A 68,578-nucleotide genomic window follows, 5' to 3' on the forward strand; every position below is an offset into this window, starting at 1 on the left:
GTGAAGAGACACCATGATCAAGGCAGCTCTTATAAAGGAAAACCTTTCACGGGGGCTGGCTTACAGTTTCAGAGGCTCAGTGCATTTTCATCATGGCTTGAAGGCAGCATGCAGGCAGACATGGTGCTGGAGAAGGAGTTCTACATCTTGATCTGCAGGCAGCAGGAGGGGGATTGTCTTCATCAGGCAGCCAGCAGGAGGCTCTGATTCCACACTGGGCTGAGCTTGAGCATAGAAGACCCCAAAGCCTGCCTACACAGTGACACACTTCCTCCAACAAGACCACACCCACTCCAATAAAGCCACACCTCCAAATGGTGCCACTCCCTATGAGCCAAGCATTGAAGCACATGAATCTATGGGGCCAAACCCGTTCAAACCACCACATAACAAGAAAAGACTGGGCCAAAAAAAAAAAAAAAAAAAAAAAAAAAAAAAGACCAGAGTCCAGCAGGGTAAATACAAATCCTGTAGCTCTGACATCTGGGACCAAGAATCCAGACAGAGATGTCAAGGTGCCAATGGGCTTGGGTAGCTCTGTCCCTTAGTTCTGCCACTCACAGTAAGCTAACTCAATTTATGCCAACAGCTTTCCTCAACAGACACTAATGGCCTGACATCTCTATTACAACTTAAGCTTTACCCTCACAGTTTCATACAATGGCTTCTCAAGGCCTCTTTGCAGGGGATTCAAACTTGCCACACGTGAACTGGCCTTAAAAGCTTTCTAGAACCTTGTGCAAGCCTCCACAGCTGTGTAACACCTACATTTTATGCCTGTAAAACCAGCAAGGAGTGGATGCTACTACCAAGTTCTGCTATCTGCCTGAGATGTGGTCTGGCCTCTTCTCCCACAGTTGGAGTAGGCTCTGTTCTCTCCAGCAGTCAAAGATCAGAAAACACTTGGGGATTCCTCAGTGCAGGCTCTCTCCTGTCAAATGAACTTGCATTTTCACAACTTGGGGCCTCTGATAGGTGAGCTTGCCTTCTGAGCCCATTTCCTATTGTCCCAGAGCAGAATACCAGGTTCTCTTTAAAGGTTCAAACATCTCTCACAGTTCTGCTTTTTGATCCTGCTTCAACTGTAACTCTAAACTCTCCCTCTTCTTTGAGAAACTGCACACTTCATATCTTTGCTCTGCCTGCTGCCATTGCTCACTGCAGAAGAGAGATGAGCAGAAACCATGCTGCAGCCTGAATGCTGTCCTGCTGTATTAATTACTTTTCTAGTGCAGTGATAAGACACCACGACCAAGGCAATGTGTAGACGAGTTGCAGAGAATTAGAGTCTATGGCCATCATGGTGGGGTGGCATGGCAGTAGGCAGGCGTGATGTTGGAGCAGCTGCTGGAAACTCACATCCAGATCCACAAGCAGGAAGAAGCAGACAGAACACTCGATGCAAGTCCTTTGAAACCTCAAAGCCCACCCCAAGTGCCACCTCCTCCTAATCCTTCCCATATTAGTTACTTCTTCATTGCTATGACAAAGTATCTGGAAGAAGAAACAATGAAGAAAAACCTTATTTTGGTTCACGGTTTGAGATTGCAATTCAGTATGGTAGGAAGGCATGGTGGTTGTAGGAGGGGGATGGGCTGGCTATACTTTCTAGGTGATTCTAAGTCTTGTCAACTTGGCAGTCAAAGTTAACCATCACAGTTAATTACCCACAATAACAGCTTTTTAAATATGTAGCAAAATTTCACACAGAAAGGTAACAGGGGACCACAGGCATAAGCTTACATGATTTCTTCAGCTATGTAGATTTATGGACGCATGCAAACAGGAGTCTGCTCCTTATTAGCCACACACAACCCCCAACCGAAGAGTTCTTTTACAGAATGGGAGGCATGAGAGGGGGAGCAGAGACCTGAAGTGGACAATGCTGGAGAGAGTGGCAGGGAAGACAGCACAGACTGATTTAAGGGACGTGGTAGCTTACTGAAGCAGGTGGCCTGTAACTGGCCAGGAGATGGCCCTCAAAGATGACAAGATGATGGAATTGGAGAGGAAAGGGTATCTAGGTGTGGCTCAGGACAAAGGGTGCAGGTTGAGAAGACAACCTGCCAGAAATAGGGCATGAGGAAACCAAAGAAACATAAGGTGGGGGACAAGGACTTGTTAAAAGAAGGAAAGCTGAAGCCACACTCACTATGGAAACTGTGCTGAGAGACATCTGGGCACCTTGCTCTGCCATTCATTGCAAGCTTTCGGGACTGAGTGGGGCAGCCACTACAGGCCCTGCTGAGCCTGTGCCTGAGAAACCTTGGGAACTGGTGCGTGCCAGCTTCCCTGTTTACAGTCAACCTGGCAGAGGAGGGAAGCAGAGACATAGGGAAGGGGAGGGGTGGCCGCTGGCACAGGCTGAGCAGCCAGCTCTAGCTGAAACTGAAGTCTTAGAGCTACCACCAGTCTCCTCAGGCACTGACTGCAGCTCTCCACACGCCATGGCCACACAAGTAGACGGCAGGCCCTCGGGATTCACTAGCAATAGCTGCGACCCAGGCACAGCCCGAGAGCATGTGCAGGTTGTGACCCGAAACTACATCACCCACCCCCGTGTCAGTGAGTATTCACGTCCAACTGGTGAGGGAGTGGGCTGCTGGGATCATTGCTTTTTGCCTCAGAAACAGGACCAAGACCTAGGGAGATCAGGAGCTATGAGTCCAGAAGAACTCTGCAGCATCGCCTCTAGATAGAGCCTGTGTGCCTGGGTCACCTCTGCAGGTGGCAGGATGGAGGTCCCTATTCAGGCTGGCCCAGAGGAGAGGGCTGAGTTATCATCAGGATCCTAAGATCCAAAGTCCAGAGAGAGCCTGAGAGACAGTCTGACAGACAGACACAGACAGACAGACAGACAGACAGACAGACGACAGACAGACCCAGACAGACCTAGACAGAGACAGCTTGAGTTTGAGACAAAGACAGAGACAGAGGAAGGGAGGGAGGGGGGGGAGGGAGGGAAGGAGAACACAGGCGAGCGTGTATGAGTGGGTACAGAGTGATCTGTACTGATGTGTATAGCAGTATAGTCGGTGGGCACTTGGCTTGAGGAATTCAGTATCTGGTGTGTTGTGCCAACGGATGCCTGCATCACCTTCTAGGGGGAAAATCTATCCATAAAGACATGTACTAGAAGGGCATTCTCCACTTGGGGGCAGGGGCACAAGACATGTAACAGCATGTGTGTGCATGTTTGTACACACAGGGTGGAGGTGAGGTGTGTGTGTGTGTGTGTGTGTGTGTGTGTGTGTGTGTGCCTGAATGTGATGCACATGTGTGTTCAAGTGGATTCACGCTTACATGAAGTGTAACTGCAGTAATGAGTGTATACTGTTGGGGTAAGAACATGTACTGGTTCACACATGGTGTGCCTTTCTCATCTGGTCAGTAGGCAACTGTGCCTGATCTGGAGGGGTAAGTCACGCCAGTGTCGAAAACCTGGCAAGGCCCACAGGGCCAAAGCCACCCCTCACGTTCTTGTCCAAGGTCACTCTCCCTGGCCTGATAGTCCAGCTTTCTGGAGTAAACCAGCCTGAGTAGCCCCAGCTGACCAGAGCCTGAGGCTCCTTAACAGGATGTGCTGGGGGAGGGGAAGGAGCTAGACACAGCCACTCCTTCACCCTGACTCCAGAGTCACCCAACCCCACAGAGGAGGTGCAGTATACATTCAGGGCGCCCCATGGCTGAGCTCAGAGCAAGCAGATTGTCTTTCAGCCTTCAGGGACCATGGCCCTGGGTGCTGGGACTGTCTGGGGCTGCCATGGGCACAATGTGCACCAACTAGGGAGAAAGGTGCAAGGGGGCAGGCCCGGTTTCTCACAGAGGCCAGAAGGCCCTGCCTCAGGAACACAGAGTCCAGAGATAGCCCCCTAGGCAAAAGCTTGGGTCATGAGAGCCCAGAAATCAGTGGAGAGAGGGCACCATTGTGCCCAGGTTTGGGGCTATTCGATACTCTGCCCCACAGACTCTCCCACCTTCGTGCAAAGGAGAGCTGCCAGGTTGGGTGGGGCAGATGTCTGCACCTCCCGGCTCAGCTTTCCTTCTGGAATGTGGCCTTACAGGGATCCACAAAGGATCTCCTGGTACAACCTTTGTGTGCCACACCTCACCCACCATGTATTCCTCCAGGTAGGAGGGCTCAAGCTAAAGCAGCCTCTCCCCAGTTTCCTCCTACTGACCATGTTTATTGTCAACACCCTGTACGTTGTGACAGTCTCCCCCCACCCAAGACAATAAGGCCATGCTCACAGTGACGCAGCAAAGGCTACAGAAGGATGCACTCCAGGTTCTGCTGTGGTACCGTCCATCACCTTACCACAGGCTGACAGTCCTCACAGGATATCCCTAGAGGCCTGGCTAGCCCTCCAAGGACACCTTCCTAGACTGGGTCAGCCTAGCTCCCCATTCCCCCTCCATTTATCTTGGGTATCTGGGAGATGTTCTTCCTGGGAAGTGTGGCTGTTGTCCGCCTTACACAGGTAGGCTGTCTCCCTTACCCTCCTCTAGGCACTCTACTCTGAAACACCGGTCTCTAGCTCAGGCTGGAGAACTGGACAGGGAGCCTAGGAGATGGGCCACCCCAGAGGGTCAGGGTCCCAAGGGCTCTTGTAGCCTTGCACAGAGGCAAGTCTGATCATCAGAGTCTGGCCCTCACAGGGTACAACTGTGGTGGAAGTGTGTCTTAATGCTATGCTGAGGGACAGAGCTGGCCAGAAAAGAGGGGGAAGAACAAAGATGGGACTGAATATGAGTGCCAGCGATATCCACCTTGGGATCAGGGCCCTCCTTGCCCAGTGGAGCCACCCTTAATCCCGGAGGGTCTCTGCTGATTGTAGAGGTGCAGCTTCATGGGGTCAATGGCTAGACATGCAGCATTGCATGGGGGGGGGGTGTCCAGCTTATGCAAAGGTGCAAAAGGACAATTTGGAGGGATGGAGCCAGGTTATTAACCCAAAGGGGAAGAAGTTACAGTAGGGTCCTAACAAGTAGGTTTGATTCTAAGACCCATCTTCCAACGGTGACCCCTCCCCCAGGGGTGGAGGAGCAGGATCTGCTGCCCTAGGGTTGCCCCAACCCTGGCCTCCAGCCTGCTGGGGAGGAGGGATGTGGGGGGGGGACCAAGATCGGACAGTGCAGGTGTAGCAGGGCCTGCACTAATTAGGGCCTTTTAGGGCCTTGTAGGAGCCCTGCTGCGCCTTTCAAGGGAAGGCCACTGGGTCGTGGGGGTAGGGAGCTCTCTTCCACCCCGCAGCCCCCAAAGCAACTCCAGTGTCAGAGACAATGGAAGGGGTTGGGCAGAGCAGAGAGTGTCTGCTGAGTCTGAGGAAAGTCCATTGAGAGAGTGCCCTGAGGTCAGAGGAGCCAACTCGCTCCTGCCAGCTCACCATCCTGTTTCTTTCTTCAGGGTCAAGTGGGACATCTCTGGGTGGGCGGTGGCCATAATCCCTGAGTGCCCCAGAACCAGCCAAATCTCTCCACTTTAGTTTACCGCTCCATGCAAGGGACACAGTCAGGGTGCCCACCAGCCAGGGAGACCTTTGGAGTTTGGTTTCCCTTTGCACGAGTCCTAACTGGACAGCCCAAACCTAGGGGTGCTGTTGTGTCTATGCACCTAACTCTCAGGAGGATGGCCACAAGCTTGAAGTCACCCTGGTCAATAAAAGGGAATTTGAAGCAAGCCTGCACTGTGAATGCTACCCAACTGTCACTGATCAAGGCAAATAAATGACAACTCAAATGAAACAAGAATGAGACCTTATCAGTCTCCCCCCCCCCTCCCAATAAAGCAGATGGCTCTGAGAAAGTTGGAGTCTACAATCCCTCAGAGAGGTCGGGTAGACATGCTGTAAGAGGTAGGCAAGGGCAAGGCCTGAAATGCCTGCAGTCGCTGTTGAATAGGAAGTGGTACTTGAGTAGCTTTCTAAAGCGAGGGCTCCATAATACAGAGAGAGTTCTGTCTGTCTCCAGTCACTCTGTCATCCCTGCCTAGAGCTGGGTGTGCTGAGATGGCTCAGAGACCTCACAGGGGTCATTATGTGGTCTGACTGAGCAAGGCTATGCTCTCCCTACCTGAGTCCCAGAGGGTCAGCCAGGCCACCAGCATTGCCCCCCACCCTTCCTACTCCATATCAAGCAGGGAGCCCAGCCTCTAGTCCCTAACCTTCATCTCCAGGTACCCCCTCTCCAGGTAAAATTGTTGGATAGAAATGACACAGGGCAGACTATGAAGTATTGAAGATGGGGGGGGGGGGGCAGGCTGTCACAGAAGAAAGCAGAAAGGCTGGCCTCCCAAGATTGTGAGACTTCAAGTGATCCCTTTGGGCTTTATGGTTCTTTTCCCTCCTGAGACAAGGCACTCTGACCCAGACATGCTGCAGTCTCTTGACCCTAAGCTCACCGCTGTCTTCCCCCAAGTCTATGGATCTAGCAAAAGCCAGCTCTCTCAGGCTTGGAAACACTTGCCTGCCTGTCTGCTTCCCATCCTGGTCAGGTGCTGCTACTGGTCCTGCTTCTACTGGTCTCACTAGCTCCACTCTACACCATTTCAGTGTGTAAAATTTCATCAGAGTGTATGTCACGTGGTCCACCAGTCCCCCCCCCCCGCCCCTGCCCTTCCCCTATACACATTCTTTCTCATCTTTTCCTCCATTGTCCTCAGCGGGCAGGAGTTTGGAATGTGGCCCTTGGGCTGGGCATCAGGACTCCCATTTGGCCTGGGACCAAGATGGAGAAACCTGTTGGTTCTGATGTGGGACGCATGGGAATACTGAGTTCATGGAACCAGTTAGTGCCTCCCAGATCAAACAGCCCTATGTATTCCTGTGTCTGCCTTATACTGAGCACAGCAGAGGCCATCCCTGACGGCTCTCCCAACACTGGAAGCCAGCCTGGGAGTCATGAATGTCTCTAGCCTCTCTGTCCCTCAAGGCACTGAGGAGCTAAACAAACAAACAAACAAACAAACAAATAAACAAACAAACCAGGGCTTATTTCAACTCTGCCATGAGCACTTTCCACAACTCCCTGGGGCTGCTTGTAAACCTCCCCTTAACTTGAGGGCATCCCCTACTTGAGGGCATTTCTTCCCTGAGCACCCAATCTGGTCTCATGTCTGTCCCATAGACTCTTCAACTCTTTTGCCTACTGGTTTCACAACTCATCTGCCCATCTTGGCCTCCATGAGACCCATCCTGTTGCTCACCTCACTCGGCTGTCCTGATCCTCCCATCTCAACAGTGTCCCTGTAGTTCCTGATAGTTTCAGTAACACCACGCTCACTCTGTCCTTCCATTGGATAATAGGCCATCCCTTTGAGTCTATTTGCCTTCATTGGTGGTGGTTGGATGGCATTCAACAGCCAGAACAGCCGTGCTCAAAGAAAGGAAGGGAGGAGGAAGAGAGGGAAGGGGCAGGGCCTGGTCTGGTCTGTAAGAAGCCCTTCAGTGGGGAACATTGTGGGTTTCTTCCAAGGATGCTAGAGGTGGAAGATGAGAAGGAAAAGGAACCTCTGGGGGAATGTGCCTGGTGTTGTTTGTAGTGGTCTCCTGTGAGACTAGGTGCTGCAGGAGGAGGCTGAGGGGAGCCATTGGCCATGGTGATAAGGCTGGCCTGAGGGAGAAATGCAGGATAGGAGCTGGCCCTTCACTCCAGCAGGGGCTTCTGGATCCTGCCTCTGATAAGGGTAGGCCTCCTTTAGTGTAGAGGGAAGGGAAGGGATGTGCTGCAGCACTCGCCTGGCTCAGCCTTGAGCTTTGCATGGTCCTTACCCTGGGAAGGTTGGCCTTGCACACTTGTTCCTTCTGGTGCACACACAGTGTGAATGCAGCTTAAATGACTGGGAGGGCATGGACAGGGACACTGACTTCTTCTGGGGCCAGGCATGCTGTGAACCAGTGTGGGCTGATGGGGAGCACAGGGTAGGCCCTCCCCAGATCTGCCACAAGCCTGCCTTTTCCCAGCTCCAGGCCCACTGTGCCCACCTTCCCTGAACTCTGTCATCTGTGAGTGACCCAGTTCCTTCCCAGCATCCCATTCATCTGGTCTGGCTAAATTACTTGTCTAAATTACTGTGTTACTGGTGCACTCCAGAATCCCTGAAAGGGATGAGCCATGGTACTCCCTTACCACAGACCAGGGACCACAGCCTACTCAGAATCCCCAGCTAGCCCCAGCACTTAGCAGGACCAAAGGTGGGCTTCCTGGCTGACAGTCCATGGGTCTTACCCTGGGAGCTGAGCTCTGCTCTCACTATGGTGTGTGTGTGTGTGTGTGTGTGTGTGTGTGTGTCTGTCTGTCTGTCTGTCTGTCTGTCTGTCTGTCTGTCTACACCCTTCCCTCCCCCACAGGATGCCCAGTGAGCTGGTGGGACCTGGTCAGGGCTTGGTGGAGGACACAGAGGGCTACAGCGCCCCTCATCCCACAGAGCTCATCAGTGCAGGGTGAAGGGAGGGCAGTGGGGGCCTGGGGAAGGGTCCAGGAGGCCACAGCTGTGGCCCAGAACCTTTTGGAAAATTTGAGTGGAGTTGGGTAAGGGGAGTAGAAGAGGTGGGGGTTGAGGCCAGAGGGGAAGCACATGGGGTAGGGAGCTCAGCAGGCCTGGGCAGGACTCTGAGGAGGCCTCTGCCCTCATGCCCTCCTCCAGCATCCTGCAGGTGTCGAGACAGTGGGGGGCCTGTGGCAGGGGCTTGACCCTTACAGCAATGGTGGCTGGTGCTGTCACAGCTAATGACCCTGATGGCCCAGGCTGAGGAGGAGTGGGGGTGCACAGAAGGCAGGAGACAGAGGATGATTCTCTCTCTCTCTCTGCATGAATGTGTGTGTGCCCATGCAGATTCTCTTGGAGGTAGAGCACAGTGGGACATAAGGGTGAGACCCTCACACACCCCTCCCCTCCCCCAGCCTACAGGACAGTATGCAGCGTCAATGGGCCTCTGGTGGTGCTGGACCAAGTCAAGGTAAGACTCTTCAGTCCCTCTCCTAGGCCCTAGGCTATATCCCAGGTTTCTTTTAAGCTGTCCATTCAGAGACCTTGTCTTAATTCTTTTTAATTCTGTCGCTTCTCAAGTCACCTGCAAAGTTTCCTCTTGTCTGTGAGAGGCTGTAAAAAGCATAAGCACACAGGGTACAGGCTGGGGAAGTGGGGGCTGGGGCTAGTACTAGCCCGGCCTACCCAAGCTGGCCCTCCTTCATCTCTTAGTCTCTCCGACCCACGACCCAGGGGCTAGAGATCAAACCCAGGACCTTATGCATGTCAGGCAAGAGCTGTGCTGTATCCTGAGCTGCATTTCTCTCCCTGCCTCCCTGCCTCCCTGCCTCCCTGCCTCCCTGCCTCCCTGCCTCCCTGCCTCCCTGCCTCCCTCTTCCCCGCGCCGCCCCCCACCCCCGATTTTTTTTTCTTTTTTTCCGGAGCTGGGGACCAAACCCAGGGCCTTGAGCTTGCTAGGCAAGCGCTCTACCGAGCTAAATCCCCAACCCCTCCCACCCCCGCTTTTGTTGAGCTGGTTTATTGCTTGGTTTCTTTTAAGCCCAAGTTAGTATTCCCTGTTGAAGTTTTACTCTTCAGGCTGACAGTCCGATCTCTCTAGTGAGAGGACAAACACAGGAGACAGGGGTGGTTTTAGATAAGACCCCAGGCTCGCACGAAAGGGAGCAGAGGACTAAAGAGTGGGACTTTGCTGTAGCACTCACTTCCTTTGGCTCTCTGCTCTTGAGCGCCCTCTTGTGGTTGAGAGGCGAAACGGTTGGGCTTCCGCAACTCAACCACTTCGAAGAAATTAGGGCTGGGAAGAGCCACTCATAGAGAAACCCCACACCACGGGATCTAGAGACCGCTGGGAGAAAAGGACAAACAAAACCGTCTTCGGTGACAGTCATCACTGAAAATCTGAGAAGGGAAACCCTGGGAGAGTATCCCCACCCTGGTTACTAGTCTATCCAACTCTCCCCAGACCCGTAAGGTCACTAGTGTGTGGCCATAAGGAGACAGAATGACAGCCACGATGATGATAACTTCCGGCACTAAAACATGTCACCAAATGTTAATATATTTTAATAGCAAAAATAACGCATGCTCCTTGTACCCAGAGAAACAAAGGAAAGACTGCTAATCATCTGTCCCGTTGCCTCCAGACCCGTGAAACCTGGAGTCTGTGCTCTTCTACAGGTGAACAGCGCAGGTGGGGAGAGCTGCCTGCACCCCTGTTGTATGGTGTCCCAGCAGGCTGTGTTTCTGGGTATACTATTTATAGGGCTTAACCTTCAGTGTCAACTAGGTTTTAGGATCACCTAGGAGACGTGCCATTAGGTATGTGTGTAAGAGCAATCTCCAGAAAGGTTTAAATAAGAATGGAAGACTTGGGGGCTGGAAAGGTGGCTCAGTGGTTAAGAGCACTGACTGCTCTTCCAGAGGTCCTGAGTTCAAATCCCAGCAACCACATGGTGGCTCACAACCATCTGTAATGAGACCCGATGCCCTCTTCTGGTGTGTCTGAAGACAGCTACAGTATACTCAAATACATAAAATAAATAAATATTAAAAAAAAAAAAGAATGGAAGACTTGCCCAGAATGTAGGTGGCATCATCCCATAAGGTGAGGTCCCAGGCTGAATAAAAAGGGAAAGGGGGAACCGAAGCTGAGCACCAGAATTCACCTCTTCTTGTGGCCAGCCACCTCAAGTTCTGTCCCAAGCCTTTCGCACCGAGGTGAACTAAATCCTCTCAGACCATGAGCCAAAACAAAGACTTCTTTAAGTTGCATTTGTCAGGCAAAGAGAAAGGAAAAAAAAAAGCTAATATGGATTTATTGAGTAGTCCCATTCTGTTTACAGGTTCTGCTGCTACAAATAGTTTACGAATACACATCCTTTTACCCTGATTCTCTCTGTGGTGTAAGAGCTACAGAGAGGCCTGTGTGTTTACTGTATGTGAAGATAAATATTGCAGCAGGTGTGTCAGGAGCAGTATGCGTGCTTAGCAAGCTCACTACCTTGGATGCTACCCTCAGTGCCACAGTACATATACAGATAGACAGTGGTGTGAGGCAGGAGTGCTTGCTCTGAAGTGTGCCCTGACCTGAGTCCCAGCAGGGTCTGTGGAAGGACCCGCCATCACACATCTCTGTAGACCCCCAGTGTGTTCTCATCTGTGACGTTGCTGTAAGCAAACTGGCTGGGCCCGCTACCCTGCCCCCCCCTCTGTCTCTGTCTGCCTCTGTGTGTGTGTGTGTGTCTCTCTCTGTCTCTCTGTCTCCTCCTCTCTGCCTCTCTCTCTCTCTCTCCCTCTCTCTCTCTCTCTCTCTCTCTCCCCCCCCCCCCCTCTCTCTCTCTCTCTCTCTCTCTCTCTCCTTCTCTCTCTCTCTCTCTCTCCACCACACCCCCAAGGAGCCACCAGAAGCCAAAAGCAGTTAGAGGATATTGTGAACTCTTAACTGCTGAGCCATCTCCAGGACACCTTAGACAATTTTTTAACTTTCTTCTCCAACTTTTAGGATATTGATTTTTAGATCTTATAATCCATTAATAAGATGCGCTTCACTGGAGAGTTCCGTTAGAGTAACCTTGTGCTCTGAACTTAGTCCTATGTGGCTATCTTCATTTTTTTCTGTTTTTTTTTTTCTTTGAGTTTGTAACGTGGTCTTTTTAATCCATCACTGAACTCCATGTGTGAATGTTCAGTTAGGATTTGGGGATAGAGATCAAGTAGCCTCCAACTTTCCTATCAGGGTTTTATTTTGGTTTCAAGGTCATGCTTGCCTCATAAAATGAATTAAACCCAGTATCTTTTAAAAAGTTTAAGAAAATTTCAAATTATTTGTTCTTGCTTATTAAAATTTCCTGGCATAACTCTCACTGGCCAATGCTTTAAACTATTTAATATCTTCACAGAATCAGCCAAGAAAGGTATCACACACCTTTAATCCCAGCACTCACGAGACAGAGGCAGATAGATCTCTGAGTTTAAGGCCAGCCTGATCTACAAATTGAGTTCCAGGCTAGACAGAGCTATATTGTGAGACCTTTCTCAAAAAAGAAATTGTAAGATTGTTCTGCCTTTCTATTAATTTTTAATTAGTTCTGGCTTGAGTTGTAGTCGCCTAAGTCTTCATTCATTTCTTCTAAATTCATATATATATATACATACATATATATACATATACACATACATACATATTTCTTTTATTGTTTTCTGAATCTGATTGGTAGAGCTTGTTGTGGTTTCCTTTTCCAATAGCTCTTTGTTCTTTTTGGTTTGTGTGTGTGTGTGTGTGTGTGTGTGTGTGTATACACATGAATGCAATGCCCATATTGACCAGAAGAAAGTGTTGGATCTTCTGGAACTAGATCCTCCAGCCCTGTTTTCTTTTCCTCTCTTTCTTTCCATCCTTCCCTTTCTATTATGAATAATGTTTCCATGAGCATTTACAGTCAAGGTTTTATGTGAATATATATGTGTTTAGTTGTTAGGTACATATCTAAGAGTAAAACTTCTAAGGGCAAATGGTAACTCTATTCTAACCTTTTGAGGGACTGCACACTGCTTTCCTCAGTGCACTGGTTTATAGTCCACCTGGAAGAATAAAGAGGGTTCCGATTTCTCCATATCCACAGTAGTGTGTGTAATCTGCCTTTATTAGCATCATCATCATCATCATCATCACCACCACCACCACTACCACCACCATCACCATCACCACCACCACCACCATCACCAACATCACCACCACCACCACCACCACCACCACCTCCACCATCATCACCACCATCACTACCACCACCACCATCACCACCACCTTCACCACCACCACCACCACCACCACCACCACCTCCACCACCACCACCACCATCACCATCACCACCACCACCATCACACCACATCAGCAGGTGTGCAGTGGTACCTCACCATGGTTTTCATTTTCATTTTCTTGCTGATTAGAGAGGATGGCCAGGAACATGTTGCTCCCTGCCTATTGACCTGACCTGTGTTTAAATTCCTAAGCTTTACACAGATGTCAGCAACCCCCCCATTCCCCACTCCTTAGCTAGGAATGGGTTGTCACTCATTAAACAGGCATCAACTCCAGTTCCATAACTAGGAATTGGTATCACTGGTTCATAGGGACACCTGGAAAACAGGGAGTCTTTCTTCTGGTGACAAGTGTGCTTCTCCTTGGTGCTCAGGAAACCCCACCCCTGCCTGGCTATGTGCACAGCTTGCCTGTGTGGCTCCCACCCTGCACAGCTGCCTCTGGAGTGAGACTTATTCTTAGCATTCTTGTTTTAAAGATGAAAAGACTAAGGCTCATGAGTTAATGGCTTTAGGGCTCAATAATCATTTGGGTAATTAGCCGCCTGCCACAAACTTGCACTAAGGAGGGAGCTTTGGCTCTAACACGTGCTTCTGATTAAAGTCCCAGTTCACTCCAGTGTGCCCCTCCCAAACAAAATCCCCTTCCCCACACCAGGGCACAAGAAAACAGGCAGTAGTTTAAGATCAGAAGGAGGAGAAACAGGGAGGTGACCTGGCTTCACCCTGGGTGACTCTTCTCCCTAACAGTTTGCCCAGTACGCTGAGATTGTCAACTTTACCCTCCCTGATGGTACTCAGAGGAGTGGCCAAGTGCTTGAAGTGGCTGGGACCAAAGCCATTGTTCAGGTAAGTGTGCCAATTCTAAGAACAAACTCACAGTTCCCGTGCTATCTTACAAGTCTTGGAGGGAAGAAGGACCGATTCCCCTGCTCGGAGCTGCGCACTGAGTGCCTACAGTGGGAAGCCCCACTCTTTCCAGCAAGCCACTCAGCAGCGGTGTCTAACTCACAGGTGTTTGAGGGGACCTCAGGGATCGATTCCCAGAAGACCACATGTGAATTCACAGGCGACATCCTGCGGACTCCAGTGTCAGAGGACATGCTGGGTGAGAGTGGCAGGCTGTGTGCACCTCGGTCTTCCTGGCTTCTCCGGCAAAGCCCAGAGTGCCTGTACTTGAATGTTTCCTATGTGCTCTCTGAGGCTATACTTTCTCTCTCTAGCTCCCATCCCTAGTGCAGGGACCAGCATATAGACCAGGCTGCATGATGAGAGGGTGAGGCTAAATCATTGCAGGTGCAGGTTGAAAGGGATGGCTGAGCCTGGTTCTCTGATAAGTGACACCTGGGCCCAGGTCAGTGGACAGGATGACTCCAAAATGCCTTGTGTGTAGTAGCTGGGGACTCAGGAGGGGGAGAATACAGGGTAGAGAGATTCTGAAGGGGTATGGGGAGCTCGTGGCCTTGCAGATGCTGGGAGCATGAACATCTACCTGCACCCCTTGTCCCTCCCAGGTCGGATTTTCAATGGCTCTGGCAAACCCATTGACAAAGGACCTGCTGTCATGGCAGAGGACTTTCTGGACATCAATGGTAAGAGAGTGGAGGCTGCGCATGGCTTTGAGGGCACAGCCTCAGCATCTGTCTGATCCAAGCCATTCTTTCTGCCACCTACTCTTGGAAGTCCTGCACAGATCCAGGCCAAGTAGTGCTAACCCCATGGCTGATCAGATATACAGGCAGATCAGTAAAGGCCCCTCTGTCCTCAGATACACCATAGAGTCCCCAAACTGCCCCTGGCACTCCATTCTGTCAGTGCACAGCACCTCCAGCTATTCTCTGTGGCCTTCAGTTTCATAAGCTCTCTCCCAGGAGCTGGGGCAGGAAGTGGGCACAGCAGAGACAGAGCCCTTCCGGGGACCCTAGCTATTCTTGAGGAGACCTTCCTGACTCCCCCAACCTCAGCCCATTTGTTTTCTGAGAGAGTAATGGGGGCCTGTGGAGCCCCCTCATTTAACCAGGCCACAGTCCAAGCTAGTGGCAAAGCACAGTCTGTTCACACCTAGACTTTGAACCACCCTCTGGTTCTCTGAACACCAGTCAGGTGCCTCAGTGTTGAGAAGGGCTGTCTAGCTAAGGTCCTCACCACCTGCCACATGCGTCTAAGGTGCTAGGAAATACAATCTAAGATAGCATTGGACCCATGCTTGAACTTGAAGCTGCCCCTGGTATTATTCAGATGAAAGGAAATTTCATTTTTAAGCTGCATCTAATATGCACAAGAGAACCGGGCGTGACACTTGTGCCTGGGTGCCACTGTGCCCACAGAGCGCAGTTCCACTGTTGCAGAGGCTGCTGTTAAGGTTGGCCGACAGACACCTTGGGGGCTGGTGGTACAGAGATGGGCTTGAGCCTGAACCTGGCTCCATGTTCACTCCTCCAGGCCAGCCAATCAATCCCCATGACCGAATCTACCCTGAGGAGATGATCCAGACGGGAATCTCCCCCATCGATGTCATGAACAGCATCGCCCGTGGCCAGAAGATTCCCATCTTCTCTGCAGCGGGGCTCCCCCACAATGAGGTAAGGACCAGGGACAATCCGAGGCCTGGGCTTCCAGGCGAGTACTGAGCACTTCTGTGCCATGCAGTGTAAGTATCTACCCTGCTGGTGCTTCCTGGCCACTGGAGGTCAGGGCTGCACAAGAGACACTCCCAACACACACAGTCACACATTGCTTCAGGGAAAGGTTGCATGCTGTCCCTAGTGAATGGACTGCTCACTAACTTCAGAGAGCCCAAGCAGACTCCAGTGTAAAAAACCTGCAGCCTGTACTCAGTCCTTGTACTAGTAGTGTTTGCCTGACTACACCACCAGACAGGAGCCATGTGGTCCTCTCAGAGCCAATGGTATGACACAGTTTCTAGATAGCCTTTCCTCACCATTCCTGACTATGCTAGCTCTCTTTCAAGAGTCTCCCTCCCCAACATGTCTTGGTTTGGGACAGAGGGCTCGCATGGTCACACATGTTCGTCCAGCAGGCTGAGGAGGTGCAGGCCCTGAAACTAAACTGCCTGAATTCACACCAAGACTACCCTTTAGGACTCAGCCCTGCCCCCTGTCACAGGTGCCTTCAACTCCTTCACAGCCAAAAGAACAGACCATCCCCAACCCGGGGAAAGACTGCAGGATTCAGGGCAGTTCCTTACTCTCTGGGCTTGGACTCTCCCCATCCAAAGTCTCTAACAGTCTGTCCTCCTCCATGATGCTCAGGCAAGCCACACAAGGGGCTCTGGCCCTGACAGTCTCCCTCCTGGCCCATCCTCTCTCAGATTGCAGCCCAGATCTGCCGCCAAGCTGGGCTGGTGAAGAAATCCAAGGCTGTGCTGGATTATCATGAAGACAACTTCGCCATTGTCTTTGCAGCCATGGGGGTAAGGGAAGCTGGAGGCAAGTTCTGGAAGCTGTGAGAAGCAGCCACTCCTGCCTTGGCCCTGACACAGCCTATTCTGATGAGGGACACCCAGTCCTGCATCCTGAGAAGCCCCAAAAGTTCAGCCTGACCAAATGGACAGAGAAGGACTCAGTGACCAGGGCAGGGTGACCCTTGAGGTAGCCCAGGGGCCATTGCTGCTATAAGATGGGCCATACTTGACCTAGGGAAGGAGCCCAGAGGATCTATAGAGACAAGATAACTTCTGGAAGGGGATACCATGGGTTCAATCCTTAGGGGGTTCAATGGGAGGCTGACAAGCTGTGTGGGGAGGTAACTAGCCAAGGGAAGGACAAGAAGAAGCTGGGTGTGAGAAGAGGCAGATATTTGCAATGGGGGGACCTGGTGAGTCCTTTTTGAGCCCTAGGGCCACCTCAGTGACTATTCACCTGTGGCCCCATGACTGTTAAGCTGGTCAGTCCCCAAGATTTGCTGAGAAAAGCTGGACATGACTAAGCCCTGCCCTTGGCCATGTGGTCTGGACCTATAGCTCTCCTGGCTATGTGTCTAGGTGAACATGGAGACAGCCAGGTTCTTCAAGTCAGATTTCGAGCAGAATGGAACCATGGGGAATGTCTGTCTCTTCCTGAATTTGGCCAATGACCCTACGTGAGTGCTTCTAAGCTCGGACTGCCTTTGGGACCTGCCTCTTTTCTAGACCTGGGATACTAGGGGTTCAGGACACCCCAGAACGACAGCCATGGGCCAGAGCTTTGAGAATAACTCTTGGTTGTACAGATATGGAAATTGCAACCTGGGGGCCGCTAGGAAGCCAGAACAGGACCCTACTTGCCCCTTTGCTTTCTGCATCTGTGTGCTATTCCAGTCAGAGAACCTCATGCCTGAATCACCTCTATAGGCAGGTTCCAATATTTAAGAAATGTTCTAGGGGTTGGGGATTTAGCTCAGTGGTAGAGCGTTTGCCTAGGAAGCGCAAGGCCCTGGGTTCGGTCCCCAGCCCCGGGGGGGGGGGGGGGGGGGGGGAAGAAATGCTCTATTTTGAAAGTTTCAAAGATGGAGTTTTAAATCTAGGGTTCACACGGATGAAATTAGAAACCTACTAGACTATCCTGCATATTACGTAAGTAACAGAACTCTGAAGGCTGAGACGGCATTGCTAAGGAGAGGTCCACAGGACCACAGCCTCCGAACTGAAAGTGGCCAGTTAAATACAGGAAGTACGCTAGGAGAACTGCTAGTAGGAAAGGGACTTGGGGGAGGGGGGCTCATCCTGGACAGTAGGAAAGGGAGCATCTGTATTGCCAGAAAACATCCACTCTTGAGAACCATTGTTCTTGAGAACATTCAGTTCATGGGTATCATGGAACCCAGGCCTGGGCCTCCATGCTCCCTGAGCACTGCCATGCTTGGCTTCCAGGATTGAGCGGATCATCACCCCACGTCTGGCACTGACCACAGCTGAGTTCCTTGCCTACCAGTGTGAGAAGCATGTGCTGGTCATATTGACTGACATGAGCTCCTATGCGGAAGCTTTGCGGGAGGTAAGCTGGCTAAAGGCCTCAGGTTCAAACCACCTCCTCCCTGTCTCTCACTCCCACATCCATCAGTGATTCCCAGGGCTCAGTCACAGGCTGGCCATTCCTCTTCTTCCCCCCACCCCAGTCCAGCCTCCTAATCTCTCCTCCTGAATCTAGTCTTTCATCTCCTGACATACCCATTGTTGTGGGTGCTGCAGGTCTCAGCTGCCCGAGAGGAAGTACCAGGACGCCGTGGCTTCCCCGGATATATGTACACAGACTTGGCCACCATCTATGAGCGAGCCGGCCGTGTGGAGGGCCGGGGTGGCTCCATAACCCAGATCCCCATTCTCACTATGCCTAATGACGGTAGCCTCACACCCCTGCCCTCCAGAGTCCCCCCTCCTTTCCCACCAGCCACCCCATCACTCCCATGATTAAAGCAGAACTCACGTGTCCCCAGTAGATGTGAACCCACCCAGTCCCCACACACTGAGGGCAGGCCATTTGCTTGCAGATATTACCCACCCCATCCCAGACCTGACTGGCTTCATCACAGAGGGACAGATTTATGTGGACAGACAGCTACATAACCGGCAGGTACTGTTCCCTCCAAATATCCACCCCCTTCCCTCCACATCTGCTTCCTTGCCACCAAGACAGTGAAGTCATGTATGACTCCAGTGCAAGAGGGATGAGAGGCTGGCCCAAAGTTACAGCGTCCAGAGCTAGGTGGTGGGGGAGCCTGTGCTTCACAACTAGCCTCAGGGTAGCCCCCTTGACATTGAGAATATGTCCCTAATCCTCTGTACCCATGTTTACATATCACACCAATGTACTGGGGGAGGAGGTGGATACACTAGAACATATGAAGCATATGAAAGCCATCAAATAGAAAATACTTCTCTTTCTGTTACAATTTGCTTTGGTGACACGAAATAGAGGTAACAGGGCTCGGGGTGTAGCTCAATTGCTTAAGAGCCTGCCTAGCATGTAGGAGGCCCTGGGTTCCAATCCCAGCATTGCATAAACCAAGCAACAACTCAGCCTGCAATCCCAGCATAAGCCTGTAATCCTAGGGCTAGGGAGGCGGAGGCAGGAAGATCAGAAGTTCAAAGCTATCTTTAGCTACAAAGCAAGTTTGAGCCCAGAAGAGACCCTATCTCAAAACACACAAATACACATGAATACACACACCCATGCACACACACATGCTCACACACATACACACACCTGCACACACATAAACGCACATGCACACACACATATACACACAGATGCTTCTAAGATACTACTTGTTTGTGCAAATAATCAAATGTTTTTAAAAAGAGTGTTGTGTTGGCTAATTTCACCCCATTAGCCCTAGCTCCAGCTTCCTTCCTGCATGGATTCACATATACAGACCACCTCAGGCTCTCTCACTTGGTAACGGAGGCCTAGAATCTATGGGGAGCGAAGCAGGTGTAGTGTGGCTGCTCTGCTTGTTAATTGTCTGCAGGATGAGTAGGAGTGTCCTGAGAAGGGTGTGGAGGAACAGGTGTATGGAAGGAGAGCGTCTGTCCAGTTATTTGTCACTCTCTTGTGCTCCCAGGTCTACCCACCCATCAATGTGCTCCCTTCCCTCTCACGACTGATGAAGTCGGCCATAGGTGAGGGCATGACCAGAAAGGACCACGGAGATGTCTCCAACCAGCTGGTAAGGAGAGGGGCAGTGGATGAAGATAACCCCGATTTAGAAGCTGAAGTTCTGAGCCCCACCTGGACAAGAAGTTCTTGTCCAGGCAAAGCTGGTCTCTAGCAAGGGGAGCTCAGCCTACAGCGGTGGTGAGCCCACGCTGACCACTGCTCTTCCGTAGTACGCCTGCTACGCCATCGGGAAGGACGTGCAGGCCATGAAAGCGGTGGTGGGGGAGGAGGCGCTCACCTCCGAGGACCTGCTCTACCTGGAGTTCCTGCAGAAGTTCGAGAAGAATTTCATCAACCAAGGTGGGGCACGGCTGGGTGCGGAGCCGCGACCGCCTAGCCCTTTCCTTCTGGGCCAGAGGTCCTTACGGTCCTTCGTGGTCCCCAGGTCCCTACGAGAACCGCACAGTGTTCGAGTCGCTGGACCTGGGCTGGAAACTGCTGCGCATCTTTCCTAAAGAGATGCTGAAGCGCATTCCGCAGAGCGTGACGGACGAGTTCTACTCTCGCCAGGGGGCGCAGCAGGACCCCGCATCCGACACGGCGCTCTAAAGCAACCCCCAGCCGCAGCCTTCTTTTTAGACAGGAGTGATGTAGGTGGGTGGGTGGGCTTTTTTTCTTTAGGGGCTTGCTGAGAATGGAAGCGGGGGAGGGCATCATCCAGAATATTAAGCAGGCGCTCTTACTACGGAACTCCACCTCGGGCCTATGTTTTTATTTTAGAAGCCCCGCCTCCAGAGATGTAACTGAAATGGAAAACAAAACAGTAACAAACGAATTTATCTCTGGTGAAAACAAGAGTGGGAATAGCTGATTGTTGAAAGTGCAGATTATATCATGTATTTACAAAGTATTTACAAAGGAAACTCTAGTTGGGCACAATGGAGCATGGTTTTAATCCCAGTACTCAGGATGTCAGGTAGACAGATCTCTGTGAGTTCAAAGTTAGTCAGGACTAAGTAGCCAAACTCTGTCAGAAAGAAAGAAAGAAAGAAAGAAAGAAAGAAAGAAAGAAAGAAAGAAAGAAAGAAAGAAAGAAAGAAAGAAAGAAAGAAAGAAAGAAAGAAAGAAAGAAAGAAAGAAAGAAAGAAAGAAAGAAAGAAAGAAAGAAAGAAAGAAAGAAAGAAAGAAAGAAAGAAAGGAAGAAAGAAAGAAAGAAAGAAAGAAAGAAAGAAAGAAAGGAAGGAAGAAGAAAAGAGAAAAATAAAAGAAAAGACAGACAGACAGATAGACAGAAAGAAAGAAAGAAAGAAAGAAAGAAAGAAAGAAAGAAAAGAAAGAAAAAGGGAAAAGTCAGGAAAACTCAGTTGAATTAGTACCCTAACAGAATTCCACTTAGGGAAGTATTTCTGTTAAAATGAGAGCTGAGCTGATGTGGCTGAGTATTCAGCATTCAGGAAACCCTGGGTCCCAGTCCCTGCACTGCACAGACCAGGCATGACTACATGTAACTATAATCCCAGTTCTTGGAAAGTGGAAGCAGGAGGACCAGAAATTCAAGGTTATCCTCCACTACATAGTGAATTTGAGGCCAGCCTGGGCTACATGAAACTCTATTTCAAAAAATACAAAAAAGTAAAATACGAAAGGGCTGGGGCTCATTCGTAAAGCACTTGCCTACTACACACACAGTCTAGGGGTGGGTTCCTAGCCCTCCAAAATAGAACTAAGATGGCCCAGCCATTAAAATCACTTGCCACAAAGCCCGGCTACCTGACTACCTGAGAATGGTGATATGGTGAAAGGAGAACAGCACCTCCCAAATCTTGGCTTCTGACTTGCACATGTGCACACACACAAGCAACCGTTGGGGTGGGGAGTTAGCTGCACGTGGCAGCACATACTTTTGGTCCCAGCACCAGGAAGTAGAGGCAGGTGGGTTCTCAGCCAGCTAGAGCTGCATAGTGAGAGGTTCTGTCTCAGAGAGGGGGAGATGAGTATTCTAACCCCCAGATTTCCAGGCTGCCTCTCTCCTCTCCATGTCTCCTAGAACTGCAGTTACAGGTGGTTACAAGCTGCCCTGTGGGTTCTGGGTCCCCAGTAGGAACAGCCAGTGCCTAAGAACTGCTGAGCCATCTTTCCCGTGCATTTTCACATCTCCCGCTGGGCCCTTGCTCCAGTTCTCAGTGTGACTTCCAATTCTAGAACGTTCACTTTGTTCTCTTTCAATAACACTCTGCATTAATGTGCTGTCTTTAATATAAGGTATTTTCCCACCCTTCCCTCTGTAGTTTCCTTTAGCTCTGGGAACACATGTATAAGGACTACTTTGTAAGTCTGGTGTCCAGACTTCTCAGTTGGCTTGTTGCCCAGGTTTGTTTGTTTCTAGTTTGAGGGTTACAGTTGCCTACTTCTTAGTTCATCTCACACTTTTTCTTCTGAAAACTGCTTATTTTCAGTATGTGTGCTAGCAACTCTCACCTACCCAAACCCTCTCTCTGGGACTTTGTTTTGTTGCTTATATGTTGGTGCCTCACATGGGTGATTTTAGCAATGTCTTTCCCCTCTCTTAAAGCCTCAATGTACCTACTTCTGGAAACAGCCCTGCACACACAGTCACTCTGGGAGAGTCGGGGTTTAAATAAAATCCTTTTTGACTGTCTGTCTGATCTCTGTTTAACCCTCTGCCTCTGCTGATATTACACCAAGCTTCTAGCTCTCCCTAATTCCCAGCCTCTTGTTCTATTTCCCAAGATGCCTCTGGGGAGTAAACTGCGGAGGCCATTTTTATCAAAGACCTGACTGATGTGTATTCTGGCCTAGGAAGACTCTTGTATGCTGTCTCTCCAGGGGTTCCTCTAGTAAACCAGTTGGCCTACTACCTTTTTTTTTAAACCATTTACTACCCAAATATCCAGGATTTGAACTTCTCCACACTTAGAAAAACCAATAATTTCCTTTGATACGGATCTTTAAAACTCTCAAGTCCCTCAAATTGACTAGGTATAACCCCCAAGCCCCTGCTGTGGGTGAATGGACCACTTTTCTCAGTAACATCCTGCTTTTTTAAAAAAAAGTTTCTGAGCAATCAGAACTCAAAAAGCCTTTTCTCCTAACCTTTGAGAGGAATATCTACCCTATTCGTGAAGACTTGGGGGAAAAGGACACTTAGCTTTTCCACATAGCTCCCAGTCTGTGGCTTGGAGCTGGTGACAGAAGGAGGAAGAGGCAAACTGGCATCTTGCTCTTCCAGTTCATATATTTCAGAACTGAGGAGAGACGAATCCCTACTTTCTCAGCCACACACACCCATTTTGGAGCTTCTCCGATTGCACTGAAATAGGGGTGGGGCTAGGAATGGCTCTGATGGCTCTGAGGTCTCCTCTCGTTACTTATATTTTGATTTTCATGACTATTTTCTTATTTTTATATGATTTAGGGTAATGCTCTTTTGTTTACTTATTTTTAATTTTTAGTTTTGAAAGTTGTCCCCATGTAGCCCTGGAACTCATTGTGTAGACCAGGCTGGCCTCAAACTTGGTGCAATCTTCTGCCTCTACCCCTGGAATGCTGGGACTGCAGATGTGCACTGCCATGCCTGGTCCAGTGGACTGGCTGACTTTTAGAATCATTCTTCTTTTTTTTTTTTTTTGGGGGGGGGGTTCTTTTTTTTGGAGCTGGGGACCGAACCCAGGGCCTTGCGCTTCCTAGGCAAGTGCTCTACCACTGAGCTAAGTCCCCAGCCCCTGGAATCATTCTTATAGAAGCACATGCTCAGCCACAGAGTGGAAGTACTGGTGAGCACGCAGGCCTCGACCCATGTGGGTATGCCCTCCTCTGACAAGCCATGCCTGCAGTCCAAGGATAGTTTCTCACTGTCACTTATCTGCTGCTCCCCAACAGTTCAGAGAGATTTCCCACTGCCCCTTGGGTGTCACAGTGCTACCCACACAGTTCATTCCAAGGCCACTATCTACTTCTGGTCAGTGTAGCCCATGAAGATTTAACAGAGAGCCTTTACCTATTCAGCTATCCCGAAAGTGACAGAAACCCAATTCAAACTAGCTTAGGCTTCAGAAGGACCTTGAGATCACAGGATGGTGGGGGACAGCAAGACTTGCATACTGGGGACAGTACCTTTCTGGGTCCTGTGCACTCTGTGAGCACTGCTTCCTCACCCAGCCTCCTATCTCCCTTGCAAATGACCCTGCTATTGCCACTACCCTCCAGGTGCGATTCTGATATTTCTCTTGGTCAATTGTCTGCTTTTTACCAGGCCCTCTACCGTGCTGCATGGGTCTGGCTAAAGTCTTCCATTAAGAGCATCCATCCCTTCTGACACCTCTGCCCAACTCCCCTACCTTCTTGTTCCATTCTGGTGACCCTCCTTTCCCAGAAGTCCTCTTTCCTCTTCAGAAAGAATATAAGGCAGAACCACCTTGAAATAGTTCCTAACCTGGGTGCATGGAAATATCAACCAAGGGATTTTGTCAAATACCAATGAGTTGATCCCCATCACACTGATTAATCTGAACCTATTGGTATAAGTATTTTGTGTCTGTCTCCTCATGCCAGGGTGATTAGGATATGGCATGAAGACTATGACGCAGGAAGGTCAGGTGCCTTGGTTACAAAGCAAGTTCAAATCCAGCATGGGCTACACAAGAACCCACTCGAAAAATGCCTAAATAAAAAATTAAAAGAAAATAAGACTATAAAAGATTCCAGGTGCAGATAACAACATCTATGAGCACCTCCAGAAGCAGCAGTTGTCCTCCCCCTCCCATGGTCCTAGTCACCAGACAATCCTCAAGATTTGACCTTACTTTGTTCTACTGCAAAGTCAGTTGCTAAACCCCACTTGCAACATGAAAGGCTGTGATTCGTTAGTTTGTAAGACACCCAGAGAGAGTGCCAATTCCAGTGTTCTTTACAGTTCAGCAAATGAGGGTCATCAGCCATACCTTAGTTTCCAATGTGAGAGTTTATTCATTGAACAGCAGGCAAAAGAGAAAGCAGCAAATGACAGACAGACAAAAGCAGCAGACAGACATCCATCAAAGCTGGATTTCAAAACATGTCGGAGACAACGGAAAGCACGATCCAGAGCAAAGGCACGGCAGTGTGTGGGAGCTGTCAAACATCTGCGGAAACTGACTGCCGAGGTGGTCGGCTGGAGGTCCAGATCGAGTTTTCCCTCCATGGATGAGCTTCCCCATGGCTGATCGGCTGGCTTCCCTTCCCCCTGCAGGTGTCCTTAGATCATGGGATAAATAATAGTAACATCTGTTGGAAATAGTTCACCTTCTAGCTAAGACACAACATTTTACTTCTAGGTCGCTTTGCACCTCTCCCAAATCCCGACTCACAACTCAGTGTGAGTTAAGGACCCACACTGCTCCAGGAAAAGCTGTTCTTGAAAACATTTTATTATTTTTTTGGATTTAAATAAAATAATGTTGGGTGTTGGCAACCTAACCTCGCTCCTTGGAAAGATCAGCTTTTACCCTCTGGACCACCCCTCCGCCACCGAGAATCTCTAGTTTGTAAGATCTCTGAAGATCTTAGAATACCCTTTCTCCTTCAGTTTTCCCAGGGCACACATATCCTTCAAAAGCACAGGACAGTGACCCACTTCTCCCAACCGGGCCTTGCCTCCTACTGTCTACTGGGTTCTAACAATGTAAACTCTAGAGTGCAGAGCTGCAGGCGTACACCATCATACCTGGCACCTTTTTGAGATAAGAGCTGGCTGTGTAGCCCACCCAGGCTACCTTGGAACTCACTATCCTCCCATTCCCAGGAAAAGAAGCATAGTAGAGTTGCTCTGCTTTGGGCAACCTGTGTGACATACCTGCTGTCCATTATTCTGTTGCTCTGAGGAGAACGTCATAATTTAGTACTTGGAATCGCAGAGGGAGCTAGTTAATGATTTCAAATACAAACGCGCTGCTTGTTCACTTGGCGCCGAGCCCTGCTTTCTATAAGCAGAGATGGAGACAATTCATTTACCAGTTGCCCTTTCCGTTTCATCTCTGTGATTCCAATAGAGGCTAAGCCCGGGGTGCAGAGTTCCCAGGATTGCAAACTTCGTCCCTTCCTTGAGTCCTGGCTGGGGCCGCGGATGGCAGAGGCTCTGCCCCGAAGGCGGGGACGGGGGCGGGTCGAGTGCGACGCCACTTGAGGCGTCGGTCTAATGCCGCTACACCCCCCAGGAGCCGCACCACTCCCCGCAGAACTGGGGCCTTGGATTCCAGAGGGCAACAGGGGAGAAAAGAGCAGTCCCGCCTCTCTGCACAGGGAAGCACACTGCAGGCAGAACACAACTCGAAGGTTCCTAGCAGCGACCCCGAATCCTCGCAGATCAGGTGGGCGGGTGCACCGGCTGGCGGGCGGTGTAGAAGTCAGGGCCGTTCTCAGTCTTCCCGCTCACCCTGGTCTGGTCGATCCTAGTACCTCCGAATCGTGGAACCAAAAAGTGATCGCGACCTACTCCGAGTTTTTCGCTGCCTCGGTGGGCAATGTGGATTGGCTTCGGTTCTGTGTGAATCCGGAACGCAAGGAGGTCGTAGTCGACGACAAGGTAAAGCTTGCAGCATGAAGGCAGACTGAATTTTCCCAACACCCAATCAAGTACTACCCATAGAGATGCCATTCGATGAACTAACGCTGGGAAGCTCCAAAGTGGCCTTTTCTATGTTGTGGTCCTAATTATCCACTCATAGTAGGCCCATTTGGAAGCAGAGAGGTAGGGGGATAAGGGCTGTGAGCACCTCTCAAGGACACAGGGAATGCGGAGGACAAACCCAAGACAGAAGGCGGGGTTGTGAGCTCTGCCTCCACCCTGCTGAGCCTTTCCCTGCGCTCTCCACTCCTCAGGGGTTCACAGCCATCCACTTCGCAGCCCAGAAATGCCAGCTTTCCTGTCTTAAGGTCTTGATAGAGGAGTACAAATATCCTGTGGACCTGCCCACCAATAAAGGCCAGACGCCCCTGCACCTAGTCATCCATAAAAACAACAGGTCGGACATTATCCCCTGCGTTGACTACCTGCTCAAGAAAGGGGCAGCCATCAACTCGTGAGTCCAGCCTGCTGTACGGAAAGACACTTGGGACACTGTGTCTCCATGCAGGTGGAGCCTTGCAGGACAGGATGAGGGGTTCCTGCCTGGAGAAAGCAGTCAGGGGGAGCATGTAGTGTCCTGGTTCTTAAGAGACTGGGCATGCAGAGGGCAGACCCCATTCACAGAATCTTAGCTCAGGCAAACTGGGTCTGTGGGCAAGTCACTCTGCCTCTGAGCCTCCGTGGTTGGTTCCCACATTCAGGTGTGCACATAATGGGGCCTCACAGATACCACTGTGGGCTTAGGAAACCTTGATGGTCCCTGGGTGTTTCTAGTTTGATGCTAAGTTCGGGAACTGGTTGTCTTCAACTGAGGTTGGGAGGATGATGTGTTTGTCCTACATAGCTTTTGTGATAAAGTAGTCGGAGTTACAGGCGTTTGTGTGCTAGAAGCCAATCTCAGTCTTCTGCAAGACCACTACATTCTCTTGACCACTGAGCCATCTCTCCCGCAAGGAAAATGCATACCACAGACTGCTTTGTTCACCCAGAGTCCTTACCAAGCATTCACTATGTTTTAACAAATACCATACCCAAGCCAGGAACATAGCCATGAACACAGGGAACCAACCCCTGTCCTCACAGAACTGACTTTCTAGTGACTGGACAGTTTGCTAATCAAATACATGAATGAATGACCACAATTCCGAGAGCTCGGCTATGAAGGGAACAAGGGGGAAGCACTGGAGAAAGATCTTTTTATAAGAAGCAATGGCCTCTAAGAAGGTAGCTTTTCCTTCTTTCTTCATCATTTTTTAACGTGTCTTATGTAATCCAGGCTACCCTCAAACTGGCTATGATAGCCAAGGAGGATCTTGAGCTCCTGATTCTCATGCCTCTGCCTCACAAGTGCTAGAATCATCATGCCTGGATTGATACTGTGCTGGGGATTGAACCCAGGGCTTCGAGTATGCTAGGCAAGCATTCTGTTAGGGGAAGTGCATCCACAGCCCCAGGAGGTGACATTTAATTGTAACATTTAATTATAGGTTCAGTGGATAAAGCACTCATTGTGCAAGTGCAAGGAACTGTGTTCAAATCTTCAGCATTGACCTCCTGTAATTCTAGGAGCTCCATGTAATTCCATGGGAGTCAGAGATAGGAAATCCCCCAGCAAGAGGACTAGCTTAGATTAGCTGATTCAGCGTGCTCCGAGTTCAAGTGAGAGGCCCGGTCTCTACATATAAGGTAGAGGAAGATGGAGGAAAATACCACATTGCCAACCTCTGGCCTCCACACAGTTGTGTATATATCCATATGCACGCATACACACATGTGAATATGCATATACACATATGCACACCACACACATTAAAATTAACTTCAACTCGTGGACCAAGTGAGCTAACCTTGCCTTGCCCAAAGCCTAGGGGGAGCCAGACTTGGTAGTATATGTCTCTCTGTACACGCAGCACTTGGAAGACAGAGACAGGAGGATCAGGGATTCAAGATCATCTTTGGCTACACTACAAATTCCAAATCAGCCTGTACTACAAGAGACCTGTCTCAAAAATAAGACAACAGTCTCTGAGATTGGTGACTCTGAAGCAACCCAGGACATTCTGTAGTTCTCATCTGTCACATCCTATAGTTAGATTTTACTGCTCATAGAGTCTGTCCCTCCTCCTAGAGAAGAGAGACATGAAGCCCCAAGAAGATTGTTATGTCCACCATGGTTGTGACAGAGTGGGCCTTTGGAAGTTGGCTTGCCTGCCTATCTAATGCCTTTACCCTTCCCTTTTGCCCTTTACCCCTGGTATACCTCACAGGCAGACATGTAACGGCTCCACACCCCTGCACCTGGCTTCTATCAGTGGCATTCTGGGATGTATTAAGCTGCTGGTGCAGAATGGAGCCAATGTGCACGCCCAAGATGCCATAGGCTTCAAGCCCATCGACTACTGCAGACTGTGGAACCACCGTACCTGTGCCCGGTGAGCCTGTGACAATCATACCAGCTCCCACTTCCTCTTGCAAGGTCTTTCCCCCAGGCTGAACCTCTAAAGGGGGAGGGTTGAGGAAGCCAGGTGGCAGATGGCTAAAGTCTGGGAAAGAGGCCCCTAGCAGGATATTGTCAGCATGAGTTTTGCCTGACCTCTCCTCCTTTAGATTGGACATTGCCCCCTTCCTTGCCTTTGCCCTCCCCCTGTTCTTCAGCCAAGGTCCAAATCCATTAGACAGTTTTCTCTCCTCTCTCTAGGGACCCCTGGGCAGTGGGATGGGGGTGCCTTACTCTTCTCTGCTCTGGCAATCCCTCCCATCCCACTGGGCCTCAGCACCTCCTCAAGGGAAGCCCAGGTACTATCACCTGACACAGCCTCACCTTGGTGCCAGGTTCTTGAAGGATGCCATGTGGAAACATGATAAGAAGGTCTTTGCCCGAGAGATGGAGAGACTGAAGACTTTGAAGAAGAAGCTGACCATTATGGAGTATCGCTACCTGACTGAGTTTCAAGTAAGGGGGAGTTCCCCCAGGGCTGGGTTCTGCTGCCAAACTAGGGCCTTCCTGCCATGGTAAGAGGAGCAGCTGGAACCCTCCCTTCTCAGAAGTAACCCCTGCTCCCGCAAAATCCTCCCTTAGAAAGCATCCCTTTAGGCCAAAAGTCTTGTCCTGTGCCAGAAAGCAAATGCAGCCTGAATTATGGGGTATTCAGAGTCCTTGTTAGGCATTGACCCTCTAGGATAAGGATCTCTAATGGAACTGGACACTTCCTAACGTTGGAGTTCCTACTCATTAAAAAAGCCTTCTAGGGGTTGGGGATTTAGCTCAGTGGTAGAGCGCTTGCCTAGCGAGCACAAGGCCCTGGGTTCGGTCCCCAACTCCGAAAAAAGAAAAAAAAAAAAAAAGCCTTCTAACAGATGCCCTAACCTCACTGTACACTAAGCTTCTGCTAGGTCCCAAAGGCCAGCAAAGTATGGTCCTCCACTCAAGGAACTTAGGTGCTAGGGAGAGGTAGGTTATGTGGGGAAGGTCCAGGAGGGTACTCAAAGTGATGCCAAGAGGTATCTCTGAATACTGACAGGCATCTATCCATCTGAAGTAGGTAATGACTAACGCACAGACAGAATCACTGTGAGGAATACATGGGGCACACTGGAGCATTGTGGAGGCAGAAAACAGCCAATTTGGGGATCAGGTATAAGTTGCATGAAGACTGACTGACTAGAGGTTTGACCAGGGTCCAGACCAGTGACGGGGCAAGAGTTTAGCAGATAATCATGGAGCATAAAACACTAAAACAAAACAGGAAAATTAAGGCTTGGATTCTTTGTTTTGTTTTTTGAGACAGGGTTTCTGTGTAGTCCTGGCTGTCCTGGATCTCATTCTGTAGACCAGGCTGGCCTCAAACTCAGAAATCTGCCTGCCTCTGCCTCACAAGCATATGTCCACAGGGCCGGCCATGGCTGAACTCTTCCAGTTGCTCCAGCTGTGCTTCTCTAGTCTGTTACCCAGCCTTTCTAGCTATCAGGTTCTGTTGACCCCAACCCTGCTCAGCAGCCCTTGCAGACCTCCACTCAGGATCCTCTTGTTGGCCTCCATGGGATCCCACGACCACTCCTCTTCCATTGGCTAGGACAAAAAGGAAGCCAGATGCTGCCTGACTTGGGGCAGCGCAATGCTGAGGAATTAGGGCTCCAGGCTTAATCTAATCAGAACCTGCCTCTGGAGCTGGGTCAATCTCCAAAGCACCTGATTACTTAGCAACTGTGTGGGAGTGAGACACAGAGATAATAGGGCAGGGACATTTCCCCACACGCAGGAGTACAGTGCCAGCAGTGGTAAAGACAGAACTCTGGCTAAGTCCCGACCACCCAATCTGGCAGCCAGCCACTGTCCTCCTCAAGGTCACTTCCCAGAAACCTGTCCAGCTTCATTACTTCCATCCAATGCCAGGCCTCCTAGCCCTTCATCCTTTCTGGGGTCAAATCAGAGAGCAGGACTTTCTCCATTGAGGTTGGGGCTACCTCTGGGGGAAGTGGTACTGTCTCTCTGTCAAGCTGAGGTTGTCGGTCTGTCCTCAAGCTGGAGGTCTACTACGAAAGTCTTTGCCTCCTTTGTAGCCTGGGAGCTCAGTCAGAACAAGAGATGCCTCCTCCATCAAAACAAGGCTTACCTAAGGCAGCAGGGAGACTAGGCCTAAGGTTTCCCAGGGTGCTAGCCACAGGGTCTCCTGCCCATGAGAGCCATTGCCCTGTGCCCTTCATTGTTGCAGAAAGAACAGCAAATTATGAGAGAGGATCTTTTCAGAAAGTGGCTCCAAAGCAAGGTGCTGGCCCGGACCCTGGGCTCTGCTGTCTCCAAGCAAAATGCTAGTGTCCAACCTTGGTCATTGGCCTCCAAGACTTTAGAACACCAGATTATTAAAAGCTTCCAGTATCCATCTATAGAAGCTCAGCTGAAAAGCTTGCCCTCACCCATGGTGCCACCCAAGCCCGTCTACAAGCAGAGCAAAATCAGTCGGCCCAAGATATGGAATTGTAGTGCTAACCCTTCCAGGCCCCAGATCACAGATATTGGCCACCCACAGGGTATACGCCTGGGTGTGCACCCAGAACCCTATAAGGAGCATGACTTCTGCAGATTCCTGGAGATGACTCGAAATAAACTTGGGGGTGCATGCCTGCGCACAGTGGACTGTCAATTGGTGAAACCTGTACCCCAGCTGCCTTTTGAGGTGATGATCCGGGTGCTGTACCCAGGGACTCGACCCTACAGGATGAAAGTGCCCCAGGGCTTCTATGCACGTGACATACTCAAAGTGCCCCAGAAACGGCACTTGGGAGATACTTGTACCAATACAGTGGCCATGAGCCTACGTGACACATTTGATGAACCCTTCCTAGCTTCCCTGGAAGCTTGTCAGACTTGAGAGGCCTCACCCTCCAAGCAAGTTCTCACATAAAGTTGTTCTGGAAGCTGTGGTAAAGGAGAAAGTGTTAAGAATTGTATTGTGGTTAGAAATGTGGTAGGGTGTTCATTCCCAAGGGCAGAAGCCATCCCTAACTATCCCTCTTCCCGAAAGCACACATCTCACCCCTCCCTTTTCTCTATAGAGAAATTGCCTGGCTCCCTGGGATGTGTACATCTGGACAGAGCACAAGGTTCAGAGTAGAGGGCTGGTAATGTCCAGGGACACAGCAATACAAAAGTAACACCTTGGTCCTCAGGTACCTTAACCTACCCTAGCACACCCAGGGACAAGGCTTCTAGGACAGGATACTCCTAGGAATTCTGCCACATGTCCCTCCTGTCTGCTGCAGACCCTGACTGGCGATGGGGTACAGCTAATACGATATCCCACCCTGGTTTCTCTGGCCATGCTCCTTGCTCATGGCCCCACTGGGGTGTGTGAAGCGAAGTTCCAGGAGGCTGGGCACTTCTGCCAAGTGGGGAAGACCTGTGGCTTTGATTGAAAACCTCTCCTGGACCCCCATGTGCCCTGGTCACACACTAGAGCTCACTCTTTAAATAAAACATTTATTGAGTGCCTTCCTCGGGCCAGGCGCCAAAATCAGGTAGTAGATAATAAAAACCCCAAGGGCTTTCCCTGCCCTCGAGGAGCTTCCAGTCTAGTAGGGGAGCAGGGCAGACCATATCGCAGGCCTAGAAGGATCTGTGTGGCAGTTGGGGTTAGGGAAGGAGAGGGGACATTTGAGGCTCCTTGGAAGGAATAAAATCTCCGAGGAAAAGTGGCAAATTGCCAAAGTAAGTGGAAGGAAGGGAATCAAAGCAGCTAGAGCCATAGTCTCTGCATACAGGAGGCTGGGCCCAGAGCGCATGTTGAGTGATGAAGCTAATAGGGACCCAAGAGCCTCACACACCACACTACAGAGTCTGGACTTTATCCTAAGGGCAGTGGAGAGCTGGGGAGAGTTGGTGGGCAGAAAAGACTCAGCCAACTGTGCATTTCAGAAAGAACCCCAGCTGGTCAAAGGATAAATACAGGAAACTGTCAAAACAAATGAGGTGAGAGAAGACAGTAGGGTGACTCAAATACAGAGAGCAGATCAGTTAGGCATAGGGCAGAAAGAGAAAGCAGTACCCGGCCTGGCTCCTGAGCCATCGAGACCAGAGACAGGTGTCGAAGAGCAGGTGAACAGAGCGGATGCTGAGCTCAAACTGTCTCTGTGCCCAGAAGGCAGCAGAACTGTGGTTAAGAAGTAGCTGGGACTGAAGGCTGGCCCTGGCTTCCTCCACAGCATCCCTAAAGCCACTAGCACAGCTGCACTTCCTGAGGACATCCACAGGACAGCCAAGGAGCCCCTGTGTGCACAGGGCAAGAAAGAAGCCTATATAACAGAGACTGAAAGGACAGAGGTAAAGGGACAACAGTCACACCAGTACTGAGAAACATGAGTCAAGAAGCAGACCATCAGCTGTGCCACCCCCTCCCGCCCCACCAAGGCCCAGCAGGTGATGCGTGATGAGCCTACCAGGGTTGGCCTGGGAAAGCCGTCTGAACAAAGATAAACTGAACAGCAAAACAAGTGGGCCAGCCTGAGCCCACGTCGGGCAGCAGCCTATGTCCCTTACCCACCCGAGTGGCAGAAATCGGTTTGGCCATCTCACCTGTAGCTGCAAGACAAATTCAAGGAACGGCAGGCCAAGACTTGACAAAAATGCAAGAGCCAATGTGATGACGGATGCATGAGAAAGATGATGTTCACCAGCTGGGGTCTTCCCCAGGCTTTGTCTATCTCGGCACCTGCCAGACTCACTGTGAGGTATGGCCAGGGGAGGGGCCTTCACTCCATGGACTGTGAGCCCCTGCAAGGCACTGTATGTAGCTGGAGTGCAAGGTTGACAGATGCTGGTCTGTGCCCGGGATGAGGCCCACCTTCTTAGAAGACAGAGCTCACATCCCTCCAAGAGCCAGAAGCGCAGGTGAGTGTGAGGCCTGTGTGCTCTGAGTGGCAGCCTTTCCCAGCCCCATTTCTCAAGAAACAGGCCACAGCCTAGGCTGCCTAGAAGCCAATGCTTATTTTTATATTGAGCCTGAGATAGAATTTACCAAGAAATCTCTCCTTTTTCTCAAAGGAAGACATAAATAGGATATTATGTAGACGGTCTGCATCTCTAACCCAGCCATAAACTTTCTACCCCCTCCCCCACTCTGGACTATCACAGTCTCAGGGAGGAGACACGGAAAGGAGGAGAAGCCTCAGAAAAACTGCCTTTGCTCACTCATTCTCGTCTCTGTTCCCTTCCCACTTAGGGGCACGAGAATCCCTTCAGAAGGGCAAGAGGCAGAAGAGGGGTCCCTAGTGCAGGCTAGCCCAGTCTAGGCAGAAGGTTAGCAGGCAGAGAAGATGAACTCCTGGGGTGTTAAGGCAAACAGTGCCGCCTAGAATCTTTATTCAAAAGGGAATCAGCATTGGACAAGGCCCACAATTCAACAGCAAAATGCACTTTTCCTGGAAGTGCCGATCTTCAGCTCCTCCCTATGGTCACCTGCCTGAGAACTTGCTGTCAGTTCCCTACCTTCATAGGCGCTTCCCTGCCTGCCCCATCTGACCAGACCCAACTCTGGAGAGGGGAGGGCTGGAGACATAGCCTCCTGGCATAGCAGGCTCTGCTACCCTCTCTGGTGCCCCTGGCAGCATTCAAGCCTCCTGAGGAGGGTGGGGATGGGGCTTCAGAACAGAGGGGAGGGAAACCTGGGCTGGCAGAAGACACCCTCCAGGCACCCCAGCACTATTAGCCCAGAGTCCCAGGGGCCTGGCTCTATTGGTCTTGCCCCCCACATGCCCTCCCCAAAGGGTCAGTATATCTTCTGCCGACTGGGTAGGATGGCCTCTTTGATGAAGGAGAAGACAACCAGGATGCCTAAGCGCTTGCCTCGCTTGCCTTTGGTGAAGTAATTGGAGACCACGTCATCTGCAGAAACATAGGCAGGGAGGTGAGCATGCATGCGCATGCGTGTACACATGTATGCAGTTCTCTCAGGGCTGGTGCCAGTCCCCCCACCTGACTTAAGAAGCCCTTCCTCACCGCCTGGCTGCATGGTGGAGGGCAGGACATTCTCCCCAGCCGAGAGTGACACGAAGAAAGCAAACGGGATTATCCACAGGCAGAATGTGAAGTAGGCCAGGACCTGGTGACAGGAGAGACTGAGAAGGGAGAGCCCCAGGGGTGTCCCAAAGGCCCACCCTATCCCTGCAGGGGCAAGCACTCAGGGACCAGGACTCTCTGACACTTAGACTGTGAGGGGAGGGAAAGTACAGCTGTACGAATGCAGTCCCTCCCCAAAGTGACACTGTTCTCGGAGGATGGGGGTGGGGGACTTCAAGTAGAAGGAATCCTGGGGAGGTGCCGATGGAGCTGGAGCCAGGAGCCCTGCCTTGTGAGGTCTGGCTCACACAGGCCAGCCTGTTGCCCCTTCCAGACTAAGATGACCCTAGTGAGGCACCCAAAGGGATACACTGGGGAAGAGCAGTGTCCTCCCATCTCACCAAAGGGATCCCTTCTCTTCTTCAGACACCCTACCTTCTATCATCATCATCGTCGTCATCATCATCATCATTGTCTAAAAATAACGAGCTGGAGAGATGGCTCAGCAGTTAAGAGCACTGATTACTCTTCCAGAGGTCCTGAGTTCAAATCCCAGCAACTAAATGGTGGCTCACAACCATCTATAATGGGTTCCAATGCCCTCTTCTGGTGTGTCTGAAGACAGCGACCGTGTACTCACATACATAAAATAAATAAAACCACAGTTCCTGAATGGGCTCCGCTCTGGCTCACAGCTTCAGTCACAAAGCAGATCACGTAAGTCCCTTTTGTCTCCCATCCCTGCCACAATGAATATGTACTAGAGACTGGGCACTTCTTACCTCAGAGAAAGGATAATATTCTTCCGCAAAAAACTGAAATGCCAGGTAATGGTTCACCACCACTAGCCCTGTGGGGACGGAGAGTCTGGTCACAGTGTGCTCACCAAACCCAGGAAGCCCCCGAAATTGGAGCCCTGGGTTTCATCTTGACTTTATCCCAACTCACAGCATGGCTCTAGGCCAAGGGCACTGCCTAGACCTCAGTCCCCATCTGTTAAGAATAGGTGCTCAGCCCCAACTTTCTCACTACAGAGGGCAGCAGGAACAGAATCAGAAGGTAGACTGGAACATTGTAGCATGTTATAAAAAGAAGGGTTTGTGTACATATAATCCATGATCATGCCATTTCTCTCCCAAGAGCAAGGTTCGAGAAGAGGTCATGGGCCAGCAGAGCACACACCACGGCGGATTCCGCTCCACACTGTACAGCAGGGAGAAGGCCTGCTCCTCAGATGGAGACTCTCAGCGCCCCTTGGAAATCTAGAATGGGGAAAACTGCTGTGCTCTGGTCCCATACACTCTTCCCCAGTGTGTACACGTTCATGAAAAAGAGCAAGTAAGGAGACGGCTGTGCAGAGGTACAAAGCCCTACCTGCCTCCACGGCAGGATGAAGGGCAGGCACCAGAAAGACCATGTTTCCCCATACCTACCTCACAACTACATGCCTCATTTCTGCCCTTTACCATGAAGATGGCACTCCGCCATGCCATGCACAAGGCTAAGGGACACTAAGCCATAGATAGCACCTGGTACCTACAAGGTACCTCAGAAAAACTTTCAAGGGAGTGACATAAGAAGCCAGAGGAGCCTTATGGTGGCCAGAACTGCTCGTTGGAAGACCTACAGGGGGCCTGGTGCTGAACAAACTCCTGCTGAAGAGATTCTGAGGTAAAATCGCACCTGATATTGACATGCCCCAAAATCTTAACAATCTACCCTTCTATGGATAACATTCAGGTTTTCCCCTAGACTCAGAAACAACTCTAAAGCACTCCTCACACAACCTGCCATCTCCACCCAGTCTACAGCAAGGAAAAACAGTGTCTGTGGCCAACCACTTTCTAGAACCTTCCTCACAAACATCTGTGTACATCTGTGACCACCGCATGAACCAACTGGGTCTAACACAGTTGCTCAGGGATGAGAAATGGCCTTCTAGGGACAGGAAATAGTGTGCTTTCTCTTCCTAAGTCTTCCTTCTAACTTGACTCTTTGGTAAGGTCTTCCTGGCTGGGGCCCTTCCACTAATGAGGACTAGGCCCTAGGCAGAGACAGGTTCTAGGGTCCTCAGGAATGAGAAGTCATTTTTTTCCCCAAGCAGTGTGGCCTCCTGCAAATCTCAGCAGCTTATCAGCTGCTCCCCTCCTCAGTATCCCCAACAGGTCAGTGTCTGGGATACAGTGCCCGCATCTAGTCCCATCAAGTCCTCCCTGCTTGCCCCCTCTCACCGCATGACAGGATGAAGTTAGGTGATGTCAGCATGATGAAGGGGAAGGTCTGGAGAAGGCCAAAGTAGACCAGGTTGGTGAAAAGGCCCACGCCAATCATGCTGGTGGGGAAGCGCTCAAAGACGTAGAGGCCAATCAGCACTGCTGTGGAGAACTGAAATAGACAGAAGCACTGGCTCAGGGGACCTTCAGGCCTCCTCTGTCACCCCCTGCCTGCTCTGCACAGCATTACAGATACACTTTGATGTTCTTGGTTCACAGAAACCACACTCAGCTCTCAAAGGTGGTGTCTCTGAAGGTCACTTCTAAAACATTATTGACAGTGATCCAAAGTGAGCAAAAATATTTTACACAGCACCAAACACACAGCCACACGTGTGACAGAGCACAAACTCAATTTGTCTGCTCTAGTCTTTACTGTTATTGTTTCTGGAGCTGGAGCTGAGATCTAACCCAAGGCCACATGCATGCCATGCCCACCCACCCCCCACATCCTCTGTTTCATAGCTTTCTTGAATGCTAAGCATGATCTACTGAATCAATTACACAATTCAGTAATGAACCCAGCAGGCAGTCTGTGATGAAAGGTCTACTTGCTATACAAACCACACCCCAGACTGAGCCAATGAACTGGCTGTGGCCCTGTCTTTACCACAATCTACAACCCCAGGCTATGTTCAGACTGAAAGTAACTGCAGATATTAGGCTAGTGAAAGGTGAACTTCTCTGTCCAAAGGCACTCCCACAGCCACCTCAGCCTTCCTCACAGCTGCTGAAGGAAACCTACCTACAGCCTCCCTAACAGGGACAGGGAGCAAGTCTTCTGGAAAAGAAGCCTCCCATGAAGCAAGAGAAAGGGTCAGGCATGCTCCCTTAGAACAAATCACACTGATTAGAGAGAAGGCAATAAGAAAGCATTACACTGTCCTTACTGTCCCTATACGTCTGAGCCTGGACTGGGATTGAGGAACTGGTGCTGGGACAGTGGATATAGAGGGGGAAAGCCACACGAAAGCAAAGCTGTGGGTACCTGTCATTGAAATATCTGCACTGTCACCTTAAGGAGTGGCAGTAGGTTGTGAAACAATGCCACCTGAGGCTGGAGGGTCAGGGGTGATCTGGACCCAGGAGTGCAGATTGCAGGGTTGGGGGAAGAGGGACACCCTCAGAACCTGGTTCTCAGCACCAAAACAGTTCCAGCCCAAACAATCCCCACTTCCTGCTTCTGATGTAGGGCAAGCAAGCCCCGGATGACTCCAGGGAAAAGCGGCCTCTTACCCAGATCATGTATTTGATGATTCTGCTGGTGGCCACCGTGTACTCTTCAATCAGCTCTGCAAGGTAGTACAGTCCAGCCGCTAGGTAGGAGGAGGGGGCGTCACAGGAGGAGACAAACAGGAAGAGATCAGTCAGGGGCACTCCCATCAGCCTGCTTATCCCGTATTCCCCTACCAAGCCTCTCCAGACTCCAGGAAGTCGGGAACAAGCCAAAGCACCCCTGGGATGTCCTCAACTGCACAAGTAGAACTTTGCCAAGACAACTGTAGAAAGACTTTATGCTGACCGTACAGCATAAAGTTAACCTCTGTTCCAGGAACCTTAAACTCCACTCAGTCAACCAACACCTGCAGAACACTTAGTTTACAGGCCGGGTGCTGTACACTAGCAAACAGCCGGGTGAGAGACAGGCAGGGGCCTCCCCGCTGCCCCAGCCGGAGGGGACAGGCAGAGTGGGGAGCCCAGGGCTCCGAGAGCAAGGATGCGTCTCCGGAACCAAACATCCCCTCCAGAAGGTTCGGCGGAGGTCCAGTAGGACCAACTCGGGGTCGTCAGCGCCCAGCTGCAAAAAGCGGCAGCGGTTAGCGGCTCGGGGCACCGGGGCGCGCGCGGCCCGGGTCAGCGCTCTCACCGACGGCCAGAGTGATGAATGCCACCTGGATGAACAGCGACAGCCAGCTCAGCACGTACATGAACCACATGGCGCCCCCCGGGCCGCCGGGACGGGCCTGCGCGGTCCGGCTCCCGCGACACTGAGCGGCCGCTGCCGTGCTGTCCCCGCCCCGGGGACGCCGAGAAGAGCGGGATGGAGCGCCGCCGTCCCTGCGACCCCGCCAAGCCCGCGAGCGCCGCTAACCGGCTCGGAGGATCAAAAAATCGCGCTGCACCCGGTACGGAGCGCCTACACAGAAACCGGATTGACTGGGACCAATACTGGCTCAAGTCGGTACGTAGGATCCGTACGGCCCTGGATCCTAGTTTTCTGTGAGAGGAAGATTACCTTATCTCAGGTCACACTCTAGGAAGCCGCATAGTTCGGAATCCTAGATGCCGTCAGCCCTAACTCTCCCCCTGGGCTGAGGTCTTTTGCAATACAAGTCTGCACTTTTGCGTGGGGACTAAAGCAACCGCTAAGCACTGACTGTACTTGCGACACTGTAGGCAATCAGCTGAGAGAGCACCACCTAGTGGCTGACACAGACAAGCTTCGAGTGTCAATGTGCCTCTTAGCTCTTCTTGTTTGTCATTTTCAGGAAGGGTCTCATAGCTCAGGCTGGCCTTGAACTGTCAACCTTCCCATCTCCAGCTCTCAACTGGTAGGACTTCAGATGTGTGCCACCATGCTTGGGCGAAATAAAACTTTTGATTTGTTTTTTGATTACAGGTCTTTCTGTAGACCTGGAACCTGCTATTTAAGCAGGTTAACCTTGAACTCACAGAGATCAGCCTGCCTCTGCTTTATCCCAAGTCCTGGGATTAAAGGTGTAGAAACACTAGGCTAAGGTCTTTTCTTTTTTGAAACAGTCTTATGTGGCCCAGGCTGGTCTTAAAGACACTATGTAGCCTTAAGATGACATTGAGATGCTTATCCTCTTGCTTCAACCTACTGAGGGCTGGAATCATGGGTATTATAAGTTAGGGACTAGGTAAAATATTAAGTCCTTGGTAACTGTTACCTGGCCAGCCTGCCATTATAAGGAAACTTTCCCATTTGTTTCTGCTGTTACTAGGAAACTCTCTAATGCCAAGATTGATTACATATTGTTATGTTCTGTGCCCAGGGAAACCAATCATGATAGAAGTCAATAGAACCGCTTTGTACGTTACTCACAATAAGTTTGGACCTGAACTGACCACCCAACAACACTTTCTTCACCTATGTATAAACTTTTATAGTATTTGCTTTTATAAGCTGCCCCTGGGATGAACCCCAACATCAGAGATATAAGACACTATTTAAAATAAGACCTCCATTTTGAGTAGGGGTCAAGTAAAGTTTAAGTTCCTAAGACCTCCCAGGGAACTGACTTCCTAACTGGAAGAAAGAGACTTGTACTTGGGCAACTGACGTCCTGATCGACAAGTTAAGATATGAATTTTAGTCAAAACAAGTCCCTTCCTGGTAGACCAGTTAAGACATGAATATGAGACAAGGCAAGTCCCCTGCCGCCATTGAATGCCCCAACCAATAGGAGCAGGACGAGTGTATAACACAGACATGTTCCTAAGAAATCTCCCTATCCCTAGATCCTGATTGGTGAAATAACATGACACAGATGTTTGAGGATTGGGGTTTTAAAACCCTGTAGGAGCTTAACTTGAGGTCATGGTTTGGCTCCTGAACCTGAATTGTCTCCCTGATTGATCAGTCTTGGGGTGTGGCATTCACCAAACCATCCATAGTTGACCAAGATCAGTGTCTGAGTGGTTTGTGTGGCAATTCCTAGACGCCAACAGGTATGTGCCACCATATCACAAACAATCATATTTCTTGATTCATAAAGTAAATGCTTGTTCTTAAACAAAATTAATAAAGGAACAGGCTAGAGAGATGGTTCAGTGGGTAAGATCACATGTTGCTCTTACAGAGGACCCAACTTCATTTCCCAGTGTGCATGTCAGGTAGTTTATGAACACTTGTGAATCCAGGTCCAGGTGGACCTGATGTTTCTACCTCCATTGGAAACCTATACTCAGCACACATACTCTCCGAAGGCAGACCCACAAATACATAATCAAAAGTAAATGGGCCACACACGGTAGTGCATGCTGTTAGTCCCAGCACTTGGGAAACAGAAGCCGGTGGGTCTCTGTGAGCCTGAGGCCAGCCTTGTTTACATAAAAGTTCCAGGCTAGCCAGGGCTACATAGTGAGACCCTGTCTCAAAATAAACCATAAAAATAAAATAAAATTGCTTAAATGAATAAAAATGCTTCATGGAGGAGAAAATGTAGATGTGTTGTCTGCTCTGTTTTCAGAACAGAAGAGAAAGGAACCTGGGACCCCTGAAAGCTGAGTGCACCCATGTTTCACTGTGCCTGTTAGAACTGGTACACCAGCCAGGAGCTGCCATTTCCCCTGTGTTAGAGCCCAAGCTGACCTGGGCAGCCAGGCCATGGATCTGAATTTCCTTTGATGGCAAGAAAGGCAAGCAGGAAGAAACAAAATGGAGGTTTTGGTTTGGTTTGGTTTGGGGTTTTGGTTTTTTGGTGGACTTTGGTTTTTTGTTTGTTTTTGTTTTTGTTTTGTTTGTTTTTTGCTTCATCCAGTCCAACTTCATACCATAGGACTCTGGAGCCCTGGGAACCAAGCTGATCAGGGATCAAAGCAAAGAGGCCCAAGTCTCCATTTGAGGGGGTAAGGGATAAAGGAAGGGGAGCGTTAAATGTCAAGGATTCATTTCAGGAGTAAAAGACTGAGAGATTCAAGGCAGAGGTTGACTTAGTCATGAGCAGAATCTTCCCCGCAGATGTCCTCATTCCAAGGTTATGCCCACGCCTTCACCTTTACTCATTTCACATTTGTGACGGACATGTGGAGGGAAGATGGTAGATGTTCAGCCCCATCTACGTCTCTTCCTTGGAAATCACTGCCAAACAATTTCTTGGCCTTTTGGCTAAGATTAAGGTCAGAAGATGCCAAGCGCTGGCAGTTCCAACTCTGCGGCAGACGTGGCCCTAAGTGATTCAGATGAGCTGACCCAGTTAGCATCACATCTAGGGCAGGGGATGGTGCCGTTGCTGTCTCTGTCCTCCCAGACAAAAAATGAAGACACAGAGAGCTTCAGTTCCCATCAAATCCACAGAGGACACAAATCCTTGTACCCATAGGAGCCAGGGTTTGAATCTGGGCAGCTTGGCTCCAGAAACCATGTGGTTTTCCTTGGCCAGCTGGCCTGCCTTTCAGCCCAGGGACTAGGTCCTGCCTCGGTTTCAGGCTTCATTTCCCCTCTCTGGCTTTATCCTTGTAAGGATACCTCTCACAATTCTCACAGTTCTGTTTCCTTACACTGTGCCTTTAATAACTCAACTTGTGACATTCTTACAGACACACACATCCACTGGATCTAAGACAAAGGACATTAACGTTGAGCTGTGGTGCCAGTGATCCACCCTGCTTGGGACTAGATTCCACTTTATTAAGAAAGCTGAGGTTATGGAGTCATCATTCTGATAGCAAACCCCTCCCTATGTTGGAGCTGTCGCCTTCTGCCCTCTAGTGACAATCAGAGGTGCAGCAGAGAACAACAGTGAGGAGTGGTTTCCTCACCTCTTGAAAGGAGTTTTGGGGGACAGAGATTTTTTTTTCCTGCCAGTCTTGCAGTGAAGGGCAGCCAGGGAAGCCTGATAGCACCCACCACCACACACATTGCATACACTTGTGGATAGGATTCATTTCAGCATGGACTTCTACTTCCCAATCTTGCCAGGCTCCATCAGTGGGGATGGAGATGGGAGGTGGGGGAAGACCAGGCTCTTCTTTCCTCACATGCCTGAGAGACTGTCAGCTCTCCAGGACTCTCAGAAGCAGCATAGGGTGGTGAGAGCCATAAGTAGATGTGCTCTACTGTACTCCATGACAAATACGCACCATATTTCTAATAGACGTTGTCTTGGATAGTGCTGACCTCCTAAGGGACAAGTTCTCCCTGTGATGGTCTATGCAGTGAGCACACTATTGTTTGGTATCCTGTGGTAAATTTACCAGAGCACAATCCCAGAAGGAGATAAAGAGCAAATTAGGAAAGCTTTGACCTCTGTGTGGTGCATACAGATGGTCCAAGTTACCTCTGTCCCCGTCACATGTCAGGGCCATGAACTGAAGGACTTTCTAGTGAAATGTACTCAAAACTTCTAGATCATTGTTCAAGTGCTGTCTTCTAATGTGCCAGGTCCAACAGAACTATGTGCAGGGGCACTGTGTTGGCTTCAAAACGAATGGTCACACAGGCTTATATATTTAAATGTGCAGTCCCCAGTTGGTAGAAATATTTAGGAAGGATTGGGGGGTGTAGCTAAATTGGAGGAGGTGTGTCACTGGGGTTGGGCTTTGAAGTTTAAAAAGCCCATGTCATTCCCAGTTAGCTTTCTCTGCCTCCAGATGCAAGCTCTCGGCTACTATCCAGAGGCATACCTGTCTCTTGCATTGCTCCCTGCCATGGTGGTCATGGACTGGTCCTCTGAAACTGTAGGCCCCTGATAAACTCTTCCTTCTATAAGCTGTCTCCTAGTGTCTTATCCCTGAGGAAGAAAAGTGACTAAGTGCACAGGATTTGAGGGGGAGAGACAAGAACCTGGCAGGGGAGGATCAGACCCTAACATGTTGCTAAAGGAAAGTTCTGGAGACTGAGAGATCTCTGAAATGAGTTTGTGAGACCATTACAGCCCAAAGCCAGGAAGACAGGACCACTTCCCCTCAGGCACTAGCTGCAGAACTAGGTGGCGGTTAGAAACATGTGTCTGTTTTCGGAGGTCTTAGAGCCACAGCCTGGGCTCTCTCCAGCCTCTCTAACAAGCCAGACTTGACCACTGTCCTCCGTATGCCGACCGAGGAGGCAGGTACCAGTGAGCAGCAGAGAAAGGAGACTTATCCTGTGTGGGAAGGGGAACAAAATGGTGAGGTCCAACAACCCACAAGTCCCTCTCTCAGCAGACAGACATGAGGTTTACGTTTCAGTGGAGGGCAATTGCTAAGTAGCTCTGGAGAAAGTGTGGTCCACCATCACTGAGCCTTCTTCACTGTCTCAGCTCCGATCTTGCCTGCAAGGTGGTCTGGCAGGCTGTCAGAACTGTGTGAAGTCGCTTTCTGGGCGACAAGCTCCCACTCTGGTCGGCATCAGTTTCAGCCATTGCCCTTCCAAGTGTGAGATTCTTCCAAGAAAACCTTTTTTTTTTTTTTTTTGGAGTCTGTTGTCTTAGGACTCCGATGGCCAAAGTGAGGGGTAGAAGTATGTCTTGAGATCTTCTCTCTTACTAGGATGGCTACCCCAGATATTTGATCATGAGAACCCGGGTGCTGGTGAGATGATTCAGTGGGTAAAGGCACTCACTGCCAAGACCAATGACCTGAGTTGGATCAATTTGATCCTTGGGATCCACATGGTGGAAAGAAGGAACAAATCCACACAAGTTGTCCTCTAACCTCTCCATGTGCACTTTAGCATGTGCTCACATGAGTACACACACACACACACACACACACACACACACACACACACACAAATGCAATAAAAACTTTTTTTTTCTTTTTTTCGGGGCTGGGGATTGAACCCAGGACCTTGCGCTTCCTAGGCAAGTGCTCTACCACTGAGCCAAATCCCCAACCCCCAATACAACAAATACAATAAAAACTTTTTTTTTCTTTTTTTTCGGGGCTGGGGATTGAACCCAGGACCTTGCGCTTCCTAGGCAAGCGCTCTACCACTGAGCCAAATCCCCAACCCCCAATAAAAACTTTTAAAGGAAAGAAAAACTTGGGGAAGAAAGGCTAAATTGAGATTGGGCACATTTTAGGGACTGGAGGAAGGTGTCCTATAAGGGGATGGTACCCTAGTGGTCATCCTCTTGGGAGTTTTGTCTGCTGCCTAAAACTGTTAGCTGGTTTCTCTTGCTCTACCCTCTGGCCTGTGACTGACTTTAAGACATTGTACACTTTTCTATTATACACACACACACACACACAGAGAGAGAGAGAGAGAGAGAGAGAGAGAGAGACAGAGACAGAGACAGAGACAGAGACAGAGACAGAGACAAAGAGACAGAGACAGAGAGGCACACCAGTGGTGGGGGCAGCCCGGCTGGTACAGGCATAGAGCACTCCTCTTGAGGAAACCTCCCCAGTCAGGCTGGCAGAGCCATTCCCCTTTATTCCCCTTTATTCAAGCAGCTCCAGGCATCTCCCTGACAGGAAGGAACTCAGCCTGAGAAGAAAAGGGTTGGATCCTTTCTCATGAAAAGAAAGAAGAGGGAGTGTTGAGCAGAGTGGAGGATGGAGACCTTGCAAGTCTGCCTTCTGCCTTTCTAGTGCTGTCCAGAGTCAGTCCACACATGACATACTGCTGACGACATGAGGTCTGTGAGGAAACCCCTCCTTGTCCTAAGTAGATAGGCCCAGTTTTGACCCACTGAAACTGTATAGAGAAAGCTCTCTCTGTGTATCCTGCATGCTCCAGGGCTGTTTTCATCCTCTCCTGACCACACACACAACCCTCTTACACCCTTAAACCCTTCTACAGCAGAAGGAGCTGAAGCACAGAGAAACTAGGCATGTTGACCCACCATAGTGTCCTCAGGAAATCAGACTTTCAGTGCTTAAACTGTGAAAGACATCAGTAAACAGGGACAAGGTGGTTAACCTAGACCCTAGTCTTCCTTCTACCGGTCCTCATCTTCCTTCCTTCCTTCCTTCCTTCCTTCCTTCCTTCCTTCCCCCTCCCCCTCTCTTTCTTCTTTCTTTCTTTCGTCTTTCATTTCTTTGACAGAGATGCTTGTACCCCAGGCTGGCCTCAAATTCATTATATAATTGTATGTGACCTTGAATTGCTGACCCTCCAGCCTCCTGTGTGCTGAGATCACAAGAGTGCACCACCAGGCACAGTCATATTGTTTTTCTTCTTTAAAAAAAGTTTTAAGGATTTATTTATGCTATAGTCTTAAGTGTTCTGGCTTCATGCATATGTGTTCACCACATGAGTGCATGTGGAAGTCAGAAGAAAGCATTGGATTGCTTGGAAATGGAGTTACAGACAGTTGTAAGCTACCATGCAGGTTGTTTTAGTTAGGGTTTTACTGCTGTGAACAGACACCATGACCAAGGCAACTCTTATAAGGACAGCATTTAATTGGTGCTGACTTACAGGTTCAGAGGTTCAGTCCATCATCATCAAGGCGGGGACATGGCAGCATCCAGGCAGGCATGGTGCAGGAGGAGCTGAGGGTTCTACATCTTCATCTGAAGGCTGCTAGCAGAATACTGACTTCCAGGTAGCTAGGGTGAGGGTCTTAAGCCCAAGCCCACAGTGACACACCTACTCCAACAAGGCCACACCTCCTAACAGGGCCACTCCCTGGGCAAAGCATACACAAACCATCACACAAGTACTGGGAACTGAACCCAGATCATCTGAAAGAATAGCAAGTGCTCTTCACAACTGAATCATCTCTCCAGAACTCCTCCTTCTCTTCTTTTTTCTCTTCTTCTTCCTCCTTTTCCTCTCTTCCTCCTCCTCCTTCTTAAAGGAAAAAAAAGACAGGGTCTCACTGTATAGCCCTGGCTGGCCTCTAACTTACTTTTTAGGTAGATCAAGCCGGCTTTGAACTCACAGAGATCCACCTTTCTTCAACTCCTGGCTGCTGGGACAAGAAATGTGTGCCACCATGCCTACTCCAGTCACATTAATAACCACCGAAATAAATACAGTAATACAGTGCTTTGGAATGGCCTCTCTTTGAATATCACACACACACACACACACACACACACACACACACACACACACACACACACACACAGAGAGAGAGAGAGAGAGAGAGAGAGAGAGAGAGAGAGAGAGAGAGAGAGAGAGTCAGTCTCTGGAGTCTTCTTCCACATGTATACATATCACCATCTCTCTGAAACTCCTCAAAGAAAATGTACTCCTCCTTCACACTCTTCCCTCACAGTCCTCCCTCACACCCCTCCCTCACACTCCTCCCTCCCTCACACTCCTCCCTCACACTCCTCCCTCCCTCACAGTCCTCCCTCCCTCACACTCCTCCCTCTCTCACACTCCTCCCTCACACTCCTCCCTCCCTCACACTCCTCCCTCACACTCCTCCCTCACACTCCTCCCTCACACTCCTCCCTCCCTCACAGTCCTCCCTCACAGTCCTCCCTCACAGTCCTCCCTCATACTCCTCCCTCCCTCACACTCCTCCCTCCCTTACACTCCTCCTTCCCTCACACTTCTCCCTCCCTCACACTCCTCCCTCCCTCACACTCCTCCCTCACACTCCTCCCTACCTCACACTCCTCCCTCCCTCACACTTCTCCCTCCCTCACACTCCTCCCTCACTCACACTCCTCCCTCACACTCCTCCCTACCTCACACTTTTCCCTACCTCACACTCCTCCCTCACACTCCTCCCTCCCTCACACTCCTCCCTCACACTCCTCCCTCCCTCACACTCCTCCCTCCCTCACACTCCTCCCTCACACTCCTCCCTCCCTCACACTCCTCCCTCCCTCACACTCCTCCCTCCCTCACACTCCTCCCTCCCTCACACTCCTCCCTCCCTCACACTCCTCCCTCCCTCACACTCCTCCCTCCCTCACACTCCTCCCTCCCTCACAGTCCTCCCTCCCTCACAGTCCTCCCTCACACTCCTCCCTCCCTTGCAGTTGCTGGGTCAGCACAGCATATTGTGCCCACACATCATTCAGCCAGGTGTACATGTGTACGATGGGAAGGATCAGAATCCAGTACTCATCAAAAAGGAAGCAGGCATGTTGCTGGGGTGCTGGGCCTGAATGCCCCCTTCTTTTATTTCTAAGAAATTATCTCTTATTGGCATCAGCAGTGTGTCCTGCTTTAAAGCAACATGCAAGACCAGGCCAAGCAGTGCATACCTGTAACCACGCATTTGGAAGTAGAGACCAGAGAACCGTTACAAGTGTGCAGCCAGCTCAGCTACATAGATTCAAGGGAGTCAGGGACACACAGAGAGACCTTGTTCCTACTCTGTGTGCTGGCATGTGTGCATGTACACAGGTGTGTATGCACACTGTGCTTGTGAATGTGGAGGCCACAATGGTATTGTTCCTTGTTTCGGTTTTTTGTTTGTTTTTAGGTTGTTCTGTTGTTTACGTTTGGTTTTGATACAGGATCTCTCACTGATGTCAGAGGTTCATTGGTCTGGCCAGCGAGTGAGTCCCATGGCCTTACCTGTCTTTGTCTCCCAAGCATTAATGCTACAAGCACAAACCGCCATGCTTGGTTTTTTTTATGTGGGCTCTAGGGTTGAACTCAGGTTCTCATGCTTGCGAAGCCAGCGTTTTACTGACTGAACCATCTCCGCGGGCTCCATCTTTGTTTTCCTTTTATTTATTTTTAAAAATTTTATTTGTTTTTATTTTATGTCTATGAGTGTTTGCCTGAATATGTTTGTATACCATAGGCCTGCAGTGTCCAAAAAGGCCAGAAGAGGGTGTTAGATATCCTGGAACTGGAGTTACAGACCATTGTGAGCCATTATGTAGATGCTGGGAACCAATCTCAGGTCTCCTGGAAGAACAGCTAGTGCTCTTAACTTCTGAGCCATCACTCCAGCCCCTCCCCATTTAATAATAATAATAATACAAAATGCACACAAATGCCTTTCTCATTAGCATATGGAAATCTGACTGCAGAGCAACTGGGTTGGCAAGAGGAAGCAAGATGCTCCTCGAAGCCAAAGCACACAGTTAGGATGTCCCCGTATGCAATTGCCTTTGTCTTAGGCTTAGATGAAACATCATGACCAGAAGCAAGTTGGAGAGGAAAGGGTTTATTTGCCTTGCACTTCCCATTGTAGTCCATCATTGAAAGCAACCAGACAGGAACTCGAACAGGACAGAAACCTGGAGGCAGGAGCTGATGCGGAAGGCATGGAAGGGTGCTGCTGACTGGCTTGCTCCTCCTGGCTTCTTCAGCTTGCTTTGTTATTGAACCCAGAACCACCATCCAGCTGGGTCTTCCCACATCTATGACTAAGTAAGACAAAGCTTTACAGACAGATTTAAAAAAAAAAAGATTTATTTATTTTTGTATATGAGTACACTGTAGCTGTCTTCAGACACACTAGAAGAGGGCATCAGATCCCATTACAGATGGTTGTGAGCCACCATGTGGTTGCTGGGATTTGAACCCAGGACCTCTGGAAGAGCAGTCAGTGCTCTTAACCACTGAGTCATCTCTCTAGGCATGTTCTCAACTGAAATTTCCTCCTTTCAAGTTACTCTAGCTTGTGTCTAGTTGACATTAAACTAGCCATCACACCCACCTTGTCTTGGTGCTCCCTTCCCATTTAGACAGAGAGGAGACAGCCGGGAGGTATCCTCTTTCTACAGGGTTAGAAAACTTCTGCCTCAGCTACAGGCTCACCAGCCCTTCCCAGTACTACTTGCCTGCCTCTACATCTGGGAAATTCCTATTTGTTCTTTAATATACAGCTCAAATATCTCCTGAGAAGGTCATGGGAGGGAGTTTATAACCAGGACCCCAACTATACAGGACCCTGCAAAGTGGGATAAGGCACAAGCCATCTGCCTATGGGCTAGCTCTGGAAGCCATATCCTGCCAGGTCATGTCATCCTTTTGGAGGGGTGGATCCTTGACTAAAGCTTACCAAGGAATATATTCTCTTTCCTACAGCAGGAAAAGGTGTCTGAGAGACGCCAGACTGACCTGTATATACTGACCTGCCATGCTGGCAGCCTGCCATGTCTGTGATAACTATCTTATCCATGTGGAGATATCTGTGCTGAGAAGACATTAATGAAAAGGCTGGTTCTGGGAGAGGTTGCTTGTGGGTGTGATCTGGGCCCTCAGGTTACAGTTCCCAGGCCTTCCTCTTCCAGCTGCCTCCCACACCTGCCTCTTGCAGGAAGGACAAAGTCTCTCCTACAACACCTTAGCTTGAACTCCAGAGTTCATCCCTGCTGTTTCAGACTCTTGATGACTCCTGGCCCTCCCAGATATGTCCATCATGAGCAGATGTTCAGATCCTCATTCCCTCATGGTGGGAGGCCAACGGGAGAGAAACAGGGACTGGACAGTGTATGTGCCTGTACATGTGCATGTATGTGTGTGCATGTGCACTGAACTACATCACAGAGTAGCATCTTGGGAGACTGCTTGTGTCTTCTTGCTGTAGCCATCTGTGGCCCAGGTGAAGGTGGAGCCTGCAGTTTACTCTTTGAGAGCCTCTGGCTCAGCTGGGGAAGAGAGTTTTATAGATTTCAGAGGCTGACAGCTGAATGACAAACCTGGTGACACTCAGACATTTGTTCAGTTTCCACAAGGCACCTGGAAGGGAGCTGCTGCCTTAGGAACAAAGACACAGAGTGTTCTGGAGACTTGAGTCCCCCAGCCTTCCTGTGTCTACTCCTCACTGCACCTTTGCTGAGGTGATAGTTCACCTTGGCGGGGCCTGGATGTGGCCAGCCATGCTTTTCATGATCCCAGCCTCTCTCCAGCAAAGGCAGCCGCCTGGAGCTTCCCCAGCCTGGAGTCTGAAGATCCTGTCCACACCTCCAGCCAAGCTGGCAACCGCTTTTCCTCCTGGCTTCCTGTTTGCACCACAACCCATGGTCCTCACTGATTCACCCTCTTGGCTACTTGCTATGAAGCAACTGTGCTCTGAAGCAACTTTCCAGGAGTTTCTACCCCATGTGGGAGGCCCATGTCTGCTCATCCACAGCTTGACCAGATCCCACATTAGCCTGGAGGGAGACACTCAGAAGTCTGTACTGTGGATGCAAAAATACAGCTGTCATCTGGAAGGGGGGAGGGCTGATTTTATTCTGAGCCAAATATGAGTGACTCCAGCTTAGGGACACAGGTTCAGGTTCCCCGTAAATACCATAATCCAAGGTGGAGAGTTTGGTGCAGTTTTTTTGTTTGTTTGTTTGTTTTGGGTTTTTTTTGGTTCTTTTTTTTGGAGCTGGGGACCGAACCCAGGGCCTTGCGCTTCCTAGGCAAGCGCTCTACCACTGAGCTAAATCCCCAACCCCTGGTGCAGGTTTTATGATAACATAAAACTGAGAAACTACAAAAACACTTTGGTGGAAACAGCAGGATGGCGGGTCACAAAGAAGCAGCAAAACCTCTGTCATGGACAGACGTCTGTCATCTGATGACTTCTTAGACTTCGGGTTTGTGGGAGCTAAAGATGTGTTTTGCGTTCTAGAAAGGACTTTCCCTGATAGTCACAGGATGTCAGGTCATACACAGAGGTGGCCGATATATGATCACTAAGAAGGTTAAAGATAGCCCAAGATAAGTTGGCTCCAGATTTGCAACATTCCGACTCTCCACAACTGTGGACATTCTACTCACTCAACCAATCTTAGAGATTCTTTGACACAAGTGTTTCTTTGGGTTTTTTATTTTGTTTTGTTTTGTTTTCTTTTTGTCACCTCCTTTACCCCCAGGAAATTCAGTTTGCACTGCACTGGAGGGTGTTACTATTTTCTTTTCACCTCTCATCACCACCCTCCTTGCACCTCAGGGTGGGAGGCCAACAAGAGAGAAACAGGGACTGGAGTGTGTGTGTGTGTGTGTGTGTGTGTGTGTGTGTGTGTGTGTGTGTGTGTGCAAATGCACTGACCTACATCACAGAGTAGCATCTTGGGAGACTGCTTGTGTCTACTTGCTGTGGCCATCTGTGGCCCAGGTGAAGGGGGAGCCTGCAGTTTACTCTTTGAGAGCCTCTGGCTCAGCTGGGGAAGAGAGTTTTACAGATTTCAGAGGCTGACAGCTGAATGACAAACCTGGAGACACGCAGATATTTCTTCAGTCTCCCAGAAAAGCTCAGACACAGAGAGGTCCCTACAGTGGACAGGGCAAATGCCAAGCAGTCTGCCTGGGTAGGCAAACAGTGCAAAGGTGCATGGGACATGCTCATATTCAGAGGCTGGCAGGATGGCTCCAGTTTGGCCTGAATCAAACATAAATGCATGGGCCCACCCATAGAAACAGGACCCAGACAGACACACAGCTGTGAGTCTCCCACCTAACATCCTCGGGACATCCAAGCTACTCTTCTTATTGCAGTAACACCTTCTGAGCTGAAACATTCCACCCTGGAGGAAAGTTCCTGAGACTGAAGAGTCTCTAACAGGAGGGTCTTAAAACTCAGGAACTAAGCAACCTGTGAGTCTCAGGAAGTCCCTGAAACTGATCAGGTGCATAGGCCTCTTCCTCTCAAAGGTTGTATAAAGCAGTAAGGCTGCTGGAGACTCCCTTGTAGAGCTCCCTGCAAAGCATAAAGAGTTCTAAGGCTCCATTTTGTGAGTTGTCGGCCATACTGGGGTAGCTTTCAGTCACTTATCTGCCTTCAGTTGACCATATTCCTGAATTAACCTGTCACCCATACACCCATGACCCCACAAAACTCATTGGTTCAAAGTTGGACTTAGATGGTATCAGCATTTTGGTCAGTTATTGCTTCCTGTCTGGGGTGAGTGCATGTTCATATCTCCCCAGGAATAATGTCACACACTTCTTTAGTTGAAGGGAGGAGAGCTCTACTGGTTTGGCATGGAGTTTTCTACAACAATGCCACTTTGCTTTCTTTGTTGTCACCCAACTTTTGTTAAGGCCACCTAAATAGGCCAACCTAGTTCTTTCCCGTGGGCTCTGTGTCTGGAGCTATGTATCTTGGGAGATGGAGTTCAAGGTTAAAAGCTAGCTTTCTAGGACATGCTAGAGCTCAGAGCCCTTGAAAAACAGGAGACAGTGAGGAGTAAAAGTCTGGGCTGAGAGAACCTGCCCCGTGTTCCTTCTGCCAACAGGTACTATGCATCTCAGTTCCCAAGGGCATCCTTGCCTCTGACCACAAGAAGGCAGCTTCAAGATTAGCCTTAGGCTAGGGTTCCAAGGTCACACCAGGTTTTGAGGGCTCTAATTCCTTCTCCTAGGCACCTGTGGGTACCAAGTACACTCATCTAGGGTTGTACAGCTGAGCATACCCATCACAGATGGGTAAGTAAAGAGGGTCCTGTGTGCCTGGCTGTGTGGCTAGGCTAAGGGAAAGGGCCAAAGCTGGACCTTGAATCAGGACTGGGAAAGTAGGTCCATACTGATGCTGTGCCCCTATACTCCAGCTCCAGTTTCCATCCCCTTCCAGCTCCTCTCATCTTTTCCTCAGAAAGGCCTACCTCGAGGACAGCAGCTAAGGAGCAAGCCACATCTGCCTCCAGATCTACTTTTTCACAGTAGAGTACACAGTGGATGCCTAATCATTTCCCACCTATCCAGCTGGACCTCCAGCTCCACAAGGACAAGGACTATGGACTGCTTAATCCTAGGCGTCTGGGTGTACACAGCAGGCACACACTGGATGAGCTAACTGGATACACAAAGGTATGGCTAGGCCACAGCCGTGCAAGCACATGCACAAACATACATCCAGCAACATGCTGGCACATGCATTTGTGAGTGGAGGCTTGCCTATTTGCAGGTTTCTCTGGCTTGCCTCCCACCCCCACCAGAGCCCAGAGTGTTATCACCCATGGCCCTCCATCTAGGCAGCTGGGCTCCACTCAGCCTCCTGGTGCTAACTCGGCCTGACACTCTAGCTGCACATCGGGGCCTCCTGTGGAAACTGTGGCAAGCCTGCCACCATGGTGGTGACTGCTAATTGGCTCTGTGTTGGGCCCTGGGTCACAGCTCGGTCAGCCGTGGCTGATACTTTCTTCCCACTTGTCTCAGGAAAGGCACTGCTGTCCCTTCTGCTTAGGCCTCAGCCAGTCACTGAACCGCACATGCCTGGCCGCGTGGGACAGACTAGGCAATCTACCCACCCATACCCCCATGCATACACTCCATCTAGAGAGGCAGATGAGAAAACTCAGCACATAGTACTGGTTCTGGGTGGGCACTGCGATCACATCGGGAAGGGCCAAGCCTGGGCACCTGTGCGTAAGCTAACCCAGGGGCTGAAAAACCTGAGTTCTGGCTTCTCCTCAGTGTTTCTCTAAAGAGCACATGCCGGCCAGGGAGCAGGAAGAGAGGGCAGGGGCCTGGACTATCAGACGAGGAAATGTAGGTCCATCTCGGCTTAGAGTCAGTAGCAAGGTCTCGAAACTGGATGTTATGATGTCTGCTGACCCGTGTCCAGGGACTTGCAGTGACTGACTTCAGGGTAGAAACAGCTGAGTCCCATCCCCTCCCATCTCTGATATCTTAGAGCTCCTGGGAAATGGAAATGGCTTTTCCTCAACCAGGGCTAGGATCCTCTGTGGGTGCTGACTATTTCCACATGGTTTTCAGGTGTACATAACCAGGGTCACAGGAGACATCAAGGCTTGGAGGCGCGATAGAGGGGTCCCCCCCACTCCCACTTTTCAAACCTCAAGAATGCAATGTGTACCCTTGCAGAGTTTGCCAGAGCCTAAGCCTTATTTTTTTTTTCCTTTTTTATGGTTTTGTTTTGTGGGGTGTCTTTATGGTTGTTTTTATTTGTTTGCACTGGGGCAAGATCTCATTATGTAGCTGGCCTGGAGCTCACAGAGATCTGCCTGACTTTGCCTCCTTAGTGTTGGGACTAAACTCCTGGCTTCTTCATGAATCTCTGAAACCAGATCTCACTATGTAGTCCAAGTTAGTCTCAAACTCTCCATATTTTTGTCTTTGTCCCCGGAAGGTCAGGATTATACCCATATACAACCATGGCCACAAGAGTCCAAACCTTTTAAGGATCTGAATTTCTTCTTATTTGGGATTAGAATAAATAGCACCCTGTCTCCAAGACAGCCTCAAATCCCACCTCCTCCAGGAAGTCTTCTGTGTTGCCCTTGCCTGTCTTGCAGCCCACGCTGTTCTTGCCACATCTGCTCTCACAAGGAGCCTGCAGTCAGGGCAGATGTGGGCTACAGCATGCCTCTCCTGCCTTTCTTTCCCTAGTATCCCAGCCAGGAATATGGGTGAGTAGATCTTAACATACACAAACAACAAACCACACGGAGCCAACAACAACGTGGATCTCTGAAGCCCAGTGACTTCTCTGTATCTGATGGAAAGTACACAAGAGGCGGTCTGAGGAGGTAGCTCATTTGGTGGAGTGCTTTTCCTTGAATGCATGACTCCTTGGGTTCCTAGCCCCACTTAAACAAGGTACGCTGGCAGATCTCGCAATCCCAGCATTTGTGGATACAGGAGGGTTAGGGGTAAAAGAGCATTCTTGGCTACAATGCAGCAAGTTGGAGGTCAGCCTGGAATACATGAGACCCTGTCCTCATACAATAAAAATAACACAAGATCAGGTAACATATCTCTGGGTCTGATCTAGCCCATGTTCTGAGTCTAGAGAGCTGAAAGTCATCGCCAAGCCAGAACAGACTGTGACAGAAAATAGATTCTAGAGGAAGGAGTGGGAGGGTGCTATCCTTATATCCCCTGTGCAGGCCCACCTTTGTCCATTTTCCTGCGGCCTTGGCCCTCCAACAATCACCTTCTTGTCCAGAACGGCTCCCCGGCAACTGATGGTTCAGTCGAAACCGAACAGAAAGAAACAAACAGAAGGTTGTGACTGGGGCCTCAGTGGGAGGAGTCTGGGTAGTTGAGAAGTTCTCTGCCTTTGGTTCGCTCTTACAACAGTGATGTAATGTGATCAGCTGCCTTACACTCCAGCCCAGCCCATGAGGTACTGTACTCTTGAACTATGAGCCAAACTAGGCCTGTTCTTCCTGATGTGCTTGCTCCAGTCTTGTCCTCCAGGGATTAGCCCTACCCTCCTTTGTTTTGTAGTTACCAGGGAGAAGCCGACTGCTACGGTAATGGAAGGGCTGTGCTCCAGGCCTTCTTTCCTATACCCCATAGCAGAGGGACAGCATGAGCCCAGCCTGGAACTCTTCCTGTGGCTCCTGTTCTCTGCTCCACAACCTAATTTCCTTGCTTATCTTTTGCCTTCTAAGTGTCCCCTTGCTTCAAGCTTCTCCCTCCCATTTGTCCTGCTCTGTGGAACCTACCAGACTTTTCTAGAGTATAGAGCTGCGACCACACTTGTACTGGAAACCTTCACAGTGAGATCCTAATGAGACCTCCAGGGCCTCACGTCCAGCTCTGTTTCCTCAGTTCACAGTTTTGCCCCCCTCCCCCATCTTTTATTAGTGTGAAAACTAACCTTGTCATGGAACTTGCTCTCTTCCTATTTTATCATTTCCATGGCTCTTGTCATGGCACTATCTTACAGTCCCTCGGCACTTTCATACAGCATTGTCCAGAAGTGAGGTTAACACTGGAAACAGCACTGCATAACAACAGATATGACCACACCCCACCAAGTAGACCAATGTAATCTGCTAAGGACCTTGGGGCTGGCATCCTCTGTTCCCTTGCTGTGACTGAATTTGGCATTGGAGGTATTTTCCACTGTTCCTCTTCCCACCCTCCCTAATCCTGCCTCTTCTACAGTGAAGACCTCCTGGGGGTCACAGGGACAGAGGAGAGAAGACAATAGCTGTGGCTTGCAGATTTCTAGAACATCACCAATCTTGTGAGCATTGCGGGAACAGCTGCCGAGATGTTGCAAGCTGAGGGCAGAAGGGCAGTAGACCTTTACAAAGCCACTTAAAAGCAAGCAAACACCTTCCACTGCAGCATCTATATTTCCTCAGCCTTGTAACCATTCACATAATAAGCCTCTAGCATTTGAGCGAACTGAGGCTAATTGCTTGGATTTCACAGCTCACTCTTCCTCCTTGTAATATGTCTAGAAGCTCTTGTAATTCCTCAGTTTTTAGCATGATAAACAAAGGCACAAAAGAAGCCTTAAAGAGTTGTGAGCATGGACTGGGGATGTAACTTTGTGGTACACTTGTCTAGCATATGCAAAGCTCTAGGTTTAAACCCCAGTACCATCAACAAAACAAAGCCACAAAAGAATTATGTGCAATGGGGAGTGTTCTTATCAGTCTTTTAATCCATGTATTATTTTAAGTTAAACAGCTAGTATATATTTCATTAAAATGAGCAACACGGTGACTTTAAAACAATCTGGTCAAGATGGTCAGAAGACCCGGAACAGCCACTGGAACATAATGTAAGTCATGAAGCTGAGTAACACATGTGACTTACATGTTCCAAACTTAAAAGCTAAAGACTGGCAAAACCAATTCGAATCATATGAAAAATTAACTCACTAAATTAACCAAATGTTTTATGAATTCTAATATGGAATTCATATAAAAGTTAATATTTGATCTATGTTTTATTACTAAGCTTGTGCATTTCTTTTTTTTTTAATTTTTAATGACAGAAACAAAAATATACCTAAAAGCAAGCTTCTGGAAAAACCATTTGTTCTTCCCTGTCTTGTATGCCTCCTTAAACTTGACCTTAGCCTCCCGCCCATTGCGTTTTAATGCTGGGTCTCTGAACACATTCTTGTCTTGTCCACGGGGATATCCACAGAGTACCTTGTGGGCATGAGGTGGCTGTAATTATAATCTTTCACAAAGGACTCCATCTTGGATCTCTTGGTGATTTTCTTCTTGCCCATGGCAGCTGTCACTTTTCGGGAATAGCGGTCAGTTCTAACCACCAGGGCACGGCTGTGAGAGTGGTCGGAGGTTGCCATCAATGTTCTTCACAACGACAGCTTTGTGTCCGGAGGGTTTATGTAGCATCCAGCTAGGAAAAGCATCACTTTCCCAGGATTCATGAACTTGCCCATATCAACAGCAAGCAGCCAGCACTCAGCAGAAAGGAAAAATGTACACTAGCCTGTGCGTTTTGAAAGTGCATAACAGTACATGTGGGTATAAGCAAATTTAGCTACTGGGATGGGGTTGTAGTTCAGTTGGTAGGTAGGTGGTCTTCAACATACAAAACCCTGGGGTCAGTTACCAGCATTACATAAACCAGGCATGGTGGTGATTACCTGTAATCCCAGCCCTTGGGAAGCTGAGGGAGGAGGATATGAGGTTCAAAGTCCTTCCTGTCTATATAGGGAGGTAGCCGGGGCCACATGAGCTAGCTTTATTTGATTGGATCTCTGAGGGTTAGTAATTTTTTTTATGTTGAATGATATGTGAGTGCATTAGTGAAGTGCCCAAGGAGGCCAGAAGACAAAATTGAATCCCCTGGGGCTGGAGCTGCAGGGTTTATGAGCCACCTCATGTAGGTCCTGGGAAGTCACCTCCAGTCCTTAGCAAGAACAACAGGTACTATCACCCTCTGAGCCATGTCATGGCCCTGAGGTTTCTCATCTTCATTCTGAAGGTGAGAACTGGCAGCAATTATAGTAATTCTCATCCAAAATCAAATTCAGAAGTCAATTTTGCCTTTGAACCAAACTTTCTCTCTTACATTCCTTTTTAAATAATCCTAGCATTTAGGGGGTGGAAACAGAATGACTAGGATTCAAGGACAGACAGCCTCAGATACCTCAGGAGAGTAGGGCCAGCCCTGGTGACTTGAGACCTCATTACAGATCCTAACAACAGTACAAAAGCACATTGGCACTGTCACAAATAGGTTCCAAGGCTCATTACGCCAGTGCAAAAGGGAAATTTTCCATCAGAATTCACCTACAACATCACATTTCTGCCAAATCTTCTGTTTGGTTAGATTCTATGGAATTAGCTTTGATTCTAAAAATGTTGTTGGAAGAAGTTTGATGTACTATGAATGGAAATGTCTCACTTCTCTCTAGTTTCTCTGTCAGGCAATAATATTGTTTCTATTCTTGAATTATTCAGTGCTTTACTGACTCAAATAAGTAAGAAAGGAGGTAAAGAGTTCACTCACTCTGGAACCTTAAAAGGCACGCCTACACCCAAACACCCTAGCACTGGGGAGGTGGGGCAGGACAATCAGAAGTTTAAGGTCATCCTCAGCCAGATTTTGAGGTTACTTTGGGATATATAAAACCCTGTGTGCCCACCTTCCCAACTGTTCACGTCAAAACACAACTGGACCCAATCAGCTGACAGGGAAAGAGGATCCCAGTTCAAGATCTCACCACAGGAGGCAGGCACAGAGGTCCAAGGTTAGACAGAGGCACACATGGAGACTACTCTGAAGTCTCAAAGAAATGTTAAGAGCAGCAGACAGTCCTCCTGGCTATCGAAGCTGCTTCCAAGTGGGCCTGGAACAACCTGGGACCTGAGAAGGCACACAGGAGTCACACAGGTCCTAACTGTATTTTCCTCTCTTCCTTCTTCCGTTCAACTGAGCATTTTAGATTAGAGTAGCAGGTGGTGGCCAGAAGGTGAAATATGATCTGTGAGTGCCGGCTTTTAGTATGCTGAGCCAGCATTGCATTCCATGCCAGTCTGGGTTATAGAGACGAGATACTGTACAAAAAGAATAGAGTTGGGCTCAGATCACTTGGGAGAGAGCACTTGCCTGACTTTATCCTCACCTGGGCTCTATCCTCACCACCACACAAACCTCAGTTGACAGCAGCCTGGGGCCTCACTGCGTACCTGGGGCCTCACTGCGTACCGCTCAACATACTCAGCACAGTGCAGAGTGCGTGTTCATAAACCAGGGTAGGGTAGGGTAGGGTGGGGTAGAGTGCGGTGTGGTCTGGACCTTGGTTCCCGCCCAGGTCCTCAAGACATTTCCGCCAGACTCTGAGCTTGCCTCCACAAGCGTCTGCGCGTGCGCATCCCACAACTAAGCGCGCGGCTGCCAGCTGCTTCCGGCGGGCCCTTGGCAGCCTTCGGTTCCTTCACACATCCTCTCAGGAGCCTCAGCTGGGTTCCGCCTCCGCGGGAAGCCGGCACTTGAACAGCGGACTGGAAGAAGCCGGAGAGGCTGTCTGGACGCGACAGCCAGGGAGAGAGAGGATGTAGCATCCACACCCTACGCATGCGTGTCATCATCACATGACAGGGGCGGTGCCCGCGTGGGCGGGTGCGAAGTCCCGGCTAGGGTCGGGCTTGCTACGGCGAGACCTGCGGTGGTGACGGTAGTATGGCCGCACTTTATGGTGGCGTGGAAGGGTGAGCGCTGGACCGGCCGGAGGCTGTCCGTTCGGGAGCGGCGGGTCAGGGGGCGGCGGTCCACACCTTGCTTGGTGCCTTTGTGCTCCATGGCGCGACCACGCCCCTCCAGGCTACCACCTTTCTGCCACAGGGCTCTTGTGTTAACCTGGAGAGTTGTGCAGAGCTGGGGGTTCAGGTGGAAAGTTGCTGGTCGCGGGTGGACGTGGGAAAGAGGCGGAAGCCGAGCCTGAGATTTATGCCCAAGGAACCCGGGAGTTAAGAAGCTGTCACCAGAGCACTGTCTTGTCTTGGTGCTCGGGACCCACTGCTGTTGGTCCCAAAGGCCTTGGTTCCTATATTCTCCTGCTCAGAAGCTGGTCCGTTTGACTTTGGGAAGTAGCTCTACTAAGCATGGCTTTGGGTGAGACGTCTGTCCTCTCTGGGCTTCAGTTGCCACATATGTAGGGTGAGCAAGATGGTGGTTTATCCGCTACCCTGCGCATGACAAGCATTTTGTGGATCTGGGTGTGTCAAATCAGGACATAATAGGGAGACTTGGTATCCTAGTCGCTCACTGCTGATTTACCCGAAAGTCTCCTTCCCGTGAATTGCTAAAGTGAATGACTTCTGGCTTTATTTTTGACACCTTACAAGGAAAAACCCTCAGCACAGTGTAGGAGTTTGCACTTAGCCTTGTTACAGTCATATGGAAGGTAGAACTGAGTTTTCTTAGTTTGTCAAGAAGTTAATTTGGATTTTTAGTCTGCTGTCTCATGCATTAATATCCCCTTGGAACTTGATGTACTCTTTGAGTTGGATCAAGTCTTTATTGTCTATTACAAGAAGTATTGATCAGTAGGACATCATCCCACCACGTATCACCCTTCTTCTAAACTACCACTTACCCCAGGGATTTAACTCAGGAGGGTTTAGTTGCTGAAGGCAGTATGAGTTTCCTGTCTGGTGATCATTTCTTTCTTTTTTTTTTTTAACCTCCACCCCCACCCCCACCCTGGTGATCATTTCTTACAGGTGTCTTGAAGACCCTGGTGTCAGAAGATAGGACCTCAAAGTAGCCCTTACCTGTTGTTAGAGATCTGCTTTTTCCCTCGGATGTATTTTCCATAAGTCATTCCGGCCATGCTCTGTATAGGTTAGGAAGATAGGTTGGAGCCAGTGGAACTCATAATGAGAAGCTAAACAATTTAATACACTCTTGATTCAGAGCAGTCTTTGCTAAATAGGGGCTTACTAATGTATGGAGAAGCCCTACATGAGACAAATTGCAAAGTCCCGGTGATAGTAAGCGGGATCTTGCAGAGGAAGTAGGGCCTACCAGGCAATACGAGCAGAGTGTAGCAGGCACTAAACAGGTAGCTTTGGGAGTAGAGGTTGAGTTTGCTGAAGCTGTCTTTGCCCTAGACTCTTGTAAGAGACTACTATGCAAGTTTGGCTCTGTCTGGAGTTCTATCAGGACTGAGTGCCCTCTTGTGTTTTGTAGGGGAGGCACACGGTCCAAAGTCCTTTTACTTTCTGAGGATGGGCAGATCCTGGCAGAAGCAGATGGACTGAGCACAAATCACTGGGTAAAAAAGCCATCCTTTGGGGACCAGAGAACTTGGCCTTCATGTAAAGTTCAACTCCTATAGAGGTGGCGGCTGGGCCTCTTAGTAGCTGATAGGGGCAGCAGAGATCCTGCAAGCCTTTCTAACTCCTCCTTCCCACTTGGGGCCAGCTGATTGGCACAGGTACCTGTGTGGAGAGGATCAATGAGATGGTGGACAGGGCTAAACGGAAGGCTGGAGTGGATCCTCTGGTACCCCTTCGAAGCCTGGTGAGTCAGCTGGAGCCTGGGCCATCAGCAGGTGGCCAGTATAACTAGAGAAAATGTCTCTAGGGCCAGAGCCTTTGCTCTTGTCCATTTTTGTGGTTTCAGTAATAATCTATAAGCCGAGAGTGTATTTTAAGAGGATAAGGCTCTAGAGACCTTGATTTGAATCTCAGCTTTGCCACTCAACTTAGTGGCCCTTAAAATCAGTCACCTTCTCTAAGCCTGTTTCCTCTTCTTGCAAATGCAGGTACTAAGGTTGTCGGGAAACTGAGATAATGTGATTCGAGCACCCTGGAGCCTGAAGGGCTCTGTAAATGTTAGCTCTTTCCCCTCCCAGGTTGCTGTGGCTCTGCCCACTTAACTTATAGCAAGGGAGCTATACAGGCATAGCAGACCCCATGTATGTGAAGCCAAGCTGTTTCCTTCGTATCCCCTCACCTTGTTCTTTTGTCTGTGTCTTCTTTCCTCCACCCTTTCCTAGGCTAGGCTGTTCCTGCAGGATTGACCTCCTAAGGGCTTATTGTGGGTGAAAGGGCTAGATTGGGTGAGCCAAGTATGACCAGATGGGTGTTAGAAGAGAGCTGGTCTGGGGCTGTTTCCTCCTTTCCTTGTTCAGCTTTTCTTTCTCCCTTGTGGCCTAGGGCTTGTCCCTGAGTGGTGGGGAGCAGGAGGATGCAGTGAGGCTCCTGATGGAGGAGTTGAGGGACCGATTTCCCTACCTGAGTGAAAGTTACTTCATCACCACTGATGCAGCAGGTTCCATCGCCACAGCTACACCGGATGGTGAGGATGTGAAGGGAGGAATGAGGTTGAGAATGAGCTCTCTTCTGGGGAAAGCCCCTTTCCTATGGCTGGCAAAACTTACTAACATCTGGAAGGCAGCAGTTGTTATTCTCTCCCAGCTACCCTTTCCTGGGCATAATAATGCCCTACAAAGGGACAGAGGAGGAAGAGGGGCAGGAAAAGTGCATGTGAAGCAAGGGAGTGGAATCTCTGTGGGGCAGAAACTGGGGTTACTGAGTAGAAAGTGTGGGACTCTGTGATATCCTAGTGTGCTGGTATATAACTGAGTCTCACCAGGCCTGTCAGTGCACACCTTTACTCTAATGCTCAGGAGAAGATGCAGGCAGATTACTGAAAGTTCAAGGCCAGCCTGTTCTACATAAATAAGTCCTAGGTCAGCCAGGGCTACCTTATGAGATCATCTCAAAAATGAAACTGGCCTATGCTCTGGTTTGAGTTTTCCCATCTTTGAAAAGTTGTGGGAGGGCTTTACTTTCCTCATGCAGGAGTGGAGGGTCGACATCTATATGATTTATGGTGCTAATAGTCACTGTAAGAACAGGGTCTGCCATAATCTCTGGCATTAGGTACTCAGTAAAGCCAAGATCATTTGAAGTCTTGGCTGGCTGGGAGCCATGTTCTCTTGAGTTGATGCAGACTTGTTCGTCCTCTATCCCCTAGACAGGAAGCAAGTGGGCTATTTGTTCTAGGAGGTTGGGTGGTGATTCCTCCACTGTGGGGTTGGTTTCTGTCCTATTTTTCGCAGTGGGAAGCTGCTGCTCTATTCGTGCCCTTGGCCACACTGAGCCCCCGTGCCCTCTTCCCAGGTGGGATTGTGCTCATCTCTGGAACAGGCTCCAACTGTAGGCTTATCAACCCTGATGGCTCTGAGAGTGGCTGTGGTGGCTGGGGCCACATGATGGGAGACGAGGGATCAGGTGAGTACACACAGGGCCTACCTTCTTGGTCTCTAAACCTAAACAGGAATCCCTAAATAGCTCCTAAACCTGTTGCAGAGTACAGGATATTGGGAGAATCATAAAGATACCATCTTGCTCCTTAGTAGCCTCTCCTGACTAGGGAGTACGTCATGGCATGGTGGTGTGGCCTACCTCTGTTGATTTTTGGAGACCCAAGAAAAAAATTGAAACTGAAGGTTAAGGCCCTAGCTGCCCAGAAACTCCCTGCTAATGGGAAAGGGGTCTGGGGTCTGGAAACACTTCTCACTCACACTACTTTTGGGGCAGCATGTATACATTTCTTTGGTGACTGTGTGACAGCTCACCACCCTTGACTTTGAATGGGAGCCAGCATGACAAGTTCACTTATTCAGTCTTCCTACAGCTTTCCCTTGTCTGGGTCTGTCAAACAGTTGGTCAAAAGCCTCCTTCCCCTACTGGGAACCACTGACCGACTGATCAGTGACTTCTAACTGGTCTTGAGCTGAGAGCCTTTCTTGGTGAGGAGACTGCCTCTGGGATTGGCTGTCTTCTTCGCCTTCTGCTCCTGGCAGCCTACTGGATTGCACACCAAGCTGTGAAAATTGTGTTTGACTCCATTGACAACCTGGAAGCAGCTCCTCATGATATTGGCCATGTCAAGCAGGCCATGTTCAACTACTTCCAGGTACGTCCTACCTACAGTCACATACACCCCGGGAAGGACACTGGAGTCTCTGATGGAGAGGCTGCAGGGGAGGAGGATAAAGGTCTCCAAGTGGGTCAGAACAGCAGGGTGAAGTGTAGGTCAGAACAGGATCTAGGGTGGGCAGTGTGTGCAAACCAGTGTGACTGCCGCTTCATCTTAGAAATTTTAGTCATTTTTGCAAACATTTAAGCAAAGCCAAATGAGAAAAAATATTAAAACACAGTAGTTTCTGTAGATGCTGACATTTATCTCATTCTCACTAAAATGTACTCAGGAGAATCTCTGTTCTTGGGGACTCAGAAGGTCACATGTGTTAGGTTGGTGGTAGAAGAGGACGGTTTGGGAGATGAATCAATCTCCTGGTTACATCACTTCCCAGAACCTTTGGTCTGCTACTTTGAACAGACACTGCATGGGAGCCCTGCTCTTTAACTGAAGCAATCTTTTCAATGAATTTGATCTTGAGGAAAACTACTCAGCTGAGAAATCTCGTTTCCTTACGTTTTAAAGCTACAAAGAAGAAAAGGCCTGGCAGTGGGCCCACGCCTTTAGCTGGAAGGCAGCTGTCTGAGCCCCAGGACAGCTAAGGCTACACAGAGGAGTGTCTCAAAAAGCAAACAACCCCCAATTATTGTGGTCATTTCAGTAGTCACTCTAGGAAGGTCACTCTGGGTGACAGACTAGGGATTTTCTATTGACTGCTTGTGTCTCCTCCGTTTCTCAGGTGCCAGATCGGCTAGGAATCCTCACTCACTTGTATAGGGACTTTGATAAGTCCAAGTTTGCTGGATTTTGTCAGAAAATTGCAGAAGGTACTGTAGGTGCTGGCTCGTATGTAACTTGGTTCCCCAAAAGCATGTCTAATGGGAGGGTATAACACAGTTAAGCAATTAAGGCTGGCCTGTGTGCTGGTGGCTGTCTCAATAGGTAACCTGGAGTCTGTGGCTCTATTTGGTGTGACAGATAGGGCCAGGACTTAGACAGCACTAGATTCCTGTGTTCCTCTCCCTGGTGGCCATGTGGCTGGTGTAGTCTGCATGCCGGGGTTTGAGAACCCACTGTCCTTTGGATAAATTCACAGAAGCAGGGGTTGGGAAGCTCAGGCAGCTCATTTTGGCTTTGGGAGGAGCCTGCATGTTGGCATCTTGTGAGACTTGCTCCTTTTTAACTTGGATTCCTTAGGCCAGGGCAGCTTACATGTTTTATTTCTGGACTGAGGTTCAAAACACCAGGCTGGGTGAGGCTGGACAGCAGCACAGGGCTGAGAGTCAGGAGTTGCCTCAGATAGGGTACCTTGTCCAGAGAGCTGATAGTTCTTGGGGACAAATGCAGTAACATGATTTAATAGTTCACTGGACTCTAGTTCTACTACTAGCATTGGCACTGGAAGGAGAGGTACTGGAATGGTGGGCAGAGGCTTGCTTACCAATGTGGGCACCCATCCTAACATTAACTTGGCCTGTGCTTGCTGCCTTACCTCAGGAAGAGTGGCTAAAGTAGGCTGCTTCCTGGAGTCTCCAGCCCCTTTCTCTTTCCTGCCCCAGGTGCACAGCAGGGAGACCCTCTTTCCAGGTTCATCTTCAGAAAGGCTGGGGAGATGCTGGGCAGACACGTTGTGGCAGTATTGCCAGAGATTGACCCAGTGAGTTGATGCAGGACACAAAGGGGGTCTGAATGAGGTCTGAGCCTAGGGTGGTGAGACTGTCCCATCAAGTTCTATGTGCTTTGGTACCTCTGTATATGTAGAAACTGGCTTCATATGGTGCTGTCTTCTAGTTTCTACATCCTTCTAACTATTCCTTTCTTCTCTTCCTTGCCTTTCATGACTCATGTTTTCTTGCCTTTTTCCCTCCTCGGGTCCACCTTCTGTTTGACACTGGCGAGAAGGGTTAAGATCAGCCTGCAGTGAACCATTTTGTTTTCCCAGGTTTTGTTCCAAGGGGAGCTTGGCCTCCCCATTCTGTGTGTGGGCTCAGTGTGGAAGAGCTGGGAGCTACTGAAGGAAGGTAAGTCTGGGTGGGTATGGGTGAAGACAAAGGATGCAACTGGAAAAGAAGGTGAAGGGGGCCTTTCTGTTATTCCAAGCCCTGTGACTTCCTCCTGGGGTGTGTGCTTGCTAAGCCTGTGCTCCACTATAGCTCCAGCTTTTGAGCCCCTGAAAAGATATTCTTTTCCAAATGACATTAATCACTTTTTAAGGTTTACCTTTACGTGGATGTTTTTGTCAATATATATGTCTGTGCATATGGGCATGCAGTGCCCACGGAGGCAGAAAAGGGTGTGAGATCCTCTGGAACTTGAGTTACAGATGATTGTGAGCCACCATGTGGGTGCTGGGTACTGAACCCTTGTTCTCTGAAGAGCAGCAAATGTCCTTAACCATGGAGACATCTCTTCATCCCCTTAAAGCTCAGACCAGTGTAATAACCTATGGTTGCACTCTTAGTCACCATTCTGGCCAGAAATTTAGCTTGACAGTCTTAGTTCAGCCTGTTGTAGGGTTTCCATTAGATTCTCTAAAATAGCTCAAGGGTCTCCACTAGATTCTTGCACCATGAAGTTGTGGGTATTGCAAGCTCCAGAGTTGAGGAATGCAGGTGCCTTTGGGCTGCAGGTTCCAGGACCCATAGCATCCTGGTGCTTCTGTGATGGCTGGCATATGGCTTGGCATCTGCACTGAAGCTGGTCTTCTCTCTGCATTCTTCACTCCAGGCTTTCTCCTGGCACTGACGCAGGGCCGAGAGCAACAGGCACAGAACTCCTTCTCCAGTTTCACCCTGATGAAGTTGAGGCACTCTTCTGCACTGGGAGGGGCCAGCCTGGGGGCCAGGCACATTGGACACCACCTTCCCATGGACTACAGCGTCAATGCCATTGCCTTCTATTCCTATACCTTCTAGGGGCTGCCCCTCTTCCCATTCAGCCAACACTGAGTGTTGGGAGATTTCTCTTTTTTAAAAACACATGAGAAAATAAATGCACTTTACTCCCTCCCCAGCAGGGTGTTATCCTCAACACATTGCTGTACATGTCCTCAGCACCTCCAGCAGGGTGACCTAGCAAGCTCTCAGTTTAAAGACCCACTCCAGGGGCTTGCAAGCACCCACCAGGCTCTTAGGCACATAATAGCCCAACCCTTCCCATTTCTACACTATATGCTTTGGCTGTCTGAAGCTGGGACCCAAGTTTCCTCTTGGCAGTTATGATTCCTCACGACAGAACTAAGTGTGTCTATGCCTACCTCCTAGGGACTGACCCGAGATCTATCATACCCTCTCCCAAGGTTCCCAATAGGATTTGGGAGACAGTACAATCCTAGTCTCAATTTTGACTTAATTGTATTTGGTAGCTGTAGATACATGGGGCATTTTTTTTTTTTCTTGTGCAGATGAATCCCTGAGGGCCAAGTAGGCACTGCTTAACTCAGTGGCCTGCCTACTTCTGACTGCTCCTCACCTGGCTCTGGTTATAGTGGGGCACTTCTCTCTCAGACCTTTATATCTGGGCAGCCATTGCTGCCAGCCCTGGTGGAGAATCTTTCCTCTGGAGTGAATCCTTCCAGGAAATACTCCTGCCCAGAGACAGGTTTCTTCTTCATTCCCAGATCCTGCTGGCTGCTGATTGATTAACCTGGTATGGATGTGCAACAATGCTAGTGTTTTAACCTCTGGGTTTTTTTCCCCTGTCTCCAACACACAAGTGTCCATAAGGCATAGCCAGGAAGGTGCCACCTCAGCAAGTGTGAGTTTTTAAAACAGCTGCCATTTGATTTATAGAGCAAAAATCTTTATGTAACTTTTTTCAATTTTTGTGGTTTTAGGGGCATGTTCTTTTAGGGTTTTTTTTGTTTTTGTTTTTGTCTTTGCAAATTTTATGTTTGGATATTTTACCTCCAAATGTACTGTGTGTGTGCTGAGAAAAATCAGATCCTCTGTCTGGGACTGAAGTTTCAGGTGGTTGTAGCTTCAATGTGGGTACTAGGAATGGAGCCAGGAACCTGTTAAGAGTAGCCAGTGCTCTTAATTACTGAGCCATCTCTCCAGCCTTTTAAAAAAAGGTTCTAAAATACCTGTTCCTGGAGCAACAAGGTTTTAAACACTTGCAACAGGAACCAAAGTCCAGAGTCTGGACCTAGGTTTACTGGAGTTGTCAGGCAGCTGGAGCATCATCATGTGATCTACTGGCTCTGCCTTCTCCACGTTGGCCCTCTTCCTCCTGTGTGCGCCTCCACCTTACCTTCTTACCCTCATGTGTCCAGCAGAGTCTGTACAGCTCTTAGTACCCACAGACATGATTAGAAAGTTCAGCAATCTTAACACTGATGATTTCATAAGTTGTGCTTGTTACTAACCGGCCTCAGGAACTTCTGGCCTGCAGTAGACAGAGGTTCACAGGAAGCTGTACTGGCTGAGGTTCCTAAGAGGCACAGCATCTCCTAAGTCCTGTGTGTACTTAGCCAAAGTGGAGGTAGAGAGCCATGCTTAAGGGACTCTGACAAAATGTTGAGAATACTCAACAGGAAACTGCTCCACAGTGAAAGAACGCCTTTAAAAAAAAAA

At 49.6% G+C, this 68,578-nt stretch overlaps 4 protein-coding genes, 2 long non-coding RNA genes and 1 pseudogene across 26 annotated transcripts; 4 read left to right on the forward strand and 3 right to left on the reverse strand.

Annotated features, from left to right (window-relative positions):
• The first annotated feature begins 2,386 nt into the window (after positions 1-2,386).
• Atp6v1b1 (ATPase H+ transporting V1 subunit B1) lies at positions 2,387-20,914 on the forward strand. The gene is given in 14 exon segments (NM_001107867.2): positions 2,387-2,565; positions 8,902-8,957; positions 13,556-13,654; positions 13,820-13,913; positions 14,320-14,397; positions 15,248-15,387; positions 16,137-16,238; positions 16,809-16,906; positions 17,676-17,799; positions 17,994-18,144; positions 18,293-18,375; positions 19,367-19,471; positions 19,632-19,761; positions 19,847-20,914. Coding segments are annotated over 14 exon segments (1,542 nt in total). The 5' UTR covers positions 2,387-2,447; the 3' UTR covers positions 20,011-20,914.
• Positions 20,915-24,363: 3,449 nt separating this feature from the next.
• On the reverse strand, positions 24,364-25,234 carry LOC147994930 (uncharacterized). Its single transcript, XR_015686728.1, has 2 exons — positions 25,124-25,234; positions 24,364-24,654 (listed from the first exon to the last, which is right to left on the reverse strand). It is a non-coding gene; the product is annotated as an uncharacterized LOC147994930 (long non-coding RNA).
• Ankrd53 (ankyrin repeat domain 53) lies at positions 24,647-31,456 on the forward strand. Of its 10 annotated transcripts, none has more exon segments than NM_001431826.1 (6): positions 25,358-25,766; positions 25,852-25,981; positions 26,278-26,531; positions 28,291-28,455; positions 28,856-28,976; positions 30,736-31,456. In NM_001431826.1, coding segments are annotated over 2 exon segments (762 nt in total). In that variant the 5' UTR covers positions 25,358-25,766; positions 25,852-25,981; positions 26,278-26,531; positions 28,291-28,455; positions 28,856-28,871; the 3' UTR covers positions 31,393-31,456.
• A 2,387-nt stretch (positions 31,457-33,843) lies between these two features.
• Positions 33,844-39,212, reverse strand: Tex261 (testis expressed 261). Of its 4 annotated transcripts, none has more exons than XM_087656693.1 (6): positions 39,084-39,212; positions 38,084-38,163; positions 36,806-36,959; positions 35,357-35,424; positions 34,515-34,617; positions 33,844-34,400 (listed from the first exon to the last, which is right to left on the reverse strand). In XM_087656693.1, the coding sequence occupies exons 2-6, from the start codon at positions 38,090-38,092 to the stop codon at positions 34,285-34,287; spliced, it is 450 nt and encodes a 149-aa protein (XP_087512819.1). In that variant the 5' UTR covers positions 38,093-38,163; positions 39,084-39,212; the 3' UTR covers positions 33,844-34,284. The 4 variants fall into 4 exon arrangements, with proteins under 4 accessions (XP_087512819.1, XP_087512818.1, XP_087512817.1 ...); XM_087656692.1 differs by having other exon boundaries at positions 34,491-34,617; XM_087656691.1 differs by lacking the exon at positions 39,084-39,212 and adding an exon at positions 38,715-38,837 and having other exon boundaries at positions 34,491-34,617.
• LOC134486595 (uncharacterized) lies at positions 38,800-41,235 on the forward strand. Its single transcript, XR_015686727.1, has 2 exons — positions 38,800-39,029; positions 41,062-41,235. It is a non-coding gene; the product is annotated as an uncharacterized LOC134486595 (long non-coding RNA).
• Positions 41,236-56,708: 15,473 nt separating this feature from the next.
• On the reverse strand, positions 56,709-57,593 carry LOC147994931 (large ribosomal subunit protein eL27 pseudogene; annotated as a pseudogene). The gene has a single exon (XR_015686729.1). The product of XR_015686729.1 is annotated as a large ribosomal subunit protein eL27 pseudogene (transcript).
• A 2,117-nt stretch (positions 57,594-59,710) lies between these two features.
• Positions 59,711-67,034, forward strand: Nagk (N-acetylglucosamine kinase). 8 transcript variants are annotated; one of them, NM_001037768.1, is made up of 10 exons: positions 59,711-59,776; positions 61,260-61,344; positions 61,494-61,592; positions 62,231-62,372; positions 63,200-63,310; positions 63,886-63,998; positions 64,744-64,831; positions 65,564-65,661; positions 65,947-66,025; positions 66,732-67,034. In NM_001037768.1, the coding sequence occupies exons 1-10, from the start codon at positions 59,748-59,750 to the stop codon at positions 66,917-66,919; spliced, it is 1,032 nt and encodes a 343-aa protein (NP_001032857.1). In that variant the 5' UTR covers positions 59,711-59,747; the 3' UTR covers positions 66,920-67,034. The 8 variants fall into 8 exon arrangements, 4 of the variants coding, with proteins under 4 accessions (NP_001032857.1, XP_087512821.1, XP_087512822.1 ...); XR_015685433.1 differs by having other exon boundaries at positions 59,716-59,776; positions 63,706-63,998; positions 66,732-67,016; XR_015685435.1 differs by having other exon boundaries at positions 59,716-59,776; positions 63,717-63,998; positions 66,732-67,016.
• The last annotated feature ends 1,544 nt before the right edge of the window (positions 67,035-68,578 follow it).

Source organism: Rattus norvegicus, chromosome 4, assembly GCF_021556685.1.
Source record: "Rattus norvegicus strain SHRSP/BbbUtx chromosome 4, alternate assembly SHRSP_T2T, whole genome shotgun sequence".
Taxonomy (NCBI): Eukaryota; Metazoa; Chordata; class Mammalia; order Rodentia; family Muridae; genus Rattus; species Rattus norvegicus.

Excerpts from the sequence above, each read along its gene's own strand:
- Ankrd53 (XM_087658767.1), top strand. The coding sequence starts at position 25,595 with ATGCCGCTACACCCCCCAGGAGCCGCACCACTCCCCGCAGAACTGGGG. Across the intron at positions 28,456-28,855 it reads AACCACCGTACCTGTGCCCG|GTTCTTGAAGGATGCCATGT; the intron begins GTGAGCCTGTGA and ends CCTTGGTGCCAG. Across the intron at positions 28,977-30,735 it reads GCTACCTGACTGAGTTTCAA|AAAGAACAGCAAATTATGAG; the intron begins GTAAGGGGGAGT and ends TCATTGTTGCAG.
- Tex261 (XM_087656691.1), bottom strand. The coding sequence starts at position 38,784 with ATGTGGTTCATGTACGTGCTGAGCTGGCTGTCGCTGTTCATCCAGGTG. Across the intron at positions 35,425-36,805 it reads TAACTTCATCCTGTCATGCG|GGCTAGTGGTGGTGAACCAT; the intron begins GTGAGAGGGGGC and ends CCGTCCCCACAG. Across the intron at positions 34,401-34,490 it reads GGAAGGGCTTCTTAAGTCAG|ATGACGTGGTCTCCAATTAC; the intron begins GTGGGGGGACTG and ends ATGTTTCTGCAG.
- Nagk (NM_001037768.1), top strand. The coding sequence starts at position 59,748 with ATGGCCGCACTTTATGGTGGCGTGGAAGG. Across the intron at positions 61,345-61,493 it reads GACTGAGCACAAATCACTGG|CTGATTGGCACAGGTACCTG; the intron begins GTAAAAAAGCCA and ends ACTTGGGGCCAG. Across the intron at positions 65,662-65,946 it reads TATTGCCAGAGATTGACCCA|GTTTTGTTCCAAGGGGAGCT; the intron begins GTGAGTTGATGC and ends TTGTTTTCCCAG.